The following is a 72,089-nucleotide window of genomic DNA, read 5'->3' as shown; positions in this document are numbered from 1 at the left end:
GTCCAGTGTGTTGCTAGGAGACTAGCCCTCCTGCGACAGGCTTTCTGACACTAGACAGACCTCTGATCTGGCAATTCCTAGTTTAGATAGACAGGAAGTTCAGGTTTCAGGCTGGATCCATTTTTTTTTCCATTTCTCCCCCATTATCTTTAGTCCTTCCCAGCAATGGTAACCCATTAGCCTACCCTAGCAATGGTAAAGCATCTAAAGCAGGCCAATGAGCTGCTCTAATTTGGATACACACCCATTGAATATTCTATTCCCTCTTTTTCTTTCTAAACTTCCTTACTCTTAGAGCTTCTCTCATTGACATAGGTACTGCCTCTCAGAAGTGGAGTTCCTGTGCTGATGGGAGAAGCTCTCCTGTTGGTGTAGGCAGCGTCTTCACTAAGCACAGAAGTGCTGTAAATGTACACAAGCCCTCCTATTTAGTGTGAACTCATTTTTTTTTCCCTAATGTTCATCACACTCCAGCTACCCCACTGATCTTTGGTCCCTCATCAACAAGAGTAGAACAGGAGCCTTCTGTTTAATCTATCAGGTGCTCTGTACTTTTGAACTTTGCTTTAAGGTACTAGGATCTAAAGAGAGTGAGTGAGGATTCCTTTGTAAAACTGCTTCTTGACTCCATATTTTTATGCACTCTCTATTATATAAATCACTCTCTCCTATAATTCCATGTCCCCGCTCTCCCAACCACACAACGAGTGCTTCCTCCCCCGCACTTGTGTACCTTCTCGCTTATTCTTTCAGCTGTTAACCATTGTGACACAAAATCTCTTTGAGGAAATAGTTTCCTGCATCACTAAGGATAATGTTGGCAATAGAATCAACGGACCAAATCCAGAAGTTCTTACTCAAGCAGTAGTCTAATGGATATCAATGGGAGTTCTGCATAAGTAAAGAGTGAATAAGGACTTCAGGATTTGACCCAAGGAAATAGAAATAAGAGATGGAAAAGAACGATTAGGCCATCTTATCCATCCTGCTGCCAGTATAAGATTGCTCCCTAGAGTCTAATTTTAACACCTTTTGCAGTCTTACATTAAATGACCCAAAGAATGGGACTCGTCCACTTCCCTTGAAACATTATTCTACGCTCAGAGTGAGCTCCCTGCCCAAAAGTTATCTTGATATTCAGTCAAAACTTACTTAAAAATATCCATCCTATGATGAACTAGTTACATACCTTTGTACCACTGTGGGTTCCTGGGTACTTGAATATGTGGGGAATTTGCCCTGATTATAGCAATCTGTGGCCTCCCACTGATGCAACTGCACTGACCTAATCTCTAAAACTAGATATGGAAAACTGTGGGTTGCAGGGGTAAATGTGACATTGCAGGAGGGTGGGTAGGGGCGGCAAACCCTCAGCTAGTATAAAATTGTCCTAGCTCCATTGGAGCTATGTTGATTATATACCAAATACGAATTTGTCCCATGTTTTCACCAGTGAAGCCCGATTGCTGACTGGAATAAGGAGCAAATTCTTATTGTAGATGAGGCCTGAATTTGTCTCTCCAGAGTGCATTAATTTTAATCCTCTAGGAAAGGAAGAGGGTGTTCCAGCAATGTTAATGGGTGAGGCAGAAGAATGTCTTCACTAAACTCTGAGCGATATCAACATCAGAAAACACTCACTTAATTTCATCAGGATTAATATAATCTGTAGCACTCAGTCCTAAATCACTGGTGACAGTTCATGGTGAAATGGAAAATATCATAGAGACTGAGGGCACTCGCTACAGCATTCCCTTCAGCAATAACATTTTTGACATATTCATCTTAATTAGCAGCAGGAGGAAGAGCAAGAGAGAAAATGGAGACAGAGAAATTAAATTGAGTTTGAGCAAGATCATAATGCAAAGAACTTTGTATAATTCCAGATGCAGACTTTTGATATAGAATGAAGGAAATGAAATGCAGTCACTAAGATGTAAAGCAAAAACTTGTAAATATTATAGGAATAGTTCTCCTCTTATTTCTCCTTTACTAAACATTATCTCCCAATTCCATTATCAAATAACCCATTTGAAAAGCATCACTTTGTCTTTTATGGTATATCTTCTTAGAAATGGATCAACCAAAAGGACAGCATTATTAGGTTTTTTTTATTGTCTCAAATATATAATGGTTGAGTAGATGTGAAATATTCTTTAAAGTGAAATCAATACATATATTTAAATGTGCGGAATAAGACAGAGGTCTTGATTCTCATTTACAACTGTAGTAGTATTCTGTTCTATATAGGTTCTTATACTCCCTTATAACTGTAATATCTGAGTGCCTTTCAGTAGCACATTTAAGCAATGTGACTAGCAACCGCCTTGTGTACCCCTTTTGAGTTCAGTGGAGTTACTCCTGATTTACATCTATGGAAGTTCAAGGTGACTCAGATTCAAATAGTTCAATTTTATGAATAATTTTCACATACCAGATTTTACTCATAAGTAGTTTAAAGATAGAGCTAGATGGAGTTTTTCAGTCAAAACTTTCTTTTGCAAAAAATGCAGATTTGGCAACACCAAAAGGTTTTGCAAACTTGTGTCAGTTTCATCCAGCTGTTTGTGTCTATAAACAACAAAAATTCTGAAAAAGTAAAATTTTGTTTTGGGGAGTTTGAAATGAAGCATTTAGTTTTTTCCATTTGAAATGACTTGTCATTTTGAAATATCCTTCATTTTTATTTTAAAGAAAGTTAACACTTGAAATTAAAACAATTTTTCAATGCTTTAGTTTGCCAAAATATTTTTAAAGCTTTGGTTTTGAGTTGACAGAAATTATTATTACTTTTTGGAAGTGCCTGTTAACTAAAAATTAGTTATTAACACAGCTCTTTTTGTAAATAGCCATATTTTAAGTGGCTGCCGTTAGAGGAGGTCAGAAATTAAGCCCAAATGTTGCTATTTTTAGATCTTCATATTTCACTCTTTACAATGGCCCATTTAGCTTAGGTCCATTAATAAAATTAATGTTCTATAAAAAAGAAAGTGGGAGAACTCTTCCCTTTCTTTGAAACCTGTGGAACATCAAAGAGAGAGAGAGATAGGTAAAGAAATGAAGAGAACTATTGAAATGGAACATACAGTAAAGGAGTAAAAAAGTGTGCTTAGCAAGACCTTGTGCAGGAAATGGGAAGGAATGAAATACTTGACAATTGCCTCTGCAATATGTATCACACAGTTGGTTTATGGATGAGAATGGCTGGAGTTCATTGAAATCCTACAGTAGTCAAGATAAAGGATGCAAAAGTGGTATCAAACTGACCTTTCCGATTTTAAAAAATGCAACAACAAAAGTTGCCCTGTACATGGTTTTGAAATACAGCTTCAAGCGCATTCAGAACTTCTGCCTTTTATACGATAGGGCCAGGTTTTTGCACTTCTTAGGGTTACAATTTTCCATGCGAATGCCAATATGATAGTGCACCTAATTTGTGCATGTGTTGATGATTGTACAGGTTAGCTGTGTGCACTCAGACTAATTAGTTGCACTTGAGTGCCCACCTACACTTGTAAGCACTGTGTAAGGTAACTGTGTGGCTATACTATCAGAAAATATGCCTTGTAATGGAAAATTGAAGTTAGTTGAAGGCCAACTTAATGAGTAATACCACTACTCACTTTGATACTTCTGTTCCCTGACTAACTGGATTGCTTCTGGGAGATGAGAAATATTAAAGTCATCTTTTTTCCTTGCTGCCAACTGTATCAGATGCATTTTCCCCTTATTGACAAGCACCTAATAAGCTAAAATCTTCTCACTTTCATCTTTGAGGTGCTGTATTTATACTGAAGGCCTTTTGGATTTTCCCCCTACTGTCACACACTTGGGGCAACATAATACTCTAACCAGCTTTTCCTTGGAAGGAAGATATTCATTACTGCTGTTCTTCTGACAGGAAGGCAGATGTTCACTGCAGAAATTTGTCTCAAATTGACATGAGTGTAGTAGTAATCTTTGTGAAAGGCAGACTTCCCACAGAAAAGGGCACATGAGAAAACTAAACCTGTAGCAATGTAAATTACTTCTGAGTAATGGAATGGGAGTGCTTTAAAAATGTTTAAATACATACAGAACCGGTATTATTAGGCTGCAGCGTTCCATAAAACTAAATGGTTGTAGTTTTCACCTGAGGCTTGTGTAAACTTTCATTTTCAATTCACATAGGTTCACATCCCTGTTTTGCTCCAAAACTCATTGGAGTCAATGGGGAAAAAACATTGGCTTCAATGGGCTTTGGATCAGGCCTTTAACATCTTGAGTTTTAGCCAGTTGAAAGTTCTGTTTCATCTGCTTTTGCAATGAAAGTATGTAGCCCATTAAGTTAAGAGTTTAGGTTTCATGGTGGTAGTTGCTATAGAAAATCCTAATTTGGAGGTTTGCACAGTTGGAACATAACAGTAACCCTAGGCTTGGCACCTCTTCATAGCCCTGGCACCTCTTGCTGCATCAGTTATGGAAGTAAGAAAATTGCTTGAGCCTCAGCACCTAATTCCTTGAGCCTTGGCACCTTTTTCATTACAAATTAAGCACTGACAAACATGTACAAATCAGCCAACTTTTGTTGGCTTTTGTGCCAGGGTTTATTTTGAGTCATACCCAGCCAATCTCAGAAGGACCATGACGTTTTTGATGAATCAAGGCCAAGTGTTGACATGAGTTTTGATTAACTGTAGTCAGCTGGTCCCTTCCCTTGTGACCCCTGCATGGCCTAAAGTCACGGTATAGGCTGCCTGCCTCAGTTTTCCCTCTTGGACTGTTCAAATAAAACTGACCTTCAGGGTTTTTTGGTCAAAAACAGCCCTTCTTTGGGGCTAGGTTTATTAAAATAAAAAACTGCAAATAAAATTCAAAATCCCAAAGTCCAATCTAAGTCCACACATCACAAGGTTTCTTTTCCTCCTCCCATGCCTTCTTGCCTGGGTCCTTTGCTGTCCCTCCTTTGCTTGGACAGTCTCTGCCAGGCCTCTCTGCCTGGTACAACTCCCATGGTCTCAGGGTCTTTCCTGCAGGAGTCTTTTCCTTACTCTCTGCAGACACTATAGCCACCTGATGCTCTTTACTGACAACTACCTGATCCAAACCAGGTGTGTCTCATTCTGTAATCAAGAGTGGCTAGCCTGGGCCCTTAAGGGGTAAGCCACCCTGTTACAGTCACTCTACCAGCTCTAAACTCATGGAACATTTTAAACTTCTCTACTGTATATGAACAGATAGTGAGAGGACAGTGCCCTGAGGCTGACAAAAGCAAGTTACTAAAGAAATTGTAATGGTAATTTACCTTAGCTGGAGAACTCTCCTGTTGCTTTAGAGATGGCAACGGTCAGTGTTTCCAGGCAACTGACTAGTCCATTGTATTGATTCAAAAATGATCTCTCATCCATTCCCTGTACAGCTCTACTTTTGCTATTCTAAACTCCTCTAGTCAACCAAAACATAGGACCTGATTCTGTGAAACATTGAGCACCCTTGACTCTCATTCAAGTCAATGGGACCCTCAAATTGCTTTAGAGATTCAGATCTTAGTTTTATTTTTGATTTATTTGCTAATATCCTCTTTTTTCATGCACGTCCAATGTTTCTTATGGTTCCCCAAATATATTTCCATTTCTCTAATTTCCCTATCACTTTACCACACCTTCATTTTGGTGCCTAGTTACGTCTGTCTCTCTGGGAAATAGTACTAATCTTATGGTCTCTCATTAGATTTTTACTGCCCAACACGTATCTACTTGAAATGTAACACAAAAAGACCATTCCCTCCATCCAGAATTCTGTCTCTTGAAAAATTTAAGCTTTTAAAAGCCACAGGATAGCACCTTACTTAATGTTTTCTGTAATGACTTTATTTAAAGTTTGTCTTAGATTAGCAAACCCAGTAAATGTATATAACTTAAAAGCTTAAAAAAAGCCTTCTTATATATTTGCCTAGATCTGCCTTTTGGCTGGAATGGGCTTCCATTAATCACACTTTTTTTTCCTTTCTGTTCTGTTCCTCAATCTGTTATCTCTTTCCCCTTGTTGTTGTTTAATCATTTCAACCAAGTTTTGTATGGTTTCTAGATTTTTTTTTGGTAAATTATGCGCATAAAATCAACTTACCATGAAAGGAATCAGGAAAAATAACTTGCATTCTGTGTATTTCTTTCTATCCCATACTAGATGACCCTTGTAGTCCCTTCTAACTCTGTGATTCTCTTTGAATATGACAAAGTTGTGAATGTCAAGACTATGAACCTAGTGGTCCATTGGCCTGCACCTTGTGCAGTTATTAACACCACTACAAAGTGGGTGCAACCCATTATCCTTTTGATTGGGTAGCACTTTGAATCTAATTTTCATTTGTCTAAGTAAGAACACAAAGTTCAGGATACCAGAGAATCGTGCTATGTGTCTTTTACAGGTTTGTATTGGTTGGGGAGCAGAAGAAAAACTGTTGTCCAGGCCACTCACATATCACTGATCTACTTTGTTGGTAAAGGATTGTTTATTATTTTGACTCTTGTCATACTATGCCCACAACTTGTGGGTAAGATTTCAGCAAAAATATCACTTAATGTTGCTTCCATTCTTCTGCCATCAGGAGTTGGAACAAAAGCTAAAGGCTTGGAAACTGCAATATCGGTAACCTTAAGCAACACTAAAATAAAGCATAAGTTATGTAAAGCTGTATGAAATGTCTACAATGAATTCGTAGCAAGCAACCAGATAAATACCATATTAAGCTCGTTCAGTTTCATTATGAACTTGAAACTTTGTTTGAAAAATTTGCCAAGGTTCAGAAATACAGCTGGTAGGAAAATGTTAGTTGAAACAGGTTTCTCTTGGAAAATGCCATTTACCCAAAACTGATTGTCTTGTGCATGAAGTCATATTGATTATGACGAAATTTCTTTTTTAGAAAACATTTTAAAAATGCCACAATGTTCTGTTTGATATGTTTTGAATGAAGAAGTTTGATTTGTTTAGTTTCAAATTGACTTGTTTAGAAATTGACTTTTATATATAAACAAAATAAAGGGTCAAAATCTAAACAAAATATTTAAAATGTATCAAAACGAATGTTTCAGTTGATCAAAACCCTTTTTTTTTTTTCATGGAAAAAATTCACATTTTGGCTTGATTCAGGATAAAAAAACCCCCAACCTTTTGAAACCTTGACAATTTTTTGCAGGACAGAAAATGTGTTTTCCAACCCATTCCATTCATAAACCTTTTTCAATGAATTTGGAGCTGTTTTTTGGCAAACCCTTGGGAAATGTGTGGTTTTGCATCAAACCCATAGTTTCACATGGCTTTGACACAGGCAAAGGAACATGGTTTTGACTCAGTTTTATCAGGAGATTTTGCATTTCTCTCACTCAAAACTAACTGCAAAATTTGGTAGTTGAAAAGCCACATGCACTGAAACAAGTGAATTAAGACTTTTGCAATAGGAAACTTAAGATTCACTCAGCTCAAATGTTGGTAGATCCCTGACCAAATATATAACTATAAACCAAATATTCTGAAGTACTTGCAGATTTAAGCTTTTCAGTCTGCAAGTATCCTATCATATATGCTATCCAGGAACAGTTTGGTTCTATGAAGTGCCTTTAAAAAGTATATAAAATATGTTACTTTAATAGAATTGATTTCAGTGGCTGACTTAGATGAGCAGATTTCCAGTACCACCTGTACTGCGCTTCTAAATCATCATTCACTTTGATGTATTGTATTTTATTTAACTTATCTTATTTTAGTCCCCCCATATAGTATCAGGCATAGCCTCACTTATTTCCTGGGTCATCGCCTTTAAACACGCCAGGATATTATGTATTCTCTCTGATCTCAAGGTGTCATTCCCCTCAAAGTACTGTAACCGAATGAACCATTGCTACTTGTTATATTCCCTAGAAATCTGCGTCACTATATATTATCCTCCTGCTCTGAAACGGGATCATAGGCAGAGCCTATATTTTTAACAATAAAATTGATAGAATCGGTAATAATTATAACCCATAATCTGTTGTCATTACAATAGACCCCAAATTTTACAGTGATGTAGTTCCCTCCTCCCCCAACCCTCCACAGGTTGCACTATATTATAATTACCTTATTTCTCACATGCTATATTATAGTTTATTGCTATATAGCTGTTTGTTCAGGTTGTATTTCCATTTAATGAGTGGTGTGGTACTTGGGTTTCATTTCATTGCCGCACCTTAGAATTTTTTTTTAGGGCTTTCAAATGATTAAAAAAATAATCACAATTGCAAGAATAAAAAAAGGTAACATTGTGATTAAAACTGCAATTAATTGTGAAACAACAATATAATACCAATTGATATTTATTATAAATATTTTTTTATTTTTGTTACATTTTCAAATATATTGATTTCAATTGCAATACAGAATACAAAGTGTAGAGTGCTTACTTTATTTGATTACACTGTAAAAAAGAAACAAAAGAAATAGTATTTTTCAATTCCCCTCCCTCAAATACTGTAGTGGAATCTCTATCGTGAAAGTGCAACTTAGAAATATAGAATTATTATTATTTTTTTGCATAACTGCACTCAAAAACAAAAAGTGTAAAACTTTAGAGCCTACAAGTCGAAGCATGAAAGGACATATGAATGTTTAGCAAATGCTGGCTGGTGTTTAAGGCATTTAGCGTGAAATGTGCCCCTGATCAGAGGGCTTGTGCAAGGCCCTCTGCATTAAGGCTCATGTGGAGCTTCAGGGGTGCTCTGGTCCCTGCATTGGCTCTCTCTGCAAGGATGAATTTCACCTGTGGCCTGGTAAGGGGCTACAATGACTGCTATAAACAGATTTCTCATTCAGAGTCTGGTCTTGTCATAGCTGGCAGTTACTCCACGGGGAGCCTCATGTGATATCTTCACTGAGAAGAGGAAGGCTTTGTGCATAAATGGGAGCTCATTCTGAAAACGAAAATCTCATCTCCCCAGCTCATTTCCATAATTACTCATGTGGAATGAAGTATTTCAGACATAATGGAAATGAAAAAAGTAAAAATTTGTGTAACAAAGAAAGTTAATAGGCATAGCTACAGCCTGACACAGCACTGTGGGCTTGATCCAAAGCCCAGAAAACTCCAGTGGAAAAGCACCCATGGGCTTTAGTGGGTGTTGGACAAAATAGGCCTTAATCTCAGTAGTTATTAGCTATGGGTGAGTTAGAAGAATGGTCTTTCTATTTTAGACCAGATGTAGCCCTCACCATCCTTAATTGCTCCTTTAAGTCACTGGTAGACCAGTGGATCCACTAATTCTTTATTCTACTTTCTGATTTTGATGTATGTAAAGAATTTCTTAATGCTTGTTATCAAGTCTTAGGCTAATCACTCTAATTTTCCCTTTAAACTTCCTAATTTCTATTACGTTTTACTTGCCTTTGCTTGTATTTCTTTCTCTTTGCTTCACTTAGGCTGGAATTCCAGTTTCTCAAGGCTACTCCCAAATAACCTCTTGAATTTTCCCATACTGTGTCTACCATACAGTCAGTGTAGGTATTTTTAGTGCATCCGTCATTATAATATCTGTGAAGCAGCTGAACAATGGCAAAATGGCTTGCATAGAGAAACATTAGTGCAAACCCCACTCAGGTATATTTCCTTTTCCCTTCTCTCCTTCCTGCACCTCTCTGTTTTTTGAGTGGTGTTGATGAGCCAGTGTCCAACCCCATCATTTTGAGTGGAAAATACCGAAGTCCAATTTTCATGGTTGGGTTGAATAGCAAGTGTTTTGATTTTGGTCGGTCTCTAATGTCAATGCTGTTATAGAAAGTAATTAGTGTATGTGCATAAAATTACCTCTGCAAAATCACATTTCTTCCAGGCTAGGTTATGGCGCAGATTAAGTCCTATGACTGTTACTGTTCTGTAAAATCAAATGTTAGCTTCAAAGCTATCTCAGCTAAACTTACGAATCTTTATTTTATGGAACATTTAGGAATGCTTTATTAAATATCCCACACCAATATATATGGTGTTTTTTCCCAGCTTCATCACATCAATGGCTGCACTACAGAGAGTGAAGAAAATACATCCAAGCCTGTAATGTTCTTCTTTCTCTGGCTTGCTGTATGGTGAGATGTTAATTATTTTGATATAACATTCATTAAAACTGTGCTCTTCCCTTCAAGACTTTGAAACCAATGTCAGGGAAACTGAAAGCTCCTGTTTCAAACTCTCTCTGATTATCTTTCCTCTAATTGACTTTCACTCATATCCAGTCAGGTTTTAATTTCCCTGTGTGGCTTTATGAGCCTGTCCATTTCTATTTTCTCTTCTTCTATCTCACGTCACTTTTTAGGCTCAGTGCTGTGGAGTGCTGAGTTACTTTCAATTCTTGTTGACTCAGGCCATTCAGCATTAATTTGCAAGATCAAGAAAAGGCCATATCCTTGATGGTGCTGAGTGCCTCCTGGGAGGTGCTCAGCACTTTCCACTTCCACTAGAGCTAATTGGACATGAGGGAGCTCAGCCTTCCCAGGATCAGGCCCAACATCCCAAATGGTTATGGACCAATATACATTGTCTAATCTGTAAAGGAGTAGGATCCAATCTAATATTTATTTCCATTTTAATTGAGCAATCGAAATAACGGAATACGGTTTTTTCTTCTAATTTTCTTTTAATCTTCCATTATCCACTTCCTCTAATTTTAAACACTTACTTATTTTTAGGAGCAATTGTAGCTGTGAAAGCCAAGATTGTCCAGATTCTTGTTAAGCTGTGCAGAGCGTATTCAGAGCAACCTGTATTGCATGGAAGAAAACTGCATGGAAAGCTAACAGAATTTTTAAATGTAATTTACAGTGGAAAACTATTCTCTCTAAACAAGTTCACCAGGCACTTGACTACCACAGTATCTTATGACAGATGGTCTCCCAAAAGTTTTTCTAGATTCTTAGCTTGTGTTGGTGTTTTGATAACAGTTCAAAATAAAGTACATGTTTTGAAGGGTTTCTGATCTGTGGAAGACAAACAATTTAACATCTGATGTTCCTTTGTTAGTGGGAGTGAAAGATGACTTCATCGTTGGTAAGTCAGGGTCATTTTACACACTGAAATATTTGTAATATTATATGCTCTAAACTATGCTTTCAAATCTTGGAGGGCAGGGATGGATGGCGTGAAAGGATTTCTATCTCAGGTACTATTCCATTGGAGCAGCTTTAGATGAATGTATGTAACATAGTGGTACAGTGTATGTATGGGCAAGTCTACACTACAAAACTAAACTGACCTCAATTATGTTGACATACAGCCACCACAGTAATTAAATCACTTTTGCATACTGTGCTCCTTGTGTCGGCCATGCCTGTCCTCACCAGGAGCCTGCACCGATTTAACTGTCAGTGTGGGGCATTGTGGGATGGCTTCTGAGTGGCAGCAACAGTCAATGTAAGCAATGCAGTGTCTACACTGACACTGCATTCACCTAACTGCATCAATCTAAGCCCTACACATTTTGCGGAGGTGGCGTTAAGTCAGTGTAGTGGGAGAGTTACTTCGGTGGGAGCTACATTTTAGTATAGATGCTTACAGAGGTAGGTCAATGTAAGCTGCTTTCTGTTGACCTATCTCTGTAGCATAGACCACGGCTGTATAATTATCTCCTTTATGTTCTGCTCTTGGAAACACACGTGAATAACTTCATTCATGTGAGTAGTCTTAATGAGCTTTTGTGTAATGTATGTGTACCCTATTGGTCAGCATGTGTTATGTCCCACCCTGCAGAGCATGTGAGCACTCAGCTTCTGAGTCTGGCTCATTAGCTCTAGCTGAAGAGCAAGTCCCTGGGTTACTTAGCAAATCCTGGGTTATGCCCTGGTGTTGTCCACCGTAGCAGCTATCACATTTGCAGGATCAGGATCTTAATTTTAACTTGTTTTGTGATTGACTGGAAACCACCCATATGACACAAAGTAGAGACCATTAGTACCTCCATAAAAGGTGTTGGCTCAGCACACTAGACAATAGACAACATCTAATTCCAGATTGGACGACGACATCATCATCATCATGTTCCCATCATGCCTCTGGCATTTAGGTCAGCGACAAAGCTCCTCCACTCCTGTCTGTTTCTGGCAAGTCTTTTAATGGTTCCCCAGCTATACCCCAGGTTTTTCAGCTCAGCTTCCACAGCTCTTTGCCATGTTGTTTTTGGGTGGCCTCATTTTCACTGTTGATCGTATTGCTACTCTGGTGATGGAATCAGTTTCCATCCGAAACACATGACCAATCCATCTCTAACACTTCCTGGCAATGATGGTGCTTAGATCCTTTTGGCTGTACTGTGTCAATAGATCTTGGTTTGAGATTGTTCTGGGCCAAAAGATGCGGAGGATTTTTCTGAGGCAGGTTGTATGGAATGAAGACAGGTTGGACATGTTATACTTTCTCATTCCCCAGCATTCTGCACTGAAACGTAATGTTGAAGGTACTCAGCCCTGATAAATCCTGAGTTTGGCTTTGGTGTTGTGTTTTGTTGATTTCCAGACTGTATTTAAGCTCCTGAAGGTGTTCCTAGCTTTATTGAGTTTGGTTCTGGATGTCCTGGCTTGTTCGACCATCCTGGGTGATGGTGCTGCCCAAGTATGTGAATGTTTCTACCTTGGTGAGAACATAATCCTCTATCCGTACTGGTGATGGTGAGGCAATATTAAAGGTCATGATATCTGTCTTATTGTGATTGATTTTCAGTCCAATTTGCTGGCTGAATGTGTTGTCGAGTTGTTTTTTCTTGTATATAGTGTTGGGTATGTGATAGGAGACGACATCATTTGTGAAGTCCAGGTCTTCAAGGGGTGAGAAAGGTGTCCATTTAATGCCTCTTGGCATATCTTCTGTTGTATGCCACATTACCCAGTCGATAGCAATGTTGAAGAGTATTGCAGACATGACATGCCCCGACGTACTCCAGTTTTGACTTCAAAAGTGAGCTCACTGTAATCAACACTGTGTTTAAAGTTGGAACAGAAGCTTTTGACAATATTGATTATATGGAGAGGGATTCCATATGCCTGCAGAATGCACAATAGGCTGGTCCTATGAATGCTATCAAAAGCCTTCTCAAAGTCTTCATTTGGAGTTGTGCATTTGATTTTTTCTTCCTAGGTGAAGTACTTAGCACTTGTCTTTATTGTATTTCATCTTGTTGATTTCAGACCAATTGTACAATTTGTCAAGGTAGTTTTGAATTCTAATTCTGTCCTCCAAACTGCTTGCAACCCCTCCCAGTTTGGTGTCATCTGCAAATTTTAAAAGCATACCTCACTCCATTGTCCAAGTCACTAATGAAAATATTGAATAGTACCAGACCCAGGACTGACTCCTGTGGGACTCCACTAGATACATCCTCCGTTTGACAGTGAACCACTGATAACTACTTTTTGAGTATGGTCTTTCGAGTTTTGCATCCACCTTATAGTAATTTAATGTAGACCATTTCCAGCACAAATCCAGGGTTTAACAAGAACGTCTGAGGAATGGGGGGGGGGGGAAGGAATAAACAAGGGGAAATAGGTTACTTTTTATAATGAATCAACCATTCTCATTCTCTATTCAAGCCTAAGTTCATTGTATCCAATTTGCAAATTAATTCCAATTCAGCAGTCTCTCGTTGGAGTCTGTTTTCAAAGTTTTTTGTTGAAGGATAGTCACTTTGAGATCAGAAATCGAGTGACCAGAGAGATTGAAGTGTTCTCCGACTGGTTTATGAATGTTGTAATTCTTGACGTCTGATTTGTGTCCATTTATTCTTTTACATAGAGACTTTCCGGTTTGCCCAATGTACATGGCAGAGGGGCATTGCTGGCACACTATGGCATATATCACATTGGTAGATGTGCAGGTGAACGAGCGTCTGATAGTGTGGCTGATGTTATTAGGCCCTGTGATGGTGTGGGCACAGTTGGCAACGGGCTTTGTTGCAAGGATAGGTTCCTGGGTTAGTGGTTCTGTTGTCAGACGTTCTTGTTAAACCCTGGATTTGTGCTGGAAATGGCCCACCTTGATTATCATACACATTGTAAGGAGAGTGATCACTTTAGATAAGCTATTACCAGCAGGAGAGTGGGGTGGGGGGAGAGAAAACCTTTTGTTGTGATAAACACCCATTTTTTCATGGTCTGTGTATATAAAGACATCTTCTGTATTTTCCACAGTATGCATCCGATGAGGTGAGCTGTAGCTCACGAAAGCTTATGCTCAAATAAATTGGTTAGTCTCTAAGGTGCCACAAGTACTCCTTTTCTTTTTGCATATAACTATAGAGTAAGTCATGAAAGCACAAGTAAACTGAGAGAAAAGGCTTGAGCCAGGTAACAGTCACGGTTTAATTCACTAAATATTAGCTTCATCAGGCACAGGACAGGAGAAAACATCTGAGGAAGAATTTTTTTAGTACTTTACTCAACTTGAGAAGGAGCTATTGTACTCTACAGTATATCAAATATATGTTTGGCAATAGACTTTATTAACCTATTAAATCAGCAAGATGAAATAGCCACTTTGTTCTATTTAATTTAAAACAATAAAACTAAATAATAAAATTGTGGCTTCATAATGTAGTCGCATGTTAGATAAGGAAGGCTTTTTATTCCAATATTAGAATTTCTTCTGGTATTAATGCAATGTTTACACCCCTGTCTTTAAGTATGTGACAGTACATAATGGTCTATGCTTATGTTGGTGCATTACATATAATTAAATGTGCAAATTATATTAATGCCATGTAAAGGCTCTGAATTCAAATACACACGAACTGGAAAATGAAAATGTTGATCCTTCTCAAAGAAACGGTCGGTTAGGTTGCATATATGATATATGCAGGTGACTTTGCTTTACCTTACTCTTAACATTTGATGAGAACCATAACTTTTTATTGTCATAGATCTTGAGGCCATCTATACCACAGGCCATAGAACTTCATCCAGTAGTTCCAGTGTCCAGCCCATAACCTCTGGTTAAGGTTGAGTTTGTCTTTAAGAAAGACGTCCAGTCTTGATTTAATGATTGTAGGTGATGGAGAATCTACCATATTCCTAGGTAAATTATTCCAGCGTTTGGTAAATTGTTCCAATAGTTTCCAGACATTTGAATTCATAACCTTTATGGTATATGGATTACCTTGTGGCAATGAGTTCTACATGTTATTCTTTGATATCAAGAGCTTAGCAGGATTAATAAATAGATTAGAAATGTACAGGAGTAGCAAGCATATCCAGGAATATAATAGTAATGGTTTTAGGAGTTTTTGGGGGGATATAAACCTTCAAGCTTCAAAATCTAAGCCATCCTGTAATAAAGGGTGCTGAAAGAATTTTTCCTTGTGGGAAGGTTATTCCACAACTGCCTACTACTGTGTTTCTGGCACCTTCCTTCAGAGTCAGCTGGTGCTGACCACTCTTGGAGACTGGATGTTGCTCTGATCTGATTTGATTCAGAGTGGCAGTTTTTACGTCCCTATGATATATGGCTGTGGAAGAATGAAGCCAAATTTTCAGTATTGGTGTTGGCTTATGTCATGTGCAGTGACATTTATATCCTAGAAACATCTTTAAAACAATGCTAAATTTGAGTGTTTTGTTGATGGGGAAATACAAGAGCAAAAATGAGCAGGAAAAAGGAGGAGTAGGTATTCAGAGGCTAGTGGGAGTTGCTTTATAGGGTAACCAGACGTCCCAATAAAATCGGGATTGTCCTGATATTTAACTCTTTGTCCCACGTCCCGATTGATGTATGATCAGGATGCCATTTGTCCAGATATTGTAGGGTTGCCAGGCCTCTGATTGGCACGGGGCTGGCAGGCTCCCTGGCTGGCTGGCTCTGCGCAGCTCCCCGGAAGTGGCGATATCTCCCTCTAGGTCCTAGGTATAGCGGTGGCCGGGGGGCTCTGCATGCTGACCCCGCCATGAGTGCAGCTCTACAGCTCCTGTTGGCCAGGAAGTGTGGCCAATGGGAGCTGTGGGGGTGGCACCTGCGGGCGAGGTATCACGCAGAGCCGCCTAGCCGCGCCTTCGTCTAGTATCCAGAGGGCGATGTGCTCGGCACCCACAATTTCTATTAAAGTCACAAGCAGCTGTGGATGTCCAGCAACTCCTGATATCAGGATATTTTTAGTAAAGTTCAGTTACTAAAATTTGGTCAGAATCCTGAACTCAAGTTCTTGGCACATAAATAAGGGGAATTGATTGTCAAATATTTCGTTTGTGTGAATGTGTCTGTAATTTTCAAGTCTGCACATATCCTACATGTGGTCTATTACTGATTTGGAATAGTAAACCATTTATTCTTTTTATTGGCAAAACCTTCTCAGATCACATTCAAGAACAGAATGGCAGTTTTAACTGTAATTCACTGTCTTCTGTCAATTTGTGGACCTACTGTTATGTTTTATTTTTAAATGTTTTTTTTCTTTTACATTTGATATAAACGTGTGTTTAAAATAAATACTCTGGTTTTTCTCCTACTTGGAAAAATTAATCAGTTTTACTGCAGAAAATGGAGATTTAAAATTAATATCTAAAGTACATAGATCAAAAATGTGTCACTAATTCATCCCTGATGGATACAAGCATAATTTTATTGGATCTTTCATTTTACTTTTTTACCCCTTCATTGGTTCTGTGTTGGTTATATCAGGGATGAATATGTTCCATAATCTTAACCCTTCTCACCAAAACCTAGACATTTAGGGGTAGTCTTCAGGTGGGTGTCCTGTCATTTTGAGGGTACAATTCACACCCACAAAACTCTACCGCCATTTTATAAATCCTCTCACAAAACTGGTAGTGAGAGATTCAAATGCTTAAGTCTGAGCTCAACATTTCTTTAGGCATACAAAAATGCAGGCAGTTTAGACTGAGTCAAATGAAAATATACTCCTTGAAGAGAACAATGAGATGGGTTTTTAAGCAGCTGAGAGTTTGTGACATGTGATTCCATGCAGTGGCCCTATTTCTAATGTTTTGTACCAAAGTCTGCTCTGTGAACTGTTCCCAGACTTTGGAAAAGTTTGCATATGGATCTGAGCTATTACTGCTACAAAATGCTTAGATGCCATTATTCTTATATTATTTTACTTTCTTCAAAGCAATGCACTGCTAGAAGGTAGTTCTGTTCCCTAAAGGTAGGGAGGGGATTTCCTTCCAGTACATTGCTAATCAAAGTACAAAATGCAGAATACTAAAAAGGTCACCATGGCACAGAGCTCTACTATATTTCACCAAATACATTAGGCATTTCATTGCTGATAGGTCATTCTAGAGACTAAGATTTTAATGAAACTGGAAAATGGCAGAAAGCTATTTTTTTTAACCCTGCTGTAGATTGCAAGAAAGATAGGAAACATGCAGAGTTAGGGTGCTATCCTGCATTCAGATCCCCTGAGCCTGCATGCAGTCTCATTGAGGCTGTATGCTTCTTTTCCATGAAAACAAGAGGAGCGTTAACAATTACATTGCTCCATTATTCAAACACAGTAACCAGAGTCTGCTGCAGTCTGCAGTCTAGAACCCCACCTCCCAAATTGGAAGGTGATCTGCGATCTCAGCAGCCTCCCCTCCCCAGGGCCGGCCCACAACATTTTGGCACCTGAGGCGGGGAGCTCAAATGACGCCCCCATGCTCCCTTGCTTGGGCCAAAACTTTGAAAGGTCTAAATTCTGCCTTCTTCCTGTTCTGCTCCTCTCAAGGTACTACTTTGCTACCTACCCCAATAAAGGAGAACTAACAACTTAAAATGCCTTGTTCAAAAATTTTAAGTAACACTTAACTTTCAAATGCCTGAACAGCAAATGTAACTTTTCTTGTCTGCACAGTAAACACTGGCATTTTTATCTGTTTGAATAATTAAAGGGGTGCTTTCCGTGCCTTCTTGGTTGTAAAGATTTGAACTGTTTCCTGAAGGTCCACAGTCTGAGCCAGCTCATGGTCTATTGATATGGTTGCAAGGCCAACCAGACTCTCCTGTATCATTGTGGAGCATAGATGTGTTTTTATTAACTTCAGCTTGGAGAAGCTGCGTTCTTCACTGGCAACTGTTACAGGAAGTGTTGGAAGTATGCGCACAGCAACAAAAGCATTTGAAAAGAGGGTGGTCATCTTATTTGTGCACATATATTCCAGAACAGCCTTTGATCCTGCTGAAATGTATCTTGAAAGGACTTTCAGTTCATCACCTAAATCACTTGCATCAATATCACGCATGTCATCATGTGTAAACACTGTCTCTAGTGCCCTGCATTGCTGGTGTAGATCTTCTTCAGGTATAGTGAGGAGTTTTGGAATATCATACAACATCCCAAATATACTGCTGTGTTCCTTGAACTGCATGAAACGTTCTTAAACTGATTGTATTGCACAATCTAGCACCTGGTTAAAGAATTCAGCTTTGAATTGTTGTTTGGGGTTTCTTATGGGATTATCACGTGCCTTGTAATCAAAATGTCATCTTCTTCTGTGACTCTTGTATTCTTGAATGGGTGGGAAAAACAGCTTCAGTGTGAAGTTTCTCTGCCAACTTCTGTGCACTCTTCAGAACGTTTTGAAATCCCTCATCTGACCAGTAAGACTGTTGGTATGACTTTGCTTTGTCCAGTTATTCCATTGCTCCAGATATATCAAGGTCAACACCTTGGAGTCTCTTGCTTACAACATTTATTTCAAGCAGTACGTCATGCCACAACACTAAGCCACACAGAAATTTGAAGTTATGTATGTTTCTGGTGATTCAATTTCCCTCTGCCACTGTTCTCCCACGAACAGTTCCTGTCATAGCATTATCCTCCATAATGGCAACTATGGCATCATCTATCTTCCCAATTTGGTGTTTGATAGGCTTTATCGCCTCCACTTGATTTTCCCATCGTGTGGCACTCAGTGGTTTCAGGGTCAGAGAGGATGTTCCCAGATGTTGCTTCAAAATTTTCCATCAATGAGTTGATGCAGAGAAAAATACATAGATGCTTTGAATTACATTTTAAAAATTCAGCAGCCTCACTAGAAGCTGATGCTGCATCACTGACCACCAAGCTCAATGAATGAGAACTGCATGGGACAAAAAAAGCTTGAGGGTTTAACTCTTGGATCTGTGTCTGCACTCCTCTGTTTCCTCTCAGGTTGGCACCATTATTGTAGTCCTGACCTCTCATGTCAGCTGTCGCAATTCCCGTATCTTCCAGCTTTTTAAGAAGCATGTTTGTCATACCAGCTCCTGTAGTATCATCAATGTCGATAAATTCTAGAAAATGCTCTGACAGTCACCATTGCAGGGACATTTTCACTGGGTTCTGTTATTGTACCAAAATGCACCATTAAAGTAATTTGTTCTGTCTGGCTGATGTCACGTGTGCAGTCCAGAATAATGGAGTAATATCTTGCTGACTTCAGATCTGCCACAATCTTCGGTTTGACTTTTGTTGCCAGTAACTGTATGATCTCATTTTGAATTGTTTTTCCAAGATAGTGGTGCGTGTACATTTCTTGGGTGGTGACTTTTCTTAGATGCTCCTGGAGTACAGCATCAAACTCAGCCATCAGCTCCACAATGTTAAGGAAGTTTCCATTGTTTGGCACAAACAGCTGATCTGAAGTGTCATGCAGTGCTAGGTTTTGGGTAGCAAGCATTCTCACAATGGCAATGAGCCTTTTCAGAACATTTTGCCAGTAAAGAGACTCTGATGCAATCTTCTCTTGATGCTGATCATCTGTGGTGGCCTTTAACCTTAGTCTCATCTCAAGCTCTTTCCACCTATGGAATGCTCTCTGGTGATTTGCTGCCTTCTCCTGGCATGCCAGATTTCTAGCTAGATTTTTCCAGTCCTTTGTTCCTGTAGAACACAATGTGGCTGGAACATTAGACTGGAAGAGTTTGCAACAAAAACAGTGTGCAGCATTCTGGGTTTTTGAGTACATAAGCCATGCCTCTCCACTTTATCACCATTGGGGATTTCACGCCAGTATGTGGTGGATGGAAACTTGTATTTTCACTGTCTTTGGGGTACATGATGTTTTTCACTTGCTGTGGCCCATGCAGTACAAGGAAATCCCTCAGGCTACTGCTCAAGTGGTTCCACAGTCCTGGATCATCTAGACTCAAGGAACTAAACTCAGCAGCATCTGTTTCTTGCGCCTCCACCACACTCTTCTCTGATCTACACTTTTCTTCAGCAATGTGCATGGTTACATCCATTTGAGATGGAGATACTGATGCTGCAGTAGCTGACCGGTCACCTGCACTCTGACTAACTGGAAGATCAGGCATCTCCCCACCACTCACATTCTCACTGGGGCCGGAAGGCTCACCGTGAACATGTGTGTCTCAGGAGAGCTCCTTCCTGCTTAGATAGAAAAGCTTCCTTTGCTTTTTCTTTTTCTGAATGTTGCCCCAGAGGGGTGTTTTCTTCTTTCACTCATGACTGCTGTTCTGTGCCAGCTATAGTGGCTCTCAACACTCAATTGAAGGGGACAAATAAGCAGGCTGGTAGCAGGGCCTGAGGGAGGGAAGATATTAGCGTCTTAAGGGCCTAACTGGCTCCTACTAGTTCAGTTGACTGCCTGTTCTCCTCAAGCAGGTTCAGGGAAGCAGCAGGAAACAGGAAGCTCCCTGAGAAGCTGGTGTTAATTAGTACAGGGTGCTGGGGGTGCTAGAGAGGTACATAAGAGGTGGCTCCTCCTCTCTCCTTGCAGCTCCTGCTGCTTTCTGTTTGCCTCTCACCTTTTCTCCTGCCTGCCTTTTATGTCTCTCTTGTGCCCTTCTTCCTCCAGTGCAGGACTCCACCATCTCTGTGCATCTAGAGCAGAGAGAATACATAGGCACCAGCAGCAGACACGATTTTCTACACTGTGGGTCCCAGTGGCGCCCCCCACAGTCTGGCACCTGAGGCAGCCGCCTCAGTTTGCCTCATGGTAAGGACAGCCCTGCCCCTCCCACAACATGAAACAGCAATGAGAATTGCTTCACACAGAGGCCAACAGGGTGCCATATGGGTTCAGGGGCCTGAGCTAGGAGATTAGATGCAGATTTAAAGCCTTGTTGTAGTCTCACTTTAGAATTCTAATTTTTGTAGTGATTTGAGGATGTCCTATCTCCTGCGGTATATCCTAGGATAACTAACCCCTGGGCAACCACAAAGGGAAATGATAAAAAAGCTGTGTTAAACTTCGGAGATTGATTGCCATTATTATTTTATTTCAAGAATGCACTTTGTATTTTAACTGGTATTTCACTGAATATAGGTTTTGCTGTCAAAATTCTGATTGGCTTCAATTGGTTACTGGTGGAAAGACTTGCAGGTCAATGTATTAAAAGCCACTGGAGCTCTGGAGGGATGGGGGTGGGCATGGTAATAAAGAAGCTTCCTTGTACCTGGAATAGAAAATGAGCATACTTGGAAGACATAGTGTAACTTAATACATGAAATATGAACATGTTTATCTTATTGCTGCAACCCTTTTTCTTCTCTGTTTCAAAATGGGTATCAGAGAGTGGTAAAATGGCATGATGTACTTTTGTTCAACCAAGGAGGTTTAGATTGGTTTTATAGGGCAATAAGAAATATAAAATACAGCCCTAAATCGAAATTTCATTGCAATAATAAATGCAGATTTCTTTTTTTAAAAAAGGAAAGTTGTGAAATTGGTGCCTATCCAAGCTGCTGTCAGCAGTGAAAATGAAGACCTCATTTTTTTCATAGATTAGGTATAAGCAGTGCTTAATTTGTGCCAGGGCTGAGCCCCTGGCATCTCTAGGCTCGGCAGTTCATAGCACTGGCACCTCTGGGCGTGCTGCAACAGTTACGAATGTAAAAAAAATTGCTTGAGCCCCGGCACCTCTTACATTACAAATTAAGCACCTGTTACAGATGAATGAAAGCTTTGTCATCCCAGTTGTGTGCACCTGCTTTCTTCGGGAAAGTTATGTTCAGTCTCAGAAGTAAGCTCTCTCACCAGATGTGTTCTGTACTTGGATCTTAATGAGATTGCCTGCAAGGGCATCTCTTAAAATGGTTTGTGATGGAATGTGGATGTTTGTCTATTGAGAGCATCATTTCCTAAAGGTCACTGAACAGCTGTCAGATGATGATAGCTGTCAGGGCTGGATCATGCCTTTTTCGGCAATGCTTTGAACAGGAGGCAGTACAGAGTTGTATCACTGCATCTGGGGAGCCTCACAAAGATTCCCCAGTGCTCAGTGCATGGTGACCCCTGAGAACATCCAGTGTGAATTCTACTTCTTGGTGCATTGAAAGACTGCAATTGTGCTCTGCTTTTGAGTCAGGGTACAAGCAGAGAAGGCTTCATTTCCCTTCATTATTGACACACCCTTGTGGAAATGCAGTCTTGCCTTTGTCTTTGTTGATATGGGGAATATTTATTTAAACTATGCTTTACGGCTTGAATCTCCTAGGTGCCTCCTGCAAGACTGGTTTCTTGCTATACTATTGATATCGGGGCTAGATCCTGCAAACAGCTGTTCTCACAAGTGGATCCCTTGACTGCAGGGGGACTAATCACCTGGATAAGAAAAGGAGGACTTGTGGCACCTTAGAGACTAACAAATAAGTGTATTTAGTTGACATAGTGAGAAATGGATGTCTTTCTTTTTCTACATTGCTATTAAGATTTTTTTTTATTTACTTATTGAAGTACTGTATCTTTTGTGGGTGCAGTTTGTTAGTGCAATCCCAGATGCATGTTCCTCTCAAAAGTCAGTATGTTTGTCTATAGAAGATTGACCTAATTCTGAAGTGTTTGTTTTTTAAAAATGCCTAATTCTATTCCCATTGAAGCTAATGGCAAATCTTTCTTTCTTCCCACTCTTACGGTCCTGACTCATGTTTCTGTTATCTCTCTTATTTTTCCCAGCTATTTATATCATGCCCATCGCTATGGTATATGAGCACTTCACTAGTTCCCACGACAGAGTTCTACAGAACTGAACAGAGACTTGCACCATAGAGTGCGCCAGAAATTAAATAGGATTCTATAGAACAGTGGTTCTCAAACTTTTGTACTGGTGACCCCTTTCACATAGCAAGCCTCTGAGTGTGACCCCTCCCCCCCTTATAAATTAAAACCACTTTTTTATATATTTAACACCGTTATAAATGTTGGAGGCAAAGCGGGGTTTGGGGTGGAGGCTGACAGCTCGCGACCCCCCCCACCATGTAATAACCTCGTGACCCCCTGAGGGGTCCTGACCCCCAGTTTGAAAACTCCTGCTATAGAAATTATTAATGTATAAACATGTATGGTTACCAATATCCACAAGTGTTTGCAGAATCAGGGTCTAAGAAATAATAAATTTACCAAAGTGGGAAAAATAGCAGTGCAGAGAACTTTTTGACAACTTGGAGAAAATTTCCTAAAGAGAAATCGTGAAAATTTCACAGAACTGTAAGAAAGGCCTTTTCATTTAACAAACCAAAAACATACACAAACTTTTAATTACATTAAATATGTTTCTCAAAATATAAAATTGTATGCATTTCTAGAAAATCTATTAAGGGCATTGCTAATGATTCTACATGGAAGAAGCCCAGATACTACAGTGATGAGCAGAAGTATACAATTCTAAACTAGAGATAGATACATTATGGTCCCAATCCTGATAGCTGAGTATGGGTTGACTCAAAATTGTTTCCATTAAGTTTCAGGCGTTCACCTGAGCATATCAGCTTGCGGAATCAGAGGTCTAAGATTCTGCTTCTGTTATGCTACACAATGGACTACACCTTACCTTGCAATTTTATTACTGAAATGGGCAACTGTTTTACATTCAAAAATGTTCATATTCCAAATTTAAGCATTGAGATTTGAAGAAAGCAGGAAACAGATTATTTCTTACCAGTACCTGAGATGCCTGTTTTTATGAGATTGGGTATTGTAAATCTTCCTACTAAAAATACACAGGGCAGTGATCTTTTCTTAGAGTGGTTCTCAAACATTAAGTGAAGGAACTATGGATAAGGAATTCAAAATATCCTTTATAAAAGCAGAGATTGTAGTCTAGGGGCCAGATCCTGCAAAGATTTAATTGTTAGTGAAATTTTATCTGTCCTAATGGCTTTGAAGGATCCGGGCCAACGCTAATACAAGATGGAAAGAAACAAAGGGTTTTTTTCCTGCTCTTTTTTTATAATATGATACACACAAAATAGATCACTTCAGGATGCAAGTAACTTACAAAAGAGCTGAGAGTGACAATTCAGTATGAAATTCTTTTGTTCAGCATGGTTCTCCAGAGCCAATTAGTTAATACTTCCACCTGCAGCTAGTTTCTCCAACCTATCTCTGAAGGCTTTTCAAATTCTACTGGAACCAAACTATCAGAAAAGGTGTGCACAGATCTAGGTCACCCTAGTGTAGATCAGGAAGGAGGCTGGACCTAATTTGCCTTTTTTTTTTTTTTTTTTTTTTTTTTTTTTAAAACATCACTCTCCTGAATCTAGTAGATGAGTATTCTGCTGTCCCTTAGCTATTCTACACCACTGCATTTCCATTGACTTCAGTGGAGTTACTGGTTGTTACAGAATCAGGCCCAGGGACACCAGAATAAGTAATGCTGATGTAAGTGGTACCAGAATTGGGCCCAGGGACACCATCAAAATCTAGTACATTAATGTCCTGATAGAAAGATGAAACAGCCTCTGTCTCAGAAAACCCCTCTTAATCCAACAAAACATCTCTCTACAGTAGCTTTTTCTGTAATGGGCAGATCTTATTTCTTGCAAAATCTTTGCAACCAAATGGACAAAATTTATTGATAGCCTGACAGCCATTTTACGTTATCCCCAGGTTCCCAGCTAAACTATTAAAATTAATCAGGTGGCAAACTTTCATTATAGCAGGTCTAATAAACAATAAAACAGGCTCCCAGTGTTGGAAATGTCAGTGAATAGAACAGTATATTAAAAGGAAGCAATTATTTTGAAGTCTCTGGGGAAATGCTCCAAAATCTAGTTAAATCAAATCAAACAGCATATATACCAAAATATTTATTTTTATATAGCATTGTGACAGCGCATTTTCCCACTCTTGTCTCTTTTCTAGCCACAAACTGCTCAGAGATCTTCTGGATCTGATCAAACACCTTGTGCAATTTATTTAGTGTTCTCTCCTCCACCCTTACAAACTTGTGCAACCCTGTATTTACACCAGCATAGATAGAAGGTAGTTTCCCCCTGAGGGATCTGTCCTGGTTCTGATCCTGAAAAAACAGCCAGCCTGCCCCATGCATGTTCTTCCTGTGCCGTTTTCTACTTTCTGGACTAATTGGTTAATTAGCTTTGTAGCTCTCTCCAGCTCCTCCCCAATCAACCAATTAGGTACAGCTTTGCCCCAGTTGACTGTAGGGCAATTTAATTGGTGATCCAGTGATTGGACTGCTGGTACAGCTGGTATTGCCCAGCAATCTGTTACAAGCATTTTTCATACACACGCACCACAACAATATGGTATACAATCAAAAGCAAAGGCAAGTAGTATTTGGATTACAATACATTATATCCTACTTGTATATGTAGTGCTAGGGATGAAGATGGGACCGTGAGTGATAGGTGATTTACTAAGTGTATGGAAGCTTGGCTCAGGGATCATGATTTGTTTCTTAAGATATGTCTACGCTTACCGGGGATCAACGCTGTGGTGATCGATGCACCGGGGTCGATTTAGCAGGTCTAGTGAAGACCCGCTAAATCGACCACAGATCGCTTTCCTGTCGACTCCAGTACTCCACCAGAACGAGAGGAGTAAGTTAAGTCGATGGGAGAGCATCTCCCGTCGACACAGCATGGTGCAGACACCCCAGTAAGTCATCCTAAGCTATGTTGACTCCAGCTACGTTATTCACATAGCTGGAGTTGTGTACCTTAGGCCGATTTACCCTGATAGTTTAGACCAGGCCTTAGAGGGCTTCCAATGTCCTAGGTGGGGAAAAGAGATTGGGACTTGACACAAGGCCTGAGGAAAGTCAGAGTCAATTAGATGCGAGAAAAACTAATTCAGGCAGCAAGAAGAAATACACCTGGGGTCACTTGTATAAAAATGATAGAATTAACCACTTAGGTACAGTGGCCACAACTTTTCCAGGTCAAATAGGTCTGGAGGATAGGAAAGCTGAAACCATGGCACAGTTATGAATTGCCATTGGCCAAGTATTTGCAATCTTAGGCGGAAACAGCATCTAAAAGCTAGTGATCTAACCAAGCAATGGGAAACAATATTTGGTCAGCTTCACAGAATGTAAGGGAATGAATTAGAACAGAAGACCTACAGTTGCATGGAGAAGTTGAGTATAGTTTTTATATTTAGTGCCTGAAAGTTCAGCTCAACAGCCTTGAGTGTGAGGCATGACTGAATCTCCATAGTCAATACAAATATATATAGTTTGAGATTTTCAAAGAAGCATATGGGAGCCCTATCCAGCAGCACCTCTCTTCATGGGAACTCCTGCACATCTTTACCTTGGGAAGAAGCCAATGGCCTAAGGCATGGTCTTTTTCTTGGGTCCAGGTGCCCCTAAATTGTTGTACGGTGCTATTAAACAGTGGTAACCTTTCATCTTAGAGCTGGGGTGAGTGAGTCCTGTGTAAAGTTCATTCTCCAATTTGTGTTATATGGCGATTATTAGGTTTGAATGATGGTAGAGAAATGCAAGATGCCTCTTATACAGAATAAGATAACTGTGTGGTGAGAGGCACAGTTATGAATAGATGACTTTAAAGTACCCATGTTTTTTCCCCACTGAAGTCAATGACAAGGGTTAGGTTGACTTCAGTGGGAGCATAATTGGTATTTGTATTGCCAAAACAAGAGTTAATGCCACTTATTGAGGCATGTGTCCCTACTCAGGTGAGATTTTGGTGAGCCTGAGCCTGGAAATTCTTTCCTAATGGAGACAGACTGAAAAGCAGTGTGTTTGCCTACGTTGTGCCTCTGAGAACCTTTCCTTCTGAACATGTGTGTACTGTACATTTCTCAGTACAATGCAGCCATTAACAAGTCACACCCATGACCCACCTGTCAAATACACGCCTCCCATCATGTGGCATAGCCAAATCCAAGAAGGAGAGATCTGCACTAGAGACGTATTTGTTCACTAAATCTGGATTAGGCACTACAGTTGCAATGACTTTGTGGTTGGCACATGGGGACTATCAAATTGCTGCTGAATAGGGCCCTTGCTTAGCAAAATTAATTCAACCATTACAACCATCCACCTTGAATTGCCTCTGAATTTGGTTGTTGCTTGGGGCCTCTTTTTATGCTAAACATAAATCAGTATTGTTCTGCTGGTTGTTCAGGAGTTTTTAAAAATCATGCAGAAGCTGGCGTGTTTATTTTAATTATTCAAGCGTTTTTACTAGACGCCAGCAAGGCACTTGTTCTATTCCTCTCAACACATGAGCTCCGCGCCCCTCCCTGCACACATTACTATAGACAGAAGACTGCAATTAATTCATTAGTCCTATTTTTTACTGCAACAATTTGTACAGTCTGAAGCTGTGCTGCGTGGGTGGTCTTTGCAAAACATTGTGTAGAGTGATAGTTAATACAGAGAATGCCATCTGTATAGCAGGGTAATGCAGAGCTCCTTCAAAACCTACTTTGTTCCTTGAGTAGAACTACCCTTTAACTAAAAAAAACAAAAACAAAAACAAAAAAAAAAGAGAGAGAGAAATGAGTGCTGTAGAAATGGGACTAGCAGTCATTCCTGAATCTAAACTGACAATGACTGGCTCTGTCTTTGGACAAGACTTCCTGAGGGCTTGTCTGGAAGGCAGTTTAGTGCGTGGCAGGCTGGGGTATAAATTTAAAGTGCTCTAGCCTTCCAATCACTGCATGGCCACGTGGACCTGCTGCTGTGCACTAAAAGTTCTACGGTGCACTTTCATCTACTGCTGTTTGAAACAGCGGGCAGTTTGCCAAACAGCAAAATCGAATAAATAAGACTGATAGTACACTTCTTTGTAATGGGCGGATTAACTGGGTAATGATCGTGCAGTACCTTGAAGATCAAGGGCCAGATTTTCCAGCTTCCTTTTCTAGGGGTGCAATTTAGCATATGCAAATAACGGAGCTCTCAAATTAAACACATTTTAAGAGGCCCAATCAAAACTCATTTACATATCAAGCCCTAATAGCGCCATGTAAATGATAAGCCCTAGTATTTTTCAAAGCTTTATGGAAATATGCTTTTAATGTTTAGGTAGTTCCATGTTCAAGGCACTTGTATCAGACTTTGAGATTAAATTATGATCCGGTGGGGTTTCTGCCATCTTTCAAAAATCCCCATGCATCTGGCCTGTATGTATATGCAGTGGTGCTGGAACAACTTTTTATAGTGAGGGTGCTGAAGGCAGAAACCATGTATTTGGGTTATTACTACTTCAAGCCAGGGGGTGCGGTTGCACCCCTAATTCCAGCATGTATGTGTATATGATGTGAGAGGAATGTGATTTGTCTCCAGTCTGACGGTCACATCTGAAATGGGTTCTTCATCTTATGCCAAGAATGAAGACAGTGAGAGCATGATATGGATGTAGGAGTGGGCTAATTGGGACCTGTTTTGCAGGGCTGATCATTTGGTGCATTGATCTAGACAATGATGGGATTTTAATGTCGTGTGTCCTAAACACACTCCTGCATCCTCTGCACTCATGTTAGCTGTGATTCAAAGAGGATTCCATGGCAATTGGCAGAGATGATGAAAGATTTCTAGGGTGCACAACTGATGTGTTCCAAATACTTTCATTGCGGTTCACTTTTTTATCTTTTAATCAAAATCATCCATATACCGAAGGAAAAGGTGGCAGCCTCCCTTGTCCTGCAAGAAGTGTAGTTGTTAGAAAAGCCTGTACTTTGTTCCTCTAAAATATCCTGAGTATATTAGAGTGTAACAAATTTAGTCTCTAAGGTGCCACGAGTACTCCTTTTCTTTTTGCGAATACAGACTAATACGGCTGCTACTCTGAAACCTGAGTATATTGACAGCCTATCATGGTCTTCAACTTGTTTGACTGAAGTGGGAGGTGGAGATGAAGACCTTGGTGGAGGGGAAGGCTGATGTTCATTCGTTATATTAATAATTAATTATACAATATACCAGCACTCTCTGATGAATTCCAAAGTAAAAGGCGGGAAAAAGTGCTCTGCAAAACTTTTGACCCTCATTCTTCTGTGTTGGGTTGATTAAGCAGTATTCAGAGATCAACTGAAATACGTCAGACATGGAAAACATCCCAGCCTTCCCTTCAGATTAGTGGTAGGGTTTTAGTCAAGGGATCCCAGTGGGGAGCCTAAGGGTATGTCTGCTTTGCAATAAAAGGTGTGACCACACCTTGGGTAGGCATACCTATGCTACCTTTAATCGAGCTAGCACAGCTTAAAATAGCATGGGCTGTACAAGTTCTCACGGGACCCTGGGTATGTACTTGTGTTGCTAGCTTGAGCTGAAGTTTACGACACGGCACCTTCACTGCTATTTTTAGCTATTCTAGCTCTATTAAAGCTAATGTGGGTATGTCTGCCTGAGGTGCAATCAGACCTTAGCCTGCAGAGGAGACATGCCCTAAGAGCTTCCTCTACATGTCATTGAGCACACAATGAGAGTAAAGATCTTTTAACTAAAACACCTTTTGACTACATGTATTTTACAATTGTAACAGCCAGGAAAAGGAAATGAGAAATGGTGGGGGAAAATATAACACACATAGGACTTCCTCTCAAGCTTTTCGGACCCTACACTTTCAGCCATTGAGTTAACTGGGCCAATACGAGTTACTATGCTGGTATGAAATTAATATAGTATTCAGCTTCTATGGAGGGGGATGTAGGCCAATGGGAAGCCAGAAAGTTTTCTGGAAATATATTGTTTAGACAAGATTTTTATTTCTTCTGATCCAGGAGGTGCTATAATCATCAAAGGAACCTTGAGAGGTAGACTTCTGCTCAGATCAGACTATGTGGACTTGGTCCTCCAATGTAGGGAGACTGGAAATACGCATTTGCTTGGCTATTAACCTGTAAATCTTGAATTAATAAATCTGTCTTCTGATAGTTTAATTAGTGCAGCATCCAGATCCTTGGATGAAACTTCACTCCAGATGCTGAAATAAAGTTTGCCTGCAGAAAAAAGCTCATAATATCTGAGTAATGAATCAATACAGACACCCATTCAACCTTGGTCAATGATCTTGTCAGATCTCATAAGATGAACAGCACGAGGCCAACTTGGGAGACTGCCAGAGAAGAAAGTAAAGCTGGTGGTTCAGCCCTAAATCGATAATGCCCCACCAGCAATAGTGTTAAGGATGTTACATTGTTAGATGCTACCTCTTGGATGAGATGTTAAACTGAGGTGCCTGTAGTCATTAGAGCTCACATGGTGTAAGAGTTGACAAAGGATGGTCCTGTGTTTAAGGATACTCATCTGAGACTTGGGAGATATGAATTCAATTCCTGTCTCTATCACAGAATTTCTGTGTGTCCTTGGACAAGCTGCTTCAACTCTCTTTGCTGCAGTTCTGAGGGTAAACCCATTAATGTTTGAGGTGCTCTGATACCATAGGGACAGGGGCCATACGTGTACATACATGGGTAGTTCCTTATCTATACAATGGAAATGATAATAGTTCCCTACCTGGTAGAGATGTCCTAAAGAGAAGACAACAGTACCTTGGAAGTGCTCACATTATTTGTCATGTTTATTATTGTAGGGCCTAGGTGCCATCTGAGAACTAATTCCCATTGTGCTAAGCACTGCACCAACAGAGAATAAGAAACAGTGTTGTCCCCGCCCCCCCCCCCCGGAGTTTACAATCCAGGGGCTTATCTACATGGGAAAGTTAGAGTGGTATATGCTAAGGTATGAATTCAAAGCCATATAGCAATAGTGGTCTAATGCCCCATTTGGACACACTCTTGAGAAAGCGGATGGGGAGGGAGTTGGAGCCAAGAGCCAATCAGCACAGGTGAGAGAACCAGCAGAATGAACACTGCAGAAAGCACTTTGAAGACACCATCAGTTTCCATCCGGCCCTGTTTGAACTGCTACTGTAGCTGCTGTGGCAGCTTCTCCCTGTGATCTCTTTACCTAAACCCACTTGGTTGGGGGTAGGGTGCAATGCCACAAGCTGCTCAAGTCCCCAGAAAAGGAGTTTTTTACTTGTGCACTTCTTGGTCCAGAAGGGGTGGCCTCACCTTGGCTCTATTTTACCTTGTGCTCCCTATGCTGCAGTACCTGCTTGAATTGCTCCTTTCTGCAGCTGCTGTGCCAGCCTCAGGCTGGCTGGCTCCTCCCTGCAGTTTCTTCCTGCGTGTCCCCCACCTGCTTTGGGAAAGAAACTACATGTCTCCCAGTGCTCTGTCAGTATTCCCTACACATTTTTGAGTCTAGAGGGTGCTGAGGTGACCCCAACTGGGCCTCAATAATGCCTTCTCCCCATGGGAATGGGGGCCTTACTCATACCTTGATAAACAGAGCAACACTATACTGGACAAATCTCTATCTGAGTAACTGCATTCTGCGCCAAATTCAGGCGGGTAGAGTGTGCTTCTTCCTCTCTTAAATTGCAGGGTGTAACAACCCTGTATGCTCACAGAGATGGCTGTGTTTTAGTGGTGAGCAAAGTGATTCCACAAGATATGGTTTGTAAAGAGTGTGGGATTCTTTACAATGAAAGGTGCTACATAAATGTATGGTTTTATGGTCATCTGTTATGGTGGCACTTGATGGGAAGTGAGAGGACAACATGAATCTGTCTCTAGTAAGGCAATACTAGACTGTAACCTATGGTAAATGATACAAAAGTGCACTTACATTGGGATAAAGAAGGCTAGATCCCCAGCTGATGTAAATCAGTCTGGTTTTGTTAAATTAGCTACATTGGTGAACAGCAGTTGAGAATCTGGTCCATATTATACTGACCACACAAAAGAAAATTAATATAGAAGCTTAAACTACAAAATCTTTATCTGCATGATCAAGAGGTTGAATCTTGTGTACATTTTGATGCCCTTATCAGATGATGAAATATACACTTAATGTATAAGGCAGACCCGCACCCCGGCCTTATGGATGTAAAGGTTTTAGAAGGTCAAATCTGTTCTGAGAACATTGGGCAGGAAGTAGGCTATTATCATCATCCATAGGTAGGGGGAAAGTATTACTCAGTAATGGACTTGTGATGAGCATCTATCTGGGGTTACTTCCTGGATAAGTGTCATTTGTCCAAGTGAGTGTTTTCCCACCACTTGCAGATTCAGTAGTAGGTACTTTTGAACATAATTCATGAATTGCCCTTAATTGCTATTTAAGTCTAAACTATAAGTAAGTGCATTTTACAACAAAAATTGCCTGACTTCTATCAGTACATTAGCCACATTTTAATTAACTTAATTTACGAATGCTTATCCTCATTTATTGGATTTATTATTCCTCTTCTACATGCCTCTTAATAGGTTGTAGCCAGCCACGATGGTATGGTTATGAATTGCCCAAGGAATTCGGTCATCCTATTTTATTTTAGCAAAGGCTTTAAATAAGGCTTGCACACAAGAAATCTAGTTGCTATTTCAGACAGGTCTTTTTTCTCTCTCCTGCAAAGAGTTGGTAATTCCAGGAATTTTTCAGAAACATTTATTCCAGAGAGTTGCTATATGTGATACAGGATGTTCTCTAGTGGGCAGGCAACTCTCTTCAGAACGATAGTCAAGTATTTGTAGAACTCGAGTGCATTCAGTGTGATGCATCAGTGCTTATTTCACTTCATTGAATGACTATCCGCTTGACCTCTATCTGTGATTGTATAACTAGAGGGCTCGATCCTGAAGGAAAATAAGCTGCCTTAGCACCCACTGAAGCCAGTGCCCTTTTGTAATGGAGACTTCTGACGTTGGAGAAGCAATAGAGAGATTAGTTCAGGAAGCTGGATAATGAATAATTCTCAAATTCCATAAAGTAGCAGACTCAAGATATTTAGAAAAGCACCAGGGAAGAGATGTGAATATGGCTGTCACTTTAGAGAAGATGATAATAAAATAGTGGCATCAGTGTAATTCCATTGGGACTACTCTGACATTCCATCAGCAGATGCTTAATGAGTAAGTGACAGGGGATGCTCATCTCTTGAGTGCCTCCTACTGCTGTCTGCAGTACTGCAATCCTTTCCCTGCTCGTTATGATCCCTGTAAGTTGTTCATAGAATCATAGAATATCAGGGTTGGAAGGGACCTCAGGAGGTCATCTAGTCCAACCCCCTGCTCAAAGCAGGATCAATCCCCAACTAAATCATTCCAGACAGGGCTTTGTCAAGCCTGACCTTAAAAATATCTAAGGAAGGAGATTCCACCACCTCCCTAGGTAATGCATTCCAGTGTTGCACCACACTCCTAGTGAAAAAGTTTTTCCTAATATCCAAGCTAAACCTCCCCCACTGCAACTTGAGACCATTACTCCTCGTTCTGTCATCAGCTAATACTGCGAACAGTCTAGAGCCATCCTCTTTGGAACCCCCTTTCAGGTAGTTGAAAGCAGCTATCAAATCCCCCCTCATTCTTCTCTTCCGCAGACTAAACAATCCCAGTTCCCTCAGCCTCTCCTCATAAGTCCTATGTTCCAGTCCCCTAATCATTTTTGTTGCCTTCCGCTGGACTCTTTCCCATTTTTACACATCCTTTTTGTAGTGTGGGGCCCAAAACTGGACACAGTACTCCACATGAGGCCTCACCAATGTCAAATAGAGGGGAACAATCGCATCCCTTGATCTGCTGGCAATGCCTCTACTTATACATCCCAAAATGCCATTGGCCTTCTTGGCAACAAGGGCACACTGTTGACTCATATCCAGCTTCTCGTCCACAGTAACCCCTAGGTCCTTTTCTGCAGAACTGCTGCTGAGCCATTCGGTCCCTAGTCTGTAGCAGTGCATGGGGTTCTTCTGTCCTAAGTGCAGGACTCTGCACTTGTCCTTGTTGAACCTCATCAGATTTCTTTTGGACCAATCCTCTAATTTGTCTACGGCCCTCTGTATCCTATCCCTACCCTCTAGCGTATCTACCTCTCCTCGCAGTTTAGTGTCATCTGCAACCTTGCTGAGGGTGCAATCCACACCATCCTCCAGATCATTAATGAAGATATTGAACAAAACCGGCCCGAGGACCGACCCTTGGGGCACTCCACTTGATACCGGCTGCCAACTAGACATGAAGCCATTGATCACTACCCGTTGAGCCCGACAATCTAGCCAACTTTCTATCCACCTTATAGTCCATTCATCCAGCCCATACTTCTTTAACTTGCTGGCAAGAATACTGTGGGAGACCATGTCAAAAGCTTTGCTAATGTCAAGGAACAACACGTCCACTGCTTTCCCCTCATCCCCAGAGCCAGTTATCTCGTCATAGAAGGCAATTAGATTAGTCAGGCATGACTTGCCCTTGGTGAATCCATGCTGACTGTTCCTGATCACTTTTCTCTCCTCTAAGTGCTTCAGAATTGATTCGTTGAGGACCTGCTCCATGATTTTTCCAGGGACTGAGGTGAGGCTGACTGGCCTGTAGTTCCCAGGATCCTCCTCCTTCCCTTTTTTTAAAAGATGGGCACTACATTAGCCTTTTTCCAGTTGTCCAGGACCTCCCCCGATGGCCATGAGTTTTCAAAGATAATGGCCAATGGCTCCGCAATCACATCCGCCAACTCTTTTAGCACTCTCGGATGCAGCGCATCTGGCCCCATGGACTTGTGCTCGTCCAGCTTTTCTAAATAGTCCCGAACCACTTCTTTCTCCACAGAGGGCTGGTCACCTCCTCCCCATGCTGTGCTGCCCAGTGCAGTAGTCTGGGAGCTGACCTTGTTCGTGAGGACAGAAGCAAAAACTTCTTGTTAACTTGGCTTGGCAGATCTTTAGTGTCTCAGCCCTCCTGCTGGGTCACAGTTAAAAATGAACCCTTTCTGGAGTTGCACAGAGTCCAACAAAACTCTGTCTGCCCTCCCCAGGGTCTTTAGCCCTGGTTCTGGGCCCTTTAAAATCAGCCCTTTGCTCAGGCTGAACAAGGCATGTCCCTTTCATGGGTTTAAGACCACTTCGCTGCTAGCTGGTGGGGGAACCTGGGCATGCTCGCTACTCTGTGTTCCAACCCAGGGATCATGTAAAGAGCAGCTACACACCACTTCAATTTGTTACTGCTACTTCCCTGATCCTGTTCCCATCTGATCCTCTTCCCATCTGGCCCCTTTATCTTCAGCCCTAACCTCTGGAGGTCCTCTCTCTTTCCCAGCCCAAACAAATGCAGCCAGAACCAAACTCCCTTCCTTGCCCCTCTGGTCCCAGGCAGGATCTCACCTGCTACAACCCTGAAGTTCTTTTTATTTGAGCCTGCTGGGCTCTGTTGAGCTGCTTCCATGTAGCCTCTTGAGACAGCCCTGGAGAACCCACCTTGCTGCTCTTTTCCTGGGAAGGCATGTAGTAGGACCGCGGGTCCTTCAGCAGACTGATGTATGGTTTCACAGAGCTGAAAGGATTTTTTCACAGTTGACCTGCGTCTCTGTAGCTGCTGATGTCTGCCATTCACTAAGGTCAGGATCCTGTTCCCACTGAAGTCAATGGCACTACATTCATTGTCTTCAATGAGTTCAAGAGCAGAGCATAATACTATTTAAAAATAATTAGACTCTTTGCCCTAATTCTATATTAAATATACTAACTTGTGCTCTTATATAAATTAATTCATTGATTGTGAAAGGTACTGGGGTCAACCGCCCTGGAGACTGAAATTCTCTCTTTATCCACAGAATAGATACAGCCTTACAGTCTGTCAAAGTGCCACAGTACTGTTTCAGTTGGGACCTTCTCAGGGGGCAAGAAGGTAGTTCAGTCTCCATGCCCATTCAGTTCTAGCCCTCTCTGCTTAGACTGCCAAAGGGGCCAGCTCGTAGCTCATGGAAGTGGTGATTTTTGTACCGTGGACGCTCATGGCCTAGGAACTGGAGTGAGAATCAACAGCTCTATTTATATACAGCCTTCCTCTTGCCATGAGTGAAGAGTGTATTAGCTTCTTTGCAGAATTTTGGCATTATTAAATGTAACTCTCTCCACAAGGCAGAAGATTTCCCTGCAAGAGGTTGAATTTTAAGGATCCAGGCTTGTAGACCACTGAACAGACTTCTAATGCTAATGAGTTTCAGCCGCTGTTGGCCAAGGTCACATCTGAAACAGTGACCTAGGGGTGAAAGGCTCAATATCCTATTACCAAGCCTCTGAGCCATCCAGTCATATTGATGGATTTACTTTCATGTTTCTCAGATATTAACTATATTCACTAGAGAGAGAGAAACCAAAGCCACCTCTGATGCAAGATAAGCCTTTGAAGAAAAGCAGAAAATGTTATTAATTTTGATTTAATATTTCTAAATAATACTTCCACAGAGCTGTAAAGGGAACAATGTACAAAATATTAAAAATCCTAAAGATTTTACAGTAGGAAGATATCCTTTGGGGAAACAGAGTAGAAATTTAGTGGCTATTTCAGCTTGTAATTTTCTGTATGAGGATATCAGATCAAACAGAATTTTAAGGTAGCATGTCTTCTTTTTTTAAAAAATCATTCAGCTTCTGCTAATTTGCCCCATGACATAGAATGCGGAACCTTTATAAAATTCTTAAATAGATTAAAATTGTATTTAGGAATGAGTTCATCCTGAGCTTTATGAGCTGCAAAAGTGCATGTTAATTGAAACTGGAATATTAACTTGGAATTATAAAGTATATTTAAAAGACAAAGTGAAAATTCTGTAAGCATCAATTCATACTCAAGGATCAATATAATCATTTTCTCGGTGGTTCACTACATACAGTGTCTTGATCAGCAAAAATTTTAAATAGCTTGGAGTGTTTTCACTCTGCATGATGCTATCTCCTAAAAAGTGAAGCACTTTTGTGGCATATGTGTCAGGTTTTCCAAGTTCTGACAGGACCACATGCCAAAGCTTACTTTCAAAATAGTCAATCCAAATCAATAAACCATTACAAACAATTTAGACGGTCATCAGTTTCGGATGGGAACTTTTACTAAATGTTTGTGCAGTGCCGAGCACAATGGGGTTGTGATTAGAGCAAATGACATTTTCATCCAATTTTTTTTTTTGCTAAAAAAATGCAGATTTAATATTACAAATGTAGCAAATTTATTTTAATTGTTTAAACTGGAAAAAATAAATGTTTCGTTTCCAACTTTTAAAAATGTTCAGTTTTGGTTTTCCTGTTTGAAAGGATTTTTATTTCAAATTTCACTTACTTTTTTTTTTTATAAAACTGAACAAAATATTTCATTCAACCCAAACCATTTTTTTCCTTATTTTTTCCATTCAGCCAGTGACTTGAAAAATCAGTTCTCCATACAGCTCTATTCCTGATTTCTGTGGAGACCTCTAGGTGCTAAAATAATACAAACAATGTATAGTAATCATCAAACATGGGCCTCATTTGATATTCCTTGCAGAAACACATTTGAATAATTATCAGATCCCCCTCCAGAAACTGGTCCTCAGAAGGGATAAAAGGTTATTACTGTTCCCAAATAAGGGAATTACTCTTCTAGTGAAACTAGTAGAGGCTCATGGTTTTGGTATTGAAGATCAGTTTTAATCCTTGCTCACTGCCGAGGGGTGGGATGTTGGTACACGTGTCTTCCCCCAAACTCCCATTTATCTGAGCAGGAGGTTCAGGTGCATGGGAATTAGTCTGAAAATTACAGCACAATAGAAATTTGTCCATAACCTCCTTTATAAGCACTGGGCTAATTTTTAAAATCTTGTTTTGTAAAGGAGGAAGTTTGTCTGGGATGGGTGAGAGGGGAAGAGATGGGGCTGTCTTTAAATTGGTTAATAACACTTCACTCTTACATAATGTATATGTCATCTGTAGATTTCAAAACACTCTATCATGGGAGGAACGTAAGTATCAGTATCACTGTGTTATATTGATGCAGACGAGAGATGAACTGGTTTGCCCAATCCATACACCCAGGAACAGAACACAGGCCTCTTGACTTTTACAGCAGGGTAATTGTCCCCAGATCATGATGCCTGAAGTCTTCTCATCACTTCCTTTGGAAAGGATCAAACCATTACAGTTCCAGAACTATCAGCTTGATTTTTTTGGAAATATACTTCACGGTAACTTGGTGCAGCTGAGCAGTGGAAAGTGATGTAGAGCGATACCCGTGTTATATATTGCCATTTCAGAATTAACTTTTTTCCTAGTGAGCCTCATTTTGTTTCCAGTTAATTCAGACAGTAAATAATTCATGATAAATATAATAATGCTACAAAATTTGTCTAAATCAGCATGAAGGTGACAGCTAGGCTGATGTATTATGCAATTAAATTATATTTAACAAAAGCCCAGTGGCATCTATGAATGATAGTGAATAAAGGAGTCACATTAGCTCGTTCATATATATATATAATAATTTTTTTCCCACATGAACTAGCATGGATATGAATGGTACTTAGTCAATGTAATTAAACGTAACTTACCACGTACTTCAAAACCATGGTTTCAAAGCCTGATGTCAACATTCTGCCATATTCCCTATTTATAAAAGTAGCTCATTTAGTAAGTCTAATGATAATAATAAGCTTTTTATCCAGTGTTTAAAAATAAAACTGGCATATATGTTAAAGGAAAAAAAAATCTGCCTTTCTCTGGGTTGAAAATTCTTGGGGCCTGATCCTCTATCATTCACAACAGTACAAAGTAGGCATGAAACAATTTCAAATAAGAATGGTAACATTTATTTACCCTGCTCAGCACTGGTGTAAGGTGCAGATATCCGGTTCCCTGTGATATTAGTGCTGGCTGAAGTATTTCTGTATTTCGATATTTTTAAATGAAAACATAATTAAATTGTGATGGAAATATGGGGTTGGAGTGATGGGGAAATTCTGACAAAACATTCCAATCTTTTCAGTTGGTTCTATTGGATTCAATAGATCCAATGTGAGGCTTTATTTTCTCCCTTTTTGCTCTCCATGTAGATATATGAGGGACAAAATGTTGTGGAACCACTGTGATTCTGTTTAATTTAGAGGTGGGAGGGCATTTGTACAAACAACTGAAAATTTAGCACACTGGGAGAGAGAAAATGGGCTTACAAAAGTCATGAGCAGTCAGCTAGGTAGGACTCTCCGAAAGTAAATTTGTGCTTCTATAGCTCTAGAAATTGGTGGTTGTGGGGAGCTTTTAAACTCAGTTTTGTTTTTTGTATACGCTTGCACTCAGACGAAGGGAATTGCTATTTTCACAGCCTGATGAGGAGTGCCTGAAAGAAGAGAAAATAATAGTTAAAGTTGTTGTGGCACCTTTATAAATATGTTATGGTGACTATACAATGCTTGTCCATCTAGTCATGCCTCTACCTTTCAGCCATGTGCAGACGGGTGAATCATTTTATTTCCAGTGGTAAACTGGTTTGGTTCTGTGGCCTCTCCATTTGGTCAAGTGGATTCTCTGACATTCTGCGGAGCTGTATCAAATGACTCCAAATTGTTTCTTATTGGGAACATTTTTTGCCTGTTCTGGAATTATCAAACCATCAGATTAACAGTCTATGTGTGACTGTCATATGTCATAGGGTGACTGACCATTAAGGAAAATGGGTCCAGATCAACGAATGACACATTTAGATCACTTCCCCAGCTGGAGAAAATGTCACATGACTGGCAGTTCAGGTGGCTAAATCAGGCCTTAGTGGTGCAGATAAGAGCAGCCTGTAGCAAGTCAAAGGGAAACTCCATGTAGAAAGTTCTGGAAGTTACTGCTCAACAGAGAGCAGGGAGAGACTCCAAAGGAGCCCCTTCTGGGCTCTGGAGAGAATACATATCCCCAGGAAGGAGGGCTGTGCCCAGGTTCGCATTGGGGTGAAGACTTTGTGTGTGTGTTCGCTTTGGGCTTAGTATACCCTAGAAGGGGTGGGTTTTTTTTTTTTTTGTTTTTTTTTAATACCTTAGCTGGAGGGCCAAGTCACAGTTGCAACCAAACCAGACTGGAAGGTTGGGAGAGCCAACCAGAGGGAGGAGAAATTAAGGCAGTGACTTAGCCCAAAGCCAGTGGTGGTATGTGGTGCTGTGACAAGGATGCCATAAACCCCCTTGCATTTACACATGATCTTGGTTTACTAACAGACAGTGCGCAAATAAATTATGAGCTAAACTGGAGGAAGTTAACTACGCAAGTCGGCAAGTAGAAATTAAGGGCAAATTTCTGGCTAATCCTTCACAGATTCAGGAAACATCTCTTCTCTTCCCCACTTTGTCAGGAAACTAGTGTGCCAGGAACTGTGGAAGGCAGTGGGATTGTATAGTGCACCCAGTTCTGTTCCATGACTCCAAGGTTGTATGGTATATTTTTGTACTGGGGAATGGTCAGACTTCAGCCCCCTGGCATAGACAGTAAGTATGGTGCAGCAGTTGAGGTGCTAATCTGGGGCTCAGGAGGCCTGCATTCAACTCCCTGCTCTGCCACAGAGCCTGGGCAAGTCACTTCGTCCCTCTGTGCCTCAGTTCCCCCCTGTAAAATAGGAGTAATAGCCCTTTTCTACTTAGGAGGATAAATACACTAAACACTGTGAGGTACAATGGGTGTCTACGCTGCAATCAGAGGTGTGACTGCAGCTAGCTCAGAAGCCAATCGTGGTGAAGCTGCAACAGGACAGGTGATAGCACATGTTAGCTGCTTGAGTACATTTCCAGGGTTCTGGGTGGGCTTATACAGTGGCTAGGGGAATATGGTCTTGCGGTTAAGGAGGGAACTGGCAGTCTGGAGACTAGGTTATGCTCCTGGCCTTGTTACACACTTCCTGAGTGACATTGGTGGTAGTTAAGAAGTCACCATTGCTGACCATTCCTACTGACTTATTTCCTGGATTAGGAACAGGGAAAAGCTGTGGTGTGTGAAGTTCCACCATGTAATAATGTGAGCTGGGTGAAATTTTTTGGACAAAACCTTTTTTGGGCAAAACATGCAGTTTCAGCAACACCAAAACGTTTAGTATTTTCATAAAATCCTACAAAAATTGAAATGTTCTAACTTTTTAAAAATGAAACATTAATATTTTAGTTTGATGTGGTTTTTTTTTTTTTAGTTTCAAGGTTCCGTCAATTTTATTAAAGAGCAGTCAGAAATGGTTAAAAACGAAAGAAAATGCTTTGATTTTTTTTTGGGGGGAGAGAGGAATCCTGTGATCCCAAATGAATTTTTTTTAAAACTTTTCAATTCACAGAAAATTTTTAACGAATATTTTTCTTTGAGCTTAAATTATTGGGGGTAGGGAAAGGGGATTGCCAGTGAATTGATAAATCCATTATTCATCCAACTCTAGTAGTAACCTAGTAATGTTGATCACTGCCTCCATTTTCTAAGTTGAATAATACCTCCTAGGGATTTTATGAGACTGAAACCCATTAATGCTTGTAAAGTGCTTACAGATCCTGGGATGGAAAGTTTATTTCTGGAACTATAAAGAATCAAGGGGAATACAGAGGTACTTGATTAGTGGGTATGGAAGATAAACTTATTGTGGTTACATTGCCTTTCCTTAAAACCGCAAAATCAAAAGCATGGTTATTTTTAGAAAGCTTTGTTAGCTGCTGGTTTCAGCAATCAGGCATTTTCAAATTTCACGTTGTTATGACATGCCCTATCGGAGTATGGCAGTTGCATGAATTAAGTGAAGTGCTGTTGTTCAGCTTGATTACGAGGAAACTGAAATAACTACCCCCCATCCCCTCGGGGTATTCTCTGCCACGCTGCTAAATGCAGGATCAAAATGCAACACTTCTAGATCCTATAAAAGCCTCAGGTATCATGCCATGGGCCTGTTTCTGAGACGTGCCGAGTGTTAACTACTGACAGTAACCTCCGTGGGAGCGGAGGGGGCTCAGCACCTCACAGTACCGGAGCTGGAGTGTGTGTGTGTCAAAGCGGCTGCCTTCGGAGCTGGGCTCCCAGCCAGCAGCCACCACTTTCCAGCTGCCCAGCTCGGAAGGCAGCGCTGCCACGAGCAGCAGCCCAGCAGTACCGTAACCCTCCTCTACGTAACCTCGTGACCCCCTCCACAGCTCCTTTTTGAGCCCAGATCCCCGCGGCTACAACGCCGCGACAGTTCAGATTTAAATCTTCGAAATCGTGAAACTTACGATTTTTAAAATCCTAGGGCTGTGAAATGGACCAAAATGGACTGTGAATTTGGTAGGGCCCTATTTATAATCTATGAATTCCCTTCTCTGCCGCAGACTTTCTGCATGACTTCGGACAAGTCACTTAGCCCCCCTGGGCCTCAGCTCTCCTACTGTCAAATGAGGATAACAGCAGATCCCTATCTCACAAGGGTGTTGTCAAGATAAATACATTAAGGATTGTCAGACACTCAGTAAAGGTAACAGGGACCATCTAAGTATTGAAGATGAATAAATATGGGCACGGTGGCAGAGGAGAGTCCAGGGGCTTGTAGAGTGGTGCATCTTTAATATGGGCTATGATTATGTATGCATTTCGGGAGGGTACACCACCGTAGCATCTGGTCCATTAGTCTGGTGGATAATAATTTACTTTGCCCTTCTTTTGGACCACTGTTCATCCTAGGATCTCAAAGCATTTTATACTTTGCAAAAATCTTGCTTTAGAGCAGGGCCCTTTGTCAGAGTGTTGTCAGACCAACTTCTGTTGGTGAGAGAGACAGGCTTTTGAGTCACGTAGAGCTCTTCAGTTCTGTGTGGCTCAAAAGCGTGTCTTCCTTACCAACGGAAGTTGGTCCAGTAAAAGATATTACCTCACTCACATTCTCTCTTTAATATTCTAAGACCAACACAGCTGCACCTATATTGCATGCAGAATGAATATTTGTCAAGGATCATGTCTGCTTTCATTGAAAATTTTCAATCCTTCATCAGAAGGATGAAAACTGCCCACAACCTAAAAAAATTGCAGCTTTTCAACTGGGAGGTTTTGTTTTGTTTTTTGTTTTTAACCTGCTTTGATATTTAGATCTTAATAATTATCCAGGACTTGCTTGCACATCTCCATTTTAGCCATTAGAAAGGGGCATAAAGGCACCACTCTAAGCAGCTCCAGAACAATACTGTGACTCAGCAAGTCACATTCACTCCATGTCATCTCTATTGCTCTGGAGAAGGAGTGAACTGCAACAGGCCTGTTGCAGGGAATGGCCCCTGATATGCCAGTGTCCGTATACCTCTGGGAATATTGGGGCAGAGTTAAGGCTCCGATATCTAGCTAAGGTACTCACACGGCCACCATTACCATAATACCCATGGACCTCACAGTCTTTAATCTATTTATCCTCACAGCACCTCTGAGGTAGGGAAGGGCTGTTTTCCCCATTTTGCCAGTGGAGAGCCAAAACAGAGAGAGACTAAGTGAGTTTCGCAAGATCACACCGGCAGTCTATGGCAGAGTAGGGACTTGGACATTTGTATTCTAGGCTAGCACCCTAACCACGGGGTTCTCCTTTCTCTCCTCCTCATCCCCTCCAGTCCCTTCCCATCTTCCTATGGAAGTGGGAGCTGTAGAGGCTTGGTGGAGCCAGCTCGCCCCAGCCTCCGGGGAACATCTGTATGGTGCGCTCGCACAAGGGAATGAAGGGGCACCTAGCGTTTGCATGCAGGATGGACACCAGTCTGTGGCTGTCAGCAGGGATGCCATGTAGTGGCAGCTATTTAGATGGTTTTGTGATTTGGAGTCCTTTCTACTAGGAGTTGTACTATGACCACTACCATATCTCCCCTATAATGCCAAACAGCACTCTGATGGCAGTGACTTTTTTTCCTGACTGCTGAGGAATAGTTTTGAAATAATTTCATTTATCCTAACAAACATTTATGAGGTACCTCCCCACTGTTGCATATATTAGTGCATATGTAGCATATATTAGTGGTTTCTGCGTATTGACTTATCCTAAGGAATAATCCAAGAATTTGTTTAGGCTATGCTCACACTCCTTTTGTGTCCCCTTTCTCAGATATTTGAGGGATTGACTCACAAGAATCATGAGAGGAAAGCCTCTTTAAAAATTGTATGCACACATAGTTGAAAATACATTTTATATTCACATGTACAGAAGTTCATGGTGGATGTTCTGGCATGTTCAGCAAATCAGGGAGCAGAAACAATGCCAAGTGACTTAATCAGGAGAAAGAAACTGAGTTTGAATTTTGCATATTGCATGTTTGGAGAAAATTCTGATCAATACAATAATTTTTTTTTCTTTAAATTGAACAAATTCCAACAAAAATTCGTAGGAGCTGCTAAAAGATCTTCCTTCCCACCGCTATTCTGTAAGCAGAGGGGGAGGTAAAACTTTTCAGACCTACTACGAATTAATCACTCAGTTCTATACAAATGGTATGTAAGATGCTCTATGAAAATAAAGAATGGAATTTTCAAATGAACCTAAAGGATTTAGGTATCCCCCTCCCTTAGGCTCCTTTTGAAAATCTCACCAAACTGTAGTAGTTGCCCAAATTTCCAGCATTGACCAGTGATTTCTGAATGCTCCACTTGTCGTGCTAAAGGCTCCTGATTTTTCAAAAGTTGCTGAGGCCCTTTTAAAATGACTTAAGCTGAGCACCCAAATCCGTTCAAAGTCACTTTAAAAAAAATTAAGCTATTTTCTTGGGTAAGTTGAAAGCATTTTTATAAATTTCTTATTTTCAGCTGATTTGGAAGCACTTTTACAAAAAAAATTAGAGTTAAACTAAATGAAAGCGAAGTAACACATCACAGCCATTAACTAGCTATAAAGGCATAACAAAAGGTAAAATAAAATTTACCTTATGAAAGAAAAGACCTTGATACGATGAAGAAAGTAACGGAATTCATTTCACCTTTTTAAACTCTATTCTGTGCCTTGGTAGTTCAAGGAAAACTAATGGAGGGCGGGAGAAGAAATGATTTCAAACTATTTGAGCCCAAGATGACTCGGTTGCATTATTATAGCTTAAAATGCTGTCAGACTCCCCCGCTCCTCCCCAGGAATAGGTAACCAAGATGATATTTTGCTATGCAAAATGCTTTGTTTAAAAAAACAAAACATAACAGACTGTCCAGAACGTTAAAATCCTGTCTCAACGATGAAGGTTTCAAGACAAGTGATAAGCAGACTTAATGTGATTTAAAATTCTTCCTTTTGTGCAACAGCCCGTATCCTATGACCAAAAAACTGCAGTACATTGTACACACCATTATACAGCATTAAAACAGAAACTCTTTTTTTTCATAAGCATCTCTACTTATTTCTTTACATTTTGTATTGCTTTTATGTACTACTGTGGGTCAGAAAAATGCACTGCTCACTGTGGGATCTCACACCTTTGCAAAGCACTATGAGTTAAGCCTCAGAATAGGTGAATGACAGACCTCAGTCCTGAAACTGCTACCTGTGGGATAGAATGTGAGAGCCATGAAACGGCACGTAGCAATGCAACAAACAAGTTGATGGCAGGAAGTGAAGATGCCACATCTTACCGAAATTGAAGAAAGTATATTGAGGCAGCATTTAATTTCCTGAGTTGAAATTTGACCCCTTCTTTAATTAAAAGAGCAACAAGGTCTTTAATGACCCCATGTGGTAAAGATCTCTGTTGTATGCTTCATTAAAAAGAAAGGCAGTACCTCCAGAAGCCCTCTCTCTGCTAACAGGATTCTGTGGCATTGCTTCGGAACTGACTCAGATGAAAAAGTATTAACTATTGAGTCACCCAAAACAGTCATGCACTTTTGCCCTGCTAGCTGGCCAGGAGCACAACTGACCATGTAGCTACTGACTGAGAGAAAGTCTCAGGTTTTAAAGTCTCAGGTAGGTGAAGGTTTTTGGACAACTTTTTTTTTTTCGTGGACCAAAAAATACAGATTCAAGCTGACTGAAACATTTTGCAAATTTGTGTTGATTCTGGCTAATTGTTAGGGTCAAAACAACAACAAAAAAGCGATCCCATTAACTTCAGTGAGACTACTTGTGGTGTAATGTTCCATGCAGTGTAAGGCTACCAGATTCAGCCTCTATGATCCAGGCTATTTACATAATCTAGTTAAATAATTCAGACTGGGATTTTCAAAGAGGCAGAAAGGAATTAAGCACCTAGGGATTTCAAATGTTGGGCACCAAAAACCCCTTGCGCATCTTTTCAAATCTTTGCCTAAATCTTCTAGTATATGAACCCCAATAATGTGATTGTTATAATATGCTATTGTCAAAAGCAAACACGTGGATACTTATCTTATTTTGAAGAGCCTGCCTGTTTTCCTGTGATGGGGATAAATGTGCATAGTAAGGTAGTCCAGTGCAATAGGTGATATTTCACAGGGATTACCCTCTTTTCCCATAGTTGCAGCAACGTGGCTCAAGCACATTATTCTGTTTTATGTGTGATCTTAGCATGACATATACTCCCCCCCCCCCAACACCCAACAAGCCCACAATGCATCTATGATTGATTTAGCTAAGATCAAAGACATACAGCAGCAAAGAATCTAATTAAAATTTGATAATGCAGCAGGCAGGCTACATCTATTATTTAATTTTGAGGTTGTGATCTTATTTAAAATTAGTTTCCAGATTTCACTAACACTCTTGGGCTCCTAACATGCTTGTAGCTGTTTGTTTTTATATGAAGCTGAATTGCCAACATTTCACAAGAGATCCTTTTTCTTGAACATCTTTGGTGGACTTTGTTGGGGAGGGGAGGAACTAGTAAATTCCAGCGTTGGACCATGTGTGGTTCAGATATATTTTTGAGCATATAGATATTTTTCAGAAGTGAATTTCAGCTTGTTTTTTTGAAGAGCTAATAGCTGGTGAGTTTTGAGTTCAGTTAGGTAACTGTATGAACAAAGCCATGTTCACATGGCACATGAACATACCTATGACTTTCTCTGTAAAGAGTCTCTGAAACAAGCATTGGAAGATGAAAAGAAAATGTGTGGTGGCTTTCTGGAAAATTCTAGCTGTTTGTTCTATTGCTCACAACATCCAGTTTAAAAAAAAAAAACAAAACCCTTCTGATTAGCTGGGCTCTGCTTATTTAGAATAACAGCTGGAACTGGTTTTTGTGTGTTTTCTGTAATCCTGTTAATCAGAGATCTAAAGCAAACGGCTGTTACTTGATAAGTTTATAAAATTAGTGAGTATTAATAGAAGTCTCTTAAAAATCAGCTTGGGTGTGAATGACATGTCCTTATAAAGGTGTGTGTGAATTTAGTGTTTGTCAATTACCAGGCTAACATCTTTTATCACAGGACAGAGTTTGATGAATACAGTGGCAGGGCGTACTTCTGGGCCAGGTTTGTGTCTCATTTACACTGGTGTAACTCCAATCAGCAGACTTAACTTCAAAATTCACACTGCTTAAACTGAGATCAGGATCTGGCCCTGTGTGACTACACTCTGGTCTGTGAGGACCACCTCTTACTTTAGGGAGTCGGATGATTTGCTTTCCATGCACATTAACGCCCTGATCCAGTATATGCTTAACTTTAAACGTGAGTAGTTCTACTCTGAACATTAAATTCATTCCATGTAGATCACGAAACAGTTATCAGAGGGCAACAAGTTTCAGAAATTTCCATCCAGGGCTGCATTTGGACCAGTATTCTGGAACTGAAAGGCTCTATAAGCCCATTACCAATCTCCTGAGCTATCTAATTCCCTGGAAAAATGTCTCTTGTTATCACTGACCTCAGTGATAACATGTTGCGACATCTCAATAAACAAAAAACCAATTGTACTTGTGAGAGCATAGATTATATAGGTCATGAAGAATATGTTTTCGTTTCTGAATTCTGAAGTCCGGCGGGGATGGGACTCTTCTTCGGTCGCCGGCAGCAATTTGGCAGCTGCACCGTCACTTCGCCTCCATGTTTGGCGGGCAGGATTCCTCCTCCCCGTTCGGCAGCAAGGTTTTGTTATTTTTTTCTGCTCGGGGCGGTAAAAACGCTGGAGTCAGCCCTGGTTAAAGGTAAAGTTCTTGACTCCATCTGCATCTGCCAAAAGAAGGCAACGGTGGATTCAAGAGAACTGTACTTAGCTTCATCTCTAATTGCCTGTCTGGTCTCGTATATAGCACTCATCACCACTGTTCCCTCTGAGCTGTGCGCTTGCACACACAGATCCTAAACCCCGTGCACACAGCGAAACGCCACACGCACAAACATTTGCACAGAAGTACAACAATTTGCACGGAAGAAATTTTTTGCGCACACGGCCTGTCAAAAATGAGAGGGAACATTGCCATCACCATGGTAGCTGAAGATCTGCCCCAAATTATAAAGTGAACATACGATGGGTTCACATTTAGGCAGACACTATGCATTCAACTGGAGACCGTCAGTGCTAAAAGCAGAAGTTGCTATAGCTTGATAGAGCGAGCCTTTAAGAGCGAGCCTGTTGAATTAAGAGTGGTAAGACTTGCATCCTCTGTGGACTGGGCACAGCGGAGAGCACACAACATGCACTGAGAAGTGGGTTACAAACACACAAAGAAATGCTGATCTATCTCTTCTTTCCACCAACAGAGGCTGGATGTAGTATTTTTTCTTTTTGTAGAGGTACTATGGAAAGAATAGGCTATGAAGCAGGTTTAGACCTAATCTAATCTATCCAGGCATTTATACCACACTCATCATTTTAATAACTTTGCAAAATTAAACTGACCCTAGAGACAGTCTGAACATGGATTCTTATGGCCCAGGATTAACTGAATGAGGGCTTTAAAGATATAGACCAGTGCCTTTAATGTAATATAATAGTAAATAGAGAGGCACTGTACTGACTGAATGACATTGCATAATATGATACTGGAATCCGGCTACCATGTTCTACACCAGATAGAGCCTTTTCAGTGGCCTTTTCATGCACTAAATATCTGTGTGACCAAAGTAAAGGAATTGTAGCCTGTAATCCTGGCTAGTCATGTGGCTGTGTGGGCACAGTATAAAAGGAAGGGGAAGCTAGGTCAAAAGAGAACATAAGAATGGCCATACTGGGTCAGACCAATCTGCTCCCCTCTCAGATTATGTAACAACAGTGGGGTCCTGAGACTACAGTAGCCCTCAGTGATCCTGTACTCCATGGGGGCTGGGTTGGGAAGTCAAAGACAGGTCCATCTGCTGCCCCACCTCTGCCTGTAGACAGCTATGTAGGAACAATGCTACGTAGCAGAGCTCTGTAGCTTGCCTGGGGCACAGATGTCCCTCTGTGAACTCACTAAATCCTTCCACTCCTACCTTCAGCAGCAGATTTATATTTTCTCCATTGTACAAGAGCAGCGGCCCTGATGACCAGGTAGGAGAGTGCCAGGATTGGGCCCTTTTTGGAACTAACATTTAGAGAAGGGAAAGAAACTGGGAGGAGAAATAGTGATGTTATTTTCTTTGATGCCTTAAGTGTTTGGTCTGGGAGTTTACATGTCCTGAAACTGTGATACTAACTTGAGATTTGATACCTTGGCTGTGTGCATCGGGGAGCCAAGAGAGACTCTCTATCCATAATTCTGTGTTTAGAAAGTCCCTATGTATCTTTTTCTCGCTCTCTCTTTCTTCTGATCAATGAATTTATTTGTACTTCTCTATTTTTAGGGTGCCCAGTGGTCTAATTTTGGCATTCTTTTTAAAATAAAAACCAAGCAATTAAGATACGACTTAATTACTTTTATTTAATAAATAAAATGGAAAGAAAGTTCTGGAGCTTGTTCTATCACACTGTTTTCCTTATTCACCATAGAGAACTTAACCTGAATAAATCACAGACCTATTAAGAGAATATTAATTTGCATCAGTAACAGCAACCTTCAGATTTCCCCAGTTCACCTGTTTTGTGTGTTGCTGTAGTTTATTCTCCTTTTTAGTTAGAACCGCAGCTCAGTGCTGCATTGGTGCTGACTTTCATATGTGTGGTAGATTTCTGAATTCTACTTGTTGAGCAGGTCCAGCCAGAGTGAACACAGGAGACTAAATCTGTGTCATTATATTGGTTTCAGGGAGTTGTGGCTTTTAGTGGGACTCGGCGAAGTGAGTCCACACTTGATGAGATATCCCACATGTGGCTGTTGTGGGAGATTTTAGAGTGGATTTGAGGTGATACATTTCATTAGAGCAATGTCTATTTCATTTTAAAATATTAAACTTAATACAAAACCAATTATAGTTAATAAAAAAAATCATAACCCCTCCCACCAGTCTTCTGGGAAACCTAATGGTTAATTGAATTTCAAGTACAGTAGCTGCATTATCAGTCACATTCTATTGCTTTTCAGGATTACAGCAGTTTAGTTCCATTAACCTAAAGGTACATGGTTAGGTTTTAAATTGTACTGCATTATTCCTGTTTCCTTGGCTTCATTCTCGCCCTTACCCTCCATGATAGCTCCTCTAAGAGCAGTGAGCTGCCTTGGCAGGGGTCACTGGAATCAGTCACATGAGAGGCCTGCAGTTGGAGCTGGGGAGTCCTTCTAATGGTTGCTGTCTTCCATCAGAGCTTCCCGTGGGTAGAAGAGTGAGCCTTGTCTCCAGTGCCAAGATCCAATGTGAGTATAGACTTGAGCAATGTATTGAAGACACCATTTTGCTTATTGAAATCACTGTGTAATAATTAACTGATCCATCCATGTGGAAAAGAATTAAGAACTTTTCAAAGTTGGAATACTCCCTGTAATTTCATATACCAGATAATATATTCTTCGGGTTTATTTTACATTCAGTATTAACAAAGCAAAATATTCTTGCGTACGAAGAGCAGTTCAGTTGGGTGCTAAACTACCCTTTGTGCCTTAGAAGTTTTCCTCCAAAGGGGAAGAATGGATTCTTTAATTTAAAAAAAGCTAGAGGTGAAAGTTTTGTGTGTTCAATCTCATCAGCACAAAATAAAAACCACAAAATCATAATCCTCACACAGGCAAGTGGATCTTTTCCCTGCCTTTCTGGAAGAGGGGAAACTTCATCATGCCAATTTTTCTTGGGGTTGTGCCCATTTGTATTAACCATCCAATAAGTAGACAAAAAGGTTGCACAACACAGTTTTTGTCTTTGTGTTCCTGTATATGTATTCTTGTTCATCATCATAGCATGCCATTTGAGGTATCTTTGCTGACAAAAGACCGGTTTATTATTTCCTGTCTGTTATTAGTAAACAGACATTAGAATGCCCAGACATTTAATTTTTGGGCATGCCCACATTGTCAAATGTAAAAACTAATATTGGGTTCTTCCATTTTTGACACTTAATCTGACATTTCTCAAAAGCACTCAAAATGGCATCACTCTGCTCTTGTTGATGTCATTGGCAGCATTACCATTGACTGTGTTGGGGGAAGTTTGGCCAACACTTGAGCACTTTAGAAAATCCAGCTTTTATAGAGGTGCTGAAAACCTGGGACTCCCATTTGATGACAACTACAGGTATGCAGTGCCTATGAAAATCAGGCCCTCATGAGCCGGGCAACCAAAACTATGAATGTTTGAAAATGTGGGCCTTTTTGTTGTTGTTGGCATTTTGCTACAAAATATTTCGGGGAAAGACAAACAAGATTTTTCATCCTATTCTACCTTAGGTGTCATTAAAAAAAAAAAAATCTCTGCAACAGGACTAAGAAGTAGTGCAGGTTGAGATGAGAAGCTGTTACAAAGACTCTATGAAAACTATTTGTATCTCCAGAGAGAACATTCAGTGTACCTTACGTTTTTAAAATGCATCAGCATTATTTTTCTTTCCAAGAAGCATGAAATGCTCCAATGAACTTGACATTTTTTGGACCTGACCTTGGTAATTATTTTTGACATCCTTTACAGTATAAAGGGATTTGTTGAAGATCATGTACAAGAACATGAAACCATGTTGCCAAGGGTTTTGGTTCTCGTTGAAACAATATCTGCATGTGTACTGTATGTATATGTAAGTGTGTGTGTGTCTCTGTATGTTGTATATGTGCTAGAAGTAGATTTAAAGATATAGTCACCTTTGGGGAACAATGTGTAGTGTATTAATAAAACACACGGTAAATGCTATTTATTCAGTACAAAAATGCAGACAGAATATACACTACTGTAAACAATATCTGGTTTTCTTGGGTCTTGAAGTAATAACTCCGAGCCCAAGTTCTTCAAGAAGAAAGGGCCTGGAGTATATTCTTCAATATACAGGGCCAAATTGTGCTCTCAGTTACATCAGTGTAAAACTAGAATGGATCTATTTGAACCAATCAGTTTACTCTAGCTTTGACTCTGGTGTAACTGAGAACAATGTAGCCCTTCTCCAGGGTTTATTCTTTGGAGACTGGTGATATTGAGAAGGTGATAAAGGAAATGGCATTGAACCTGCTACAAAGCAAACAGAAGGGAAATAAAGGTTTGGACATGAGGGACTTGAGACAAAACTAACATAGCTTCTACACAAATTCATCTTGTTGCTAATTATGGTTTTTCTCAGGTCTCAAGGTGAGAAAAAGAGAATGAGAGATGGAAAGTGAAGAGAGGGAGAAGGTGAAGCAGTAAAAAGGTACCTTTGCATTGTGAAAAAACTCTCCATCTCATTCTCCCTACAACAAATGTGCAGAAACTAAGCATAAAATGTATCATCCTTGGGAGTAAAAACAGAGTGTGAAATCCTAAACTGACAATTTTTCTGTTTCCTGTTGGTGGTGTTGGAATGTTAATACTCATGAAACATTTGGTTAGACACTGTTAGGGTTTGGTTATTTGGATTATGGTAGCTTGAAAGATCCCCAGCTAAGGATGAGGGCTTCATTGTGCCAGGTGCTGTACAGATATGTAACAAAGAAGAGAGTCCCTTCACCTGGAATGCTCCAGAGAACACAGTCTAAACTTTAGCAGTGGTTCTCAACCTTTTTTCATTTGTGGACCCCTAAAAATTTTTGAATGGAGGTGTGGACCCCTTTGAAAATCTGTTGTTTGTATACATAGTTGAATTCTGTTCAATCAAGTCTAAGTCTTTCATGGACCCCTTAGACATAGTCTGTGGACTCCCAGAAGTCTGCAGATCACAGGTTGAGAACCACTGCTTTAAGGACAAACAGGATGCAATTGGTGCATGAAACTAATTGGGTGCAGGAAGATTCAGAGAAAACACACAGAGTTTAGAGGAAGAGCAGAAATCACAGTTAATCACTGTCCTAACCATTGCCAGACAGGTGTGATTTGTAGGCATCATGGCAGAGATATGTTTTGAGGAGGTATTTAGGAGGACTAGATGCTGGCATTACGCTGCTTTATCTCCAACTTGTCATTAGTATCTGATCCTCTAGATATTTTATAACTTGGTTCACTGGCCATGACACACCGTTATCACTGTTCTCTGGCTGCAGGAAATGTCAGGCTAGATCAAAATGGAGCATGTTGAAATAAGAACAATTTGCTGTCATACAATACTATGATACAGGCCCTGATTCTGCAAGCTGCTCTGCATGAGCAGACCGCTCCAGGAGGGTGCAGGAATTTGCCCAAAAAAGCTGATTGCAGGACTGGGACCTTAGTCTGTAATTGTGACAGGACTGTTCTTCTTTGTGAGCAGGGCACAGTGCCGACCTCCAGCACTTTACACATACTTCATAAATTAGATGTTAATATACAAGTGAAACTGATTGCCATGGGAAAAGAAACTCAGCATTTGCCAACAGTTACCCCATAGTGTTTTCTGATTCTCCCCTATACTAAAAACAGCAGAGAATTCTGGTAATTATGGATCTTTAATGGGTTCTTTACAACAAAATAAGAAAAATAAATACATAAAAATGGTATTAAATTAGCTGCATTATGCTCCTTACAACTAATTACATGCTATTTTTAGGCCCCATATTGCAGAAGAGAAAAGATGACAGTACGTGGTGATAGCACAGAAGATGTACAAAGCGTGTTTCATTCAGAGAGACTGTGGATTAACAGAAATATATCTGAGTAAAGAACAATCCCCCTGTTTTGTATGTGTATGCTTTTTAATGAGCCCGACAAGGAATTGTGGCATTATGCTAGTTAGTCTTGCTAACACCTGCAAATGGTTGAGTTTAAACAGTTTTTAATGAAGATGATAAAACTGGTGTTCATTGTGTGTAAAGTTGGAGAGGGTTGCTGACAAATTTGGGGAAGAATTTGCATTTGCTTTTCATGTTTTGGGGTGTGTGTGTAAATGTTCTAAGTAGATAAGGATTAATGCCATGGATTATGGATTTGAATACCATACACTTTCTTTCTGTTTGTGTGAGGGGAAGTGGGGGGGGGGGGGGGAGAGGGGGCGGAAAGTGAGGGAGAATGACTGGATCCAAACCTGGATCCTCACAAGAATCTCGCTGTTGGTCCCTAGCTTTTTAATGGCCAAAACTGAGATCTGAGATGCCGTATCCAATACATACACCCCAAGGCAGATTCTCCATGCTGTAAATTGTCAGAGTTCCGTTGAAGTCCATGGAGCCAGGAAAATTTACAGTAGCTGATGTGTGTCCCCACACATCTTTGGAGTGTTTGAAATTTGAATCTGAGGTCTGCATTTCAGGCTCATCTCTAGTCCTAAGGAAATGGGAGCCTGGAAGATTAGTTCTTCAAAATGGAATAGAAACCTGTGGTTTACAAGCAGTTCCGAGCTCCCAAAATAACATACTTCAGTGAGACGTGTTTATCTGCTGACTGAATATTTCTGATGTAAGGATCGCTGACCTGGAGGCCTAGCTGATTAGAATAAAGGTGTGTCTACGCTACAAAATTAAGTTGACCTAACTTACGTTGGCAAACAGCCACCGCAGTAATTACATTGCTTGTGTGCATCTACACCTGGATCCTTGTGCTGGCAGTGCATGTCCTCACCAGGAGTGCTTGCACTGATTGAACTGTCAATATGGGGCATTGTGGGACAGCTTCTGAAAGTCAGCAACAGTTTATGTAAGCAACACAGCATCTATACTGACACTGGGTTGACCTAACTACATTGATATTGACTCTGCTTCTCAGGGAGGTAGAGTTAAGTCAGTGTAGCAGGTAAGTTATATTGGGGTGGGAGTGAAATTGTAGTGCAGACACTTACATAGTTAGGTTGACGTAAGCTGCCTTGCATTGACCTAACTCTGCAGTGTAGACCAGGGCTAAGCAACAGGTCGCAGTTTATCTGCCCAGCCTTTAAGCAGGGTGGGGCAGCAAGCAGTCAAGGCTCTGGCCTGCAGTCAGGAAGAGCTGTAGCAGTTTATCTAGAGGCTCTGGCAGAGGGGAGCCCCAAGCACAGTCTATGGGGCTCAGGTGGGGGTGAGTGCCAAGGACAGTCTATGGGCTCCAGTAGGGACACCCGAGGAGCACAGGCCTCCCATCCTAAGGAGGGGGAGTTCTGCCACCCCAGCTGATAACTGGGTTAACATAGGTAAAAGAGGAAAAGGAAGAGTTGGTATCCAATTAAGATGAAAAGCCTTCCAGAGATACTGTCAGATAGCAATTAACTATCTACGGGGTAAGGGTGACAATGAATGTTCAGTGGAGATGGGGAAATGCCATGTGTGATGTGCCCTTGTCCATGATGAGAAAGTGGCACAAGGCAGAGATGGTTAATTCATCAGTGTATCATCAGAATATCATTGGAGGCTAATGTATGGGAGTCAGTAAGTGAAACTGCCATGTAAAAATCATGTACAGTGATGGGCAGGGTAAAGACCATAGTGTGCAACTCCAAACAAGGTGGACAGTACTCTTCTCAAGCACAGAACTTTGAACTGGAGCCAAAATTGGTCTGGATTTTAGAATGCAAGCACGGATGTGATGCCTTTTTGCCACTCTCCCATGTGGTCACTACTCAGGGCTGGCTGGAGTTAGAGCAAGAGATTTGGAAGTAAGATGAAGACAAGACTAAAATGAGGACATGAACTTTGTCTGAAGTTATACCAGCACCACACTGGGAAGCCAGCAGATAATAGCTGATTAGTATTCTGACTATGGCTGAAGAATTGATACAGACAGGAGAGTCTTAGTTTGGTGGGGCATGTACAGGTACAAGAGGCAGTATCTTAAAAGAAGGGATGCTAAGCGAATGGGTAAGAGAATAGACATATCTTTGGGGGAGTAATTAAATTAGAGATGGAGCGATACACAATATACAGGAGTTTGTATAGCAGCCAGTCATGAGGGGAGAGATTACCTACAATAAATACAGAGGGAGAAGGTGGAAATTAAAATAAATCAGATTGTTACACTGATGTCTTACTTTCCAGTACCTTTCCTTAAAGGTAGCATAAAAGAGTATCTCATGCGATCAGAATCTTACTTTTCATATCACAGACAATTGTTATTTCATTTTTTTACTATAGCTCTCTTGCTAAAGTTCATGTGATGTGTACAGTAAAGCATGTGAGGCCCTGATTCTGTACAGCCTTAGCAAGTGCTTCACTTCATGCGTAGGAGTCCTCCCACTGATTTCAGAGGGGCTACTTGCATGCTTAAAAGGAAGCACATGCAGGTACAGGGCATAAGAGCAGCAATACATGCAGAACAGGTTGTGACATGCCCGTTGTGGATTTAAAGGAGGGGGAGCAGGCCCGCCAATGGGGGGGGGCAAAGGGGGCAATTGGCCAGGGGCCCAGGCAATGTAAAAGGACCCCGGGGTCCCCAGCTGCTGGTGTGGTAGCAGCGGCAGCAGCTGGAAGCCACAGACCCTTTTAAATCGCTCGGGCTGGCCGAAGGACTCCTAGGCACGCGTGAGGTGGTACCAGCAGCGGCGAAGGCAGATGGGCGGGCATGTGGAAGCTCTGATCGTGCCAGAAGAGCGCACCCAGCAATGCAGCCGGCGGCAGCTCGCTGGGCCCCAGCCAGCACCCCCGCACGCATGTACACGCACAATTCAGTGAATGTCATTGTCACTTCACATATTTGTATTGTAAAAAATATCTAGCTATATTCAGGAAGGCATCTTTGGCTACGATGTTTTCAGGCAGTTCAGTATATCATTATCAATAAGATTGGTCTCTGTCCAAAGATACAAAGCCCCACATTCAGCACATGCATACAAATGACTTTTTTCCTTTCAAGATCAGATAAAGTCCAATATTTTACCTAGCAATGAACATTTGTGTTGTATGTTTTATTTCAGCTTCCTTTTCTTTAGCATATCATAGAATCATAGAATATCGGGTTGGAAGGGACCTCTGGAGGCCATCTAGTCCAACCCCCTGCCCAGAGCAGGACCAATCCCAACTAAATCATCCCAGCCAGGGCTTTGTCAAGCCTGACCTTAAAAACTTCTAAGGAAGGAGATTCCACCACCTCCCTAGGTAACGCATTCCAGTGTTTCACCACCCTCCTAATGAAAAAGCTTTTCCTAATATCCAACCTAAACCTCCCCCACTGCAACTTGAGACCATTACTCCTTGTCCTGTCCTCTTCTACCACTAAGAATAGTCTAGAACCATCCTCTCTGGAACCACCTCTCAGGTAGTTGAAAGCAGCTATCAAATCCCCCCTCATTCTTCTCTTCTGCAGACTAAACAATCCCAGTTCCCTCAGCCTCTCCTCATAAGTCATGTGTTCCAGACCCCTAATCATTTTTGTTGCCCTTCGCTGGACTCTCTCCAATGTATCCACATCCTTCCTGTAGTGTGGGGCCCAAAACTGGACACAGTACTCCAGATGAGGCCTCACCAATGTCGAATAGAGGGGGACGATCACGTCCCTCGATCTGCTGGCTATGCCCCTACTTATACATCCCAAAATGCCATTGGCCTTCTTGGCAACAAGGGCACACTGCTGACTCATATCCAGCTTCTCATCCACTGTCACCCCTAGGTTCTTTTCCGCAGAACTGCTGCCTAGCCATTTGGTCCCTAGTCTGTAGCGGTGCATTGGGTTCTTCCGTCCTAAGTGCAGGACCCTGCACTTATCCTTATTGAACCTCATCAGATTTCTTTTGGCCCAATCCTCCAATTTATCTAGGTCCCTCTGTATCCTATCCCTGCCCTCCAGCGTATCTACCACTCCTCCTAGTTTAGTATCATCCGCAAATTTGCTGAGTGCAATCCACACCATCCTCCAGTTCATTTATGAAGATATTGAACAAAACCGGCTCCAGGACCGACCCCTGGGGCACTCCACTTGACATCGGTTGCCAACTAGACATGGAGCCATTGATCACTACCCGTTGAGCCCGACAATCTAGCCAACTTTCTACCCACCTTATAGTGCATTCATCCAGCCCATACTTCTTTAACTTGCTGACAAGAATACTGTGGGAGACCATGTCAAAAGCTTTGCTAAAGTCAAGATACAATACATCCACTGCTTTCCCTTCATCCACAGAACCAGTAATCTCATCATAGAAGGCAATTAGATTAGTCAGGCATGACCTTCCCTTGGTAAATCCATGCTGACTGTTCCTGATCACTTTCCTCTCATGTAAGTGCTTCAGGATTGATTCCTTGAGGACCTGCTCCATGATTTTTCCAGGGACTGAGGTGAGGCTGACTGGCCTGTAGTTCCCAGGATCCTCCTCCTTCCCTTTTTTAAAGATTGGCACTACATTAGCCTTTTTCCAGTCATCTGGGACTTCCCCCGTTCGTCACAAGTTTTCAAAGATAATGGCCAATGGCTCTGCAATCACAGCCGCCAATTCCTTTAGCACTCTCGGATGCAACGCGTCCGACCCCATGGACTTGTGCACGTCCAGCTTTTCTAAATAGTTCCTAACCACCTCTTTCTCCACAGAGGGCTGGCCATCTACTCCCCATGTTGTGATGCCCAGTGCAGCAGTCTGGGAGCTGACCTTGTTAGTGAAGACAGAGGCAAAAAAAGCATTGAGTACATTAGCTTTTTCCACATCCTCTGTCACTAGGTTGCCTCCCTCATTCATTAAGGGGCCCACACTTTCCTTGGCTTTCTTCTTGTTGCCAACATATCTGAAGAAACCCTTCTTGTTACTCTTGACATCTCTTGCTAGCTGCAGCTCCAGGTGCGATTTGGCCCTCCTGATTTCATTCCTACATGCCCGAGCAATATTTTTATACTCTTCCCTGGTCATATGTCCAACCTTCCACTTCTTGTAAGCTTCTTTTTTATGTTTAAGCTCTGCTAGGATTTCACCGTTAAGCCAAGCTGGTCGCCTGCCATATTTACTATTCTTTCAACACATCGGGATGGTTTGTCCCTGTAACCTCAACAGGGATTCCTTGAAATACAGCCAGCTCTCCTGGACTCCTTTCCCCTTCATGTTAGTCCCCCAGGGGATCCTACCCATCCATTTCCTGAGGGAGTCGAAGTCTGCTTTCCTGAAGTCCAGGGTCTGTATCCTGCTGCTTACCTTTCTTCCCTGTGTCAGGATCCTGAACTCAACCAACTCATGGTCACTGCCTCCCAGATTCCCATCCACTTTTGCTTCCCCCACTAATTCTTCCCGGTTTGTGAGCAGCAGGTCAAGAAAAGCTCCCCCCCAGTTGGCTCCTCTAGCACTTGCACCAGGAAATTGTCCCCTACATTTTCCAAAAACTTCCTGGATTGTCTATGCACTGCTGTATTGCTCTCCCAGCAGATATCAGGAAAATTAAAGTCACCCATGAGAACCAGGGCGTGCGATCTAGTAGCTTCTGCGAGTTTCTGGAAGAAAGCCTCATCCACCTCATCCCCCTGGTCCGGTGGTCAATAGCAGACTCCCACCACTACATCACTCTTGTTGCTCACACTTCTAAACTTAATCCAGAGACACTCAGGTTTTTCTGCAGTTTCGTACCAGAACTCTGAGCAGTCATACTGCTCCCTTATGTACTGTATGCGATCCTTCGTATCCTATAAAGAATTAATTTCATACCAGATAGTTGAAAGCTGCTATCAAATCCTCCCAAGAAGATTAATGCTTGTTGCACCTTGGCTGAAACGCCCGGGTATCCGTGTGAACAACGTGTTGCATTACTGCACTCTGATCAGCCTCCATAAACTTCCCATAATCCCCTTAAATCAAGTGGCCACTCTTCTCATTGTTTTGGAATCACTGCAGGAATGCAGATATGCCCTTTGAAAGCTCTGTTTCTGACAGCCGGCATGCTTATCTGCTCTGGAACAAAGTAACCATTACTGTGGAATTCTGTGCATGTGAGAGAGAGAGAGGCTGGGGGGAGTGGGGTCTGCTGCTGTCTGAACTTACAAGACAGCATGCTGACATGCTCTCAGCCCCCCGAAAACCCACTCTTTCTCCCCCCACATACACACAATACACTCCCTGTCACACTCCACCCCACCCCACTTTCACCCCATTTGAAAAGCACGTTGCAGCCACTTGCATCCTGGGATAGGTACCACAATGCACAGCTCTCTGTGGCCGTTGCAAGAGCTGCTAATGTGGCCACGCCAGTGCGCTTGTATCAGTGTGGACAGACTGCAGTGCTTTCCGTACTGTGCTCTACGAAGGCTGGTTTAACTCAAAGCGCTCTACATCTGCAAGTGTTGCCATGCCCTAAAACTTTTCTCAGAGGAAAATGCAGATTTGGCAACACCAAAACATTTTGCAAATTCATATTGATTTCACTGAATTATTTATTTTGGGGAGGGAAAAACCCCTTAAACTCCAGAAAAAATTGAAATATTTTGACTAAACATTTTCAAAATGAAATGCTTTGATTTTTTGGGTTTGTAATAAATGTTTTTCAAAATGTCCCTTTTATTTTATTTTATTTTATTTTATTTTATATAAACACTTAATGTGCAATCAAAATGAAACCTTTCATTCTGGGATGAACAAAACATTTAATTTGACCTGAAAGGATTTTTTTTTTTTAAATTTTTGAAATTCTCAACAAATCTGTTTTCAATTCTAGAGAAGAGGGATTTTAAAAAAAGCAATTAATAAGTACTATTATTGAATATGACTCAGTTGCATGACTCTGTTGGTTCAGTCTGGTTGTACCATGCTTAATTTAAATCTCCATCGGGGTATCTGAGAAGAGCAGGTGAACTTAGCATTAGAGTGGCCATAGAGAACTGTACCCAAATGATCAGAAGCTAGATCTGTTCCTTTAGTCACCGGTAATTCTTCTTCCTGTCAACATCTACAAATGTATTACAACTGAACACTATGAGCAATACCATATAGCACTTCAGTGTATCATTAAGTCCATTAATTTTAATCTGTATTCTTTTACTTCATTCAATGGAGCCAAGTAATTGGGTTTCAGTGTCAGTCCTACTGCTTTTGAACAGTAATTCTCTTAAAAAGAAAATTTCAGGTTGGATGTTTAGTTAGTGAAGCAAAAAAGAATTTAATCTATAAGTAGATCTCTTCTGTAAATTAGTGACAAGCTGGCTCATTCTTTAATTTAACTTCAAATTGAGTGAGTTTTGATGAGTCACATGAATAAGTTGCAAGTAGAACATGGTAAACATTCCAGAGGTTCTAGGTAGAGTGCTGTGAAGTTCAGTAAAAGTAGTTTTGTAGTAAACTCTTTGTGGATAGAAAAGGAGTACTTGTGGCACCTTAGAGACTAACAAATTTATTAGAGCATAAGCTTTCGTGAGCTCACGAAAGCTTATGCTCAAATAAATTTGTTAGTCTCCAAGGTGCCACAAGTACTCCCTTTCTTTTTGCGAATACAGACTAACACGGCTGCTACTCTGAAACCTGTCTTTGTGGATAGTTGAACTCTAAACCAAGCACCTTTAAAACTCCCATACCATGCTCACATATGAGACTCAATACTAAGCTCTGAACAATCTAATTTCTAAAGGTAAAACAGAGCTCCTTCCAAAATTGTACTCTAAAGGGTGATCTTAGCAAGTCACTAGTGAACAGACAATTCTATGCAAACGGCAGATGGAGAGAAGGAGGTAGTTGGAGGAAAGCATAGGAATACAGCTGTCTTTGTCAACATTAGATCAACTCACTTACTGTAGCTATTGAAGTTAATAGGCTTTGCATCAGGCCCTAAATATCTACAGCATATATTATGCCTTTTATCAAATGTCCTCCTTAAGACCTACTTCTTTCAAGAATGCTTCCTACCATGTTTTCCTTCCTATTACAGATGCATCCACATCAATAATCCCAGAATTTATTACTTGCAGTTTTCAAGGAAATTCCATTTGAGATCCTGGCTTCAGGTAAAACTTGCAAAAGTGTTGAGGTGATTTAGGGCCATCTCTGTTCACCATTAATCTCACTCCATTTGAACTTGTCTTGTCTTCTCTTCTTTAGATTTTAAACTGTTTGTGTCAGGTAATGAGTCATATTCTCTTTATAACAATGCCATGTAGATTTACAATGCTATAAAATTTCTTGATGATGATGATGAGCCAAATACCTCATAATTAGAACTCCTTACCTCCACTGCTTTGCTAAGACCTCACCTTGAACAGTATGTGAGGCAGTACTCATGGACAGTTATTTGACCTACATTTGTGAATTCGATACATAAATTATTGGATCTCAATTTTAAAACATCTGTATGTGTAGACCCCAGCACCCACACATTGACGGGCTCCATGTATGTGCATACAAGCCAATCCATAGAGTTGAAACCCTAATTTCCATGTAGGTTAAGAATATCTTAAAAATGTGTACAACATCAGGTTCAGATTCAGACTCCCGAAAAAGAAAACTATTTCTATGAGTATGTAAAATGCAAACACCATGACATCTGCAAGCTATAACTATGCTACCGTGTCTTTAATTAGTTTAGACTTCACATTTTTCTCTCTCACTTTCTGTTTAACAAACCTATGAATAGATGATAGAAAAAAATAAAGTCTATGGGAAAAAAACCATGGGAATGAACTAATTCTCCTGTCACTCAAGTAGTTACAAAACAAGCCAAGCATTTATTGAAGGTGAATGTTAATGACTAAGGAGGCAGACAGATGGTTCAACTTTTCTTTAGGTGGTTCATCACGCTTTATTATTCACAGAAAATTGTCTTTGATAAATGGATGCAATGTTAAATGGATATTCAGGCAACACACTGCCACCTTTAATTACGGTCAAACAGGATATCTTTGTCTGATACATTTCTGTCACTGCAAAGACAACTTCATTAGCATACCAGAGGCTGTTGGAGTATATTAAAGTGTAGCCTATTTCATTGAACTCCAAAGTGGAGTGTAGTTCAACAATAATCCAGGTGTGTATTAGGGCAACGTTTTAATGTTTTATTGTTACTCTGTAGCTAAGACCTTTTCTTAGTATGGGCACTGAAGCTGCAAGATCCTGAACATCTGCAGCCCAGTGGCATATTAGGGGGCAAGCAGGGGAACACCAGTAATTGGGTTATTAGGCTGTGCTGTGGTTAAAAGTCTGTTGTATTAGTGTGAAGCCTTGTGGCTTCTGCTAAATGCCGAGTTTTAGTTAAAAGCTCGCAGGCCCAAGAAGTTAGCCCCAGGTCATGAATTCTACACTCTCATTTTGAGAGACAAAGTGACAAGCACACAGTACACCGCAGTATTACAAAAGTAATTCTGCCATGAAGGGGCTTTGGCAATCTGGTAACTAAGCAGTTAGGCCGCCCTAACATATAGGAATAAAAGAAAAGTTTATTAATAGTAATTATTAGAGGTGTGATCATGGACACCGAGAGTGTCACATATAGATAACAGGCAGGTATTGATCTTGTTATGGTCAAGGAAATTGCTCAAATGTGGTTGTGTATCCAGTAAGTTATATAAAGAAGGGGTATAAAAGATCCAATCTAGTTCCATAATTTTCAGGTTCCTTGGACTCTTGAATTGGTATCAACTGATCTGTGTCCTCCTGTGATGCTCCACTGACTATGTATTCATCTTCTAATTGTTGTAAGTTTTCTATTATACCTTACAGCTTCAGAGTATTTGCTATGTATGAGGCTTTTCTCTGTTTGCTCATATTGATGAGTGGAATTATATGGTTTGTTTGTAAGAGTGGAATTGAATACATATAGCTCACTGACAAAACAGGTCAATCCTGCAATGAAAGAAAAACATTTCTTAGAGAATCTGCTGTGTGGGAAAGAATCTGTGTTAATCAATGGATAGTATAGGAGTATAATTATTAATATACAGTGTGCAAAATTATATTTTCTTTATTTGATCAGGCTACAGGGGCAACAGGTGAAGGGTCTGTGACCAGTAGATAACAGTCCCCTCCAGATGGTTGAATGGAAACTAAGATTCCTGAGTCTCACTATTCCTTTGCTGAAACCCACTAGCAAACTTAGTGTGTATCATCCCCCAATAGTGCTGGTCAGGATGACAACCTACTATTGCTATCAGCTCCACCCTTATCTCAAGTGGCAGAAGTCTATGCAGTGAATCTGAATGTTCTAACCTTGCTGATATGAATCACATGGGTGCTAATATGATGCCATGTGATGGAATTTCTGATTTTTTTTAGTTTGCTCTTTTTTTAAACCTAGGAAAATCACACACAAAGTGACACTAAAAGACCTTATTAAGATTGCAAAATCAAACACAAAAGTTAGAAAATGCCAAAATTAAGGATGCCGGTGCAAGCTTAATATGGCCCCCTTGTGCATATGCAGTATGATGCAGTCTTTAATTACATAATCACATACTATTTTTCCCGCAGAACCCCTGCCTCATTACTGCACAGGTGAATGTGCTTTGATAATGAATTAGGGTTGTGAAGTGATGGAGGCTGTTTGTCTGTAGGACCCTTGCTTCAAACAACCTTAATTCTGGCACTTCCTAACTTTACTTTTGAGTGCTTTGTGTTCTTTTAACATAGTTTTTTCTGTGTAATTGAATCAAAATGTAAAGGAATAAAAGAAAGGAATCCCCTGTTGTTTCGTGTGATGGTTAAATTTAATTTATTTTATGTCACCACTGAGTTTTTGACTGTCATTTGGAAGTTTGGATTCTGGAATACAGTTGTGCAGAAAGCAATGGAATTATGATGTGTGCTGAGCCTCTGGAATCATAGGGTACATGGGGCCCTGATTAAGATAAACCTAGGGTATTGCTAAGTCTTCCTCAGCAGCAATATTGATGCTGAGTAGCAGGTTTGCCTACACAAGATAGCTGAAACATTTCTCCATGCTTAGAATTACTGAAAAATTACCATTTTCAGACAATGATATAACAAAACACAGTAAGGCAGATCCTCAGCTGGTGTAAGTTATCATAAGACCACTGATGACAAATATTACATGAAATAACACAGGGTAGATACACTGTAGTTACTGTATTTTTCCTTGTAATGAAGAAATATATAGTGGGGCAAATTTTCATAGCTCCTTTGACTTCAGTTACAAAGCAATACTAATTGAGATGTGGTGTGTTCAGAGCCTGGTTTTTCTATAGATTCACTGGAGATGCACCAGTGTAATGAACACAGGTGGAATTGCACTGGCTGGCAAAGAGAGCAGTATTTGGCCCCAGTGAAACAAGAAAGAAGTATATTTTCTCAGTGTTTCCAAATTATTTTACTATTCTTTTATCCCCTGCATTCTGACAGCCACAATTAGAATTTAGCTCTAAATCAAGGAGACAGTCTTACTTATAACGTCTCATTTCTCGGTGACCCTATTTGTGTCAGTCTCAAGTGCTTAGTGCTTTTGCTCTGGATCATGAATCTTTTTATTTTTTTATAACTACCTATTAAGAGAAACTCAACCTTTAACTTGTTGCACTCCTGTGGCATAAGGTACTATGCTGTATTAATGCCTAACTGTGAAATGTGATTTTTATTTTCTCATTTTTTCACCTATTCCTTAACCAACTGCAACAGATATTTGCTGGCATTGAGCTGCAGCAGTAATATCTGCAGGCAATTTTCACTTTCTTCTTACACCTCTTATTAAAGGCAATCAGTTCTGGATCCATCAGGCAACTCCTAGTCTGGCATTACAGTGAATATGATGAGATATTTAATGTATATTTCAGAACCCATTGCCTTCATATTAAGTCCAGGACCATTTTCAGCTACCTGATCTCCATTTGCAAGGGCAGCATGCGCCCCCAAAAAATCCCCCATACAATTGAACTGAAAGCACAAGTCTGATATTTAATTTAGTTATTCCTATATACATATGATTTTTTAAAAAATAAGTTGTTTTCAATAGCATTCCTTCTGTGCATCTACAACTTAATTTCAAAATAGATCTCCATTTGTTTGCAGTGAAAAATATACATCCCTGATACTAAAATATATTTTTCATGTTAAGGCATATACCAAAATTGTAAAACTGTCCACGCAACCCCTACTGCATAATGTATAACCTCCACTTAATGCATAATATTGAGTTTTGCATACTACAATTTGACTTCTTTTATTAGTCCTCCTATGTAACTGCTCAGCATCTCGTAGGTACCGTATTTCAGACAAGCTGCTCTTTTTCAAGCTGGACAGGTAGATATTTCTAGCTAATTTCATTTATAAGTGGGAATTCAGTTTCCAGGCAATACATTGTCAGAATTACTTCAGAGAGTTGTGTATATAATTGTCTTGTATCATCTTTTCATGGTTATTTTTTCTTTGTTGCACAAATAAAAATGAAACAATTTACAATATATTGGTCATATTTGAGAAAACTAAGTGAAGTAGATACATTTTTCAAATTTCTTTTGTCCAGCGTATAGGACACTGGTCAGGAAGTCAGGAGGCATTGGTTTTGCTCATGGCTCTTCAGTCTTCCACTGGAGAATTTGTGTGGCCTTATGAAAAACTCCCACATAATTTAATAGAAAATAACTTTTTAAAGGTATTTGGCATCATTCAAAAATATAATTAACTATTTCATCAGTACATTTGTACTGTAAAATCCTGTGATCGTTTTTTTTAAATCTTGCTATAAAGGGTGCAATTTTCTAATAAAATCTGTAAGTTCTTCCTTTCTATAGAATCCTTTAAAAATTCTATATTTTATTAGAAGTAATGAAGAGATAAATCTCAGCATTTCTATAACTTATAAAAAGAAATTTGTGTGTGAGAAATTCTCTTCTGGTATTTTTAAAATACTTTGCACTAGACCAAAAGTTACATTTTTCTCCTCTAGTGAAACTTGTTCTTTCAAACAAACAAAACAACCATCTCCCCTCCCAATTACACACACAAACACCCTCAACCAAACCAACCAACAACAGAGGAATTGCACTACTAGATATCTGTTTAATATTTTTGAAAATCCCACCTGTAAAACTCTAAAATGCCTAAGACACTTAGGAAAATATGTCCTATTGAAATTCAGTTGGACATCGTTCCTAAGCCATTTAGGGAGAGTTGAAAATCCCACCCTCGGGCACATGGATATGAATTTTGGAGTTTATCTTTAGTCTCCTATTTTTGAAAATGTTGATCTTGAAACCTAAGGGTGAAATTCTCTTGTCAGTTACTGTGTTATTCCATTACCTGTAATGAGGTTACATATGTAAATGAAAGCACGTTTTGTTGCAATGAATTTTCCTTCCTTTTTTTATTGTTGTCATATTATCTTTCTCAAGCTACTTGTACTTGACATATTTAACATGGGTAGGATTTTTGATGTGCTTAAGTAACTTAGCTGCACAAGTGCCATTGCAAATTAAATGAAATGGAACTTTTCTTCCTAAGTCTCTTAATTTTTTTTGAAACCACCTCACCAGTTTTTTGGGGGGGAAGGGGTAGACTGGTGGTAGAGCAGAAACCTTTCAAGTCATTTCTATCACAATATTCTAGACCTCTGTGGTAACGTAATACACAAGCACTAATACAGGTAAACTTTTGCTCAGAGTAGACTCATCTCTGCCACTCAATATTTTAATTTTTAAAATTTGGTTTAATTAGCACATAATTTCTCTTTTTGAAAGATTTCCTGAAAGTCATTTCCAAACCCTCATATTTATAACTTCAGGTCTCATTCTCAAGGAGTGATGGTAATCATAATGATAAGTCCAGAGTTTGTAACATATCCCTATAGCTTTGGGTGTTATAAAGTCATAAAATATCTTCATATTTCCATTTTTATAGTATGAACAAACCTTTCTGCAGTGCAGGACAGCTCATAGGCAATCATCCCTTCTCATGTTCTCAATCAGCAAATGGACTTTTATAAGTCTTCAGAAAGCTAGAACATTATGCAGATTTACAGGAGAGAATTTCTAACTGCCATGATCAATAATGAGTGTGATTTCCCATTGGGACTGAATCCACTGATCCCCTCAGTTTGATGCATCATGTATTCTATTCTACCGCTGATCACATTTTCAATCAACAAAGTACTATACTACAGTGATTAGCAAATGTCAAAAGGGTTGGTCTGGATAAGTCTGGAAGTTAGGATGCTTAGACAGACATCATATGGGATATAAATCTGATAAGTATTTTCTTTTAAGGAGTCATTCTTCCGCTGCCAGCACAACTAGTCTAATTAAAGTCTCAGCTCAAATCAGTCTAAGACCTCTATAATTACTTGCTTGTGTATAACTACCTAATCTGTTTTTTCTAATCTGTCATATCTGTATATTTTATGCATGGGATGGCCATTTGTGAAGTTACTCTTAAAAATGATTCATTATTCACTGAAATTACCTCTTCGTTAGTAGAACCCGTTTTGAGAAGCAGTGTAGTTGGTGCCTAAGCATTGGCCTGAGTCAAGAGAGGTTTTTTTTCCTGGCCGTGTCACTTTGTGCAAGTCACTTCACCTTTCTGTGCCACTTCCCCCCCCCTTTCCAACCCCCACTGTTTGTCCTGTCTGTTTAGATTGTAAACTGTCTTTATGGCAGGGATTGTCTCTCCTTTTCTTTTTGTACAGTGCTTAGCACAACGGGACCGCAATATAAATTGAAGACTCTATTTGCCATTGTACCACAAATAATAAATAACGTAACCAACCATCATAGTCTTATTTACCCACAGTCTCAGTTCCCTAATGACGATGATTATTGTAAAAGCCTGATGATATGAAATCAGTGGGAGTTGAGGATACTTAACACTGTGTGGGAGATAGTCTGTACCTTGAAGTGTTGGACCAAACTAATGATTGTGGGCCAACTTGTCATACCCTCACTCGCTTTGATTAGCACCCTACCCCATATGAAGTCCTATTTACTTCAGTGGGGCTATTTCTGAATAAGATACTGCTTAGTTCTTTTGTGTCAATGATAAAAAGGCCTCATATGGGCAACGGACAATTAGTGCTACTTTAGGTTCTCAAATTAAATTGACCTTCCTAAACCCATTGAAAGAACACCCTCAACTTTTCTCTGTCTGGGTCATTTGTAAGAGTATTTTTGACTGAACGAAATCCTGGCATGATCACTCTTTTTTTTTTCCCTATCTGGACCATTTTTCCTCTTTCATGCTCCTTTTTTCAGTTTCACACCGATAAGCAGCACAGTACTGAAAGGGGGATTGTGGAAATCTTAGTCTTCATGAATATGTGCCAGAAAAGGCTTTTAAAGTTCAAGGCTCAAATACATGTCAAGTAAGGCTTAATGGCTTATTTTAGGCTTTTTAAATAAAAAAAAAAATCCTTTTATATACTGTATACAACATATTACTTAAAATATACTGCAACAATTTCCAGGGATAAGACTCCCTGAATTATTTCTCTTTAATGAAAGCTTGTGCCTTAAGGTAATTGTTATGATGATTCCTTCTTGGTTCCTCCTCTAAGATAACCACAAATAAAGGGTAACAAGTAAGACTTGATTAGGGATTTCAGCCAAAACCCACCAACACAAGATAGGGACACCTTTCGGTATCATTCCAGAGGGTAGGACTGGCAGATTTACAGGCAAAGGAACCGTCAAGAGAGGATACAAATTTGGGGACAAAGGTTAACATAGCTCAGCCTGTTTGCAAAATTAAGGTCAAGTTCAAGGAAAATAGTAGCGTAGACAGAGGCACAATGTCAGAAGGCCTTCTTACTAGAGCTGGGCTAATTTTGGCCAAAATTTTGGCCATATTTCGGTTGACTGAAAAAATTCACAAATTCGGGTTGTTTTTTGCTGAATTGTTTTAGTTGAAGGGGAAAGGTTTGATTTCTACATTTTTTTAAAAAATGAAATGTTTTGATTTAAAAAAATATTTGAAATACCTTTTTTGTTTTGAATTTTACTGTAACCTTTTAAAAATAAAATAAAATTGAAGAATCTGAAAACAAAATGGGACATTATTTTTCAGGTCAAACAAAACAGTTATTGTTTGACAAAAAGCCATTCTCTTTTTTTTTTTTTTTTGGTTCACTAAATTTTTTTAAAAACATTTATTATGGGTCAACCTGAAACAATTTTTTTGTTTGGTTTGACTACTGAACCAAAAAAACTTCCCACTATCCCTCCAAAGCCCCCCAGTTATTTGCATAGCTCTACTTCTTACTTAGGCTGTGAAGCATTCAGTACTAGGAAGTAATAATTAAAGCTGCAAAAATAATTTATTTAATGAATTTAGCCTCTCTTTATGCTTGTGGAATATGTTTGAATATATTGCAGCTTTCTTGAATGCATTCATTATTTGAATATTTGTCTGAATTCTGAACTCTTTATTGATCATGATTATTCAAAATGTGAGCCTCATTACTTATCTTTGATTGGTCATATCAGTCACATGGGGGTGTGTTTATTTTTTTCAAAGAGCAGTCAAGTAATTCTGTCTTGAATAGTTACATAGGCAATTTTAAATTCTGGTTTCCATGAGTTTTTGCACATGACAGAATTAAGACTTCCTGCATAGGTGTCTTGGAAAAGTGTTTAGGGCCCAATTTAATTTGTGCCTTCAGTTCCCATTGAGCTAATAGGAGATGCTTAGTGTCTGATAGTATTGGCTCTTAATTTGTATGTCAGACATTTCTTTCCTGTGTTAATTTTGATAATCATTCAAATAATATACCTGTTTCTATGTAACTGTTTGTGAAAATCAAGACCTTAATGCCTAGACAGTGTGACGACTGACCCTCTGTAATACTGAGAATCAATAGATATCACCTACCCAGTTTGTGCCTCAGTTTACCTAGGCTTTAATACTATTTACCTCACTTGGCATTGTGACTCTTCAGTATCTACATAAAGTTAAATATTAAACAAGCTACTTCCATACTTGGCTGCATTATAAATAACATACAACCCAAATCAGAATTTAAAAATCCATTTCGTAGTTATGAACAATACAAATAAACTGCCCACAAAAGTGAACTGCATCTGCTTCGCAGGTATAATCTGGAATGAGATGGTTACTTTTATTTTACCTTCCAAAAAAATCACATCACTGTTTGATTCATATTTTTTTTTAAAGTCTCATAACATTTTAATTTTCGTGGATAATAGCATAATTAAAATCAGGCGATGAACCATAAGATAATTACTTTCTTATTGGTTTAAAGTTTCTATCACTTTATTATTATTATTTATTATTTATTTTATTATTGTTTATATTGTAGTAGCATCTATAGGCCCCAGTTGAAATCAGGGTCCCATTGTGCTGTAAGAAAACAAATAAGAAAGAGACAGTCCCTTTCCTGAAGTGCTTACACGACAATAGAAAGGACAGATATTGGGTGGGAGGAAAAAAAAAAAAGAAGCACAGTCTGATTAGGTAACTTCCCTGAGGCCACACAACTGTTTAGTGGCAGAGGCATGAACAAAACTCAGGTTTCCTGACTCCCATTCCAGCACACTATTTATCAGACTATGCTGCCTTCTTTCACCAATCCAAATAAAGGCAGATATTGAAGTCCTGGTATTTTTGTAATGTTATTGCTAGAGACATTTTCAAGTAACCGAGAGAGTCACAAAAAGGAAAGGAGGACTTGTGGCACCTTAGAGACTAACCAATTTATTTGAGCATAAGCTTTCGTGAGCTACAGCTCGCTTCATCAGATGCATACTGTGGAAAATACAGAAGATGTTTTTTTATACACACAAATCATGAAAAAATGGGTGTTTATCACTACAAAAGGTTTTCTCTCCCCACCCCAGCAGTGGGGGGGAGGGGGGATAAACATGGAGAAATTGTTTTTTCCCCATGTTTAATCCCCCCCACCCCACTGTTCCTCAGACGTTCTTGTCAACTGCTGGAAATGGCCCACCTTAATTATCACTACAAAAGGTTTTGCCCCCCTCCCCGCTCTCCTGCTGGTAATAGCT

The sequence above is a fragment of the Lepidochelys olivacea genome (assembly GCF_965140295.1).
Source record: "Lepidochelys olivacea isolate rLepOli2 genome assembly, chromosome: 14".
Classification (NCBI taxonomy): domain Eukaryota; kingdom Metazoa; phylum Chordata; order Testudines; family Cheloniidae; genus Lepidochelys; species Lepidochelys olivacea.
Note: the sequence above shows the minus strand (reverse complement) of the source record.